The following is a 72,089-nucleotide window of genomic DNA, read 5'->3' as shown; positions in this document are numbered from 1 at the left end:
GGTCAGACAGAGATTCCGAAATCAGATACTGGATTGTAAGGCGTACCCAGGAGCAGATATAGACTCATTTCACAATATAGTAGTGATGAAGAGGAGGTTGAAGTTCAAGACATTAGTCAGGAAGAATCTATACGCAAAGAAGTGGGATACGGAAGTTCTAAGGAATGACGAGATACGTTTGAAGTTCTCTAACGCTATAGATACAGCAATAAGGAATAGCGCAGTAGGCAGCACAGTTGAAGAGGAATGGACATCTCTAAAAAGGGCCATCACAGAAGTTGGGAAGGAAAACATAGGTACAAAGAAGGTAGCTGCGAAGAAACCATGGGTAACAGAAGAAATACTTGAGTTGATTGATGAAAGGAGGAAGTACAAACATGTTCCGGGAAAATCAGGAATACAGAAATACAAGTCGCTGAGGAATGAAATAAATAGGAAGTGCAGGGAAGCTAAGACGAAATGGCTGCAGGAAAAATGTGAAGACATCGAAAAAGATATGATTGTCGGAAGGACAGACTCAGCATACAGGAAAGTCAAAACAACCTTTGGTGACATTAAAAGCAACGAAGGTAACATTAAGAGTGCAACGGGAATTCCACTGTTAAATGCAGAGGAGAGAGCAGATAGGTGGAAAGAATACATTGAAAGCCTCTATGAGGGTGAAGATTTGTCTGATGTGATAGAAGAAGAAACAGGGGTCGATTTAGAAGAGATAGTGGATCCACTATTAGAATCGGAATTTAAAAGACCTTTGGAGGACTTACGGTCAAATAAGGCAGGAGGAATAGATAACATTCCATCAGAATTTCTAAAATCATTAGGGGAAGTGGCAACAAAACGACTATTCACGTTGGTGTGTAGAATATATGAGTCTGTCGACATAGCATCTGACTTTCGGAAAAGCATCATCCACACAATGCCGAAGACGGAAAGAGCTGACAAGTGCGAGAATTATCGCACAATCAGCTTAACAGCTCATGCATCGAAGCTGCTTACAAGAATAATATAAAGAGGAATGGAAAAGAAAATTGAGAATGCGCTAGGTGACGATCAGTTCGGCTTTAGGAAAAGTAAAGGCATGAGAGAGGCAATTCTGACGTTACGACTAATAATGAAAGCAAGGCTGAAGAAGAATCAAGACACGTTCATAGGATTTGTCGACCTGGAAACAGCGTTCGACAATGTAAAATGGTGCAAGCTGTTCCAGATTCTGAAAAAAGTAGGGGTAAGCTATAGGGAGAGACGGGTCATATACAATATGTACAACAACCAAGAGGGAATAGACGATCAAGAACGAAGTGCTCGTATTAAGAAGGGTGTAAGACAAGGCTGTAGACTTTCGCCCCTACTCTTCAATCTGTACATCGAGGAAGCAGTGATGGAAATAAAAGAAAGGTTCAGGAGTGGAATTAAAATACAAGGTGAAAGGATATCAATGATACGATTCGCTGATGACATTGCTATCCTGAGTGAAAGTGAAGAAGAATTAAATGATCTGCTGAACGGAATGAACAGTCTAATGAGTACACAGTATGGTTTGAGACTAAATCGGAGAAAGTCGAAGGTAATGAGAAGTAGTAGAAATGAGAACAGCGAGAAACTTAACATCAGGATTGATGGTTACGAAGTCAATGAAGTTAAGGAATTCTGCTACCTAGGCAGTAGAATAACCAATGACGGACGGAGCAAGGAGGACATCAAAAGCAGACTCGCTATGGCAAAAAAGGCATTTCTGGCCCAGCGAAGTCTACTAATATGAAATACCGGCCTTAATTTGAGGACGAAATTTCTGAGGATGTACGTCTGGCGTATGGACTGTGGGAAAACCGGAACAGAAGAGAATCGAAGCATTTGACATGTGGTGCTATAGACGAATGTTGAAAATTTGGTGGACTGATAAGGTAAGGAATGAGGAGGTTCTACTCAGAAACGGAGGGGAAAGGAATATGTGGAAAACTCTGATAAGGAGAAGGGACAGGATGATAGTACATCTACTAAGACATGAGGGAATGACTTCCATGGTACTAGAAGGAGCTGTAGCGGGCAAAAACTGTAGAGGAAGATAGAGATTCGAATACGTCAAGCAAATAATTGAGGACGTAGGTTGCAAGTGCTACTCTGAGATGAAGAGGTTAGCACAGGGGAGGAATTCGTGGCGGGCCGCATCATACCAGTCAGTAGACTGATGACACAAAAAAAAAAAAAATCGGGAAATTTCAGAGATCATTAGTATTAAGTCCTGTGTTAGTTTTACAGGTTAGGAGAAAGATTGCGTTCTTTCACGTGGCGCTTTAATTCAGGCATTGGTGTTTTCAACCAGATGGTATACGGACAAGAACATTCTATGTTGGAGGCAAAGCGCTCTTGTCCGGTACAACGTGCATGTGAACCACAAATGTCAACAGTTAAAACTGCATTGATTGGCGATTCCATAGATTGATGTGTGCACAACGACCATATACGTGAAATTAGAAGGAAGGTCAGCGTTGGCCATAATTTTGATGATTTATTGACAACAAAGTCGATTTTAAATCACATAATGATCACCTTCCGTGCTGAAGTGTACAAATTAAACTCATATGCACTGGTGTCAATTTATTATTAGGAACCAAAGCTATGTAACTATTGTGGTTAGATAGCTCTGGTTACTGATAATAACTTGACACCAATGCCTGTGAGTTTAATTTGTACACTTCAGCAATGATGATGATCACTATGTGACTGAAAATCGTTTTTGCTGTCAATAAATTATCAAACGCTGACCTTCCTTCTAAGTTACAATTGCTTTATTGAATATAGCAGCAAATGATGCATGGCTTCGTCGCAAAACATATAAGATAAAACACACGAGCCATCAGCTGGACCGAATGTTACGTACGTTTTATTTGAAACGTTTTACGATAAACCCCTATAGCACTGCGCTTCTACCTACAGTGACGCATTTTTATCTATTGATATATGTGTTTGGGATGCACAATGTATCAGACAAGAGCCTGTTCGCTCGAACATCCGTTCTTGTCAACATGGGATTCTAGGAGCCCATCTCCCTTCTCAAGAAGACAAATTTATATTTGACGGAGCCATGGTAAAGGATTAAGTAACCTTTTAATTTTGCGACTGGATGGATGGTATTTCCAATTCTACACACTGGCCATCAAAATTGCTACACCAAGAAGAAATGCAGATGATAAACGGGTATTCATTGGACAAATATATTATACTAGAATTGACATGTGATTACATTTTCAAGCAATTTGGGTGCATAGATCCTGAGAAATCAGTACCCAGAACAACAACCTCTTGCCCTAATAACAGGCTTGATACGCCTGGGCATTGAGTCACACAGAGTTTCAATGGTGTGTACAGGTACAGCTGCCCATGCAGCTTCAACCCAATACCACAGTTCATCAAGAGTAGTGACTGGCGTGTTGTGACGTGCCAGTTGCTCGGCCACCATTGACCAGACGTTTTCAGTTGGTGAGAGATCTGGAGAATGTGCTGGCCAGGGCAGCAGTCGAATATTTTCTGTATCCAGAAAGGCCCGTACAGGACATGCAACATGCGGTCGTGTATTATCCTGCTGAAATTTTGCGTTTCGCAGGGATCGAATGAAGGGTAGAGCCACGGGTTGTAACACATCTGAAATGTAACGTCCACTGTTCTAATTGCCGTCAATGCGAACAAGAGGTGACCGAGACGTGTAACCAATGGCACCCCACACCGGGTGATACGCCAGTATGGCGATGACGAATACACGCTTCCAATGTACGTTCACCGCGATGTCGCCAAACACGGATGCGACCTTCATGCTGCTGTAAACAGAAAAAATGACATTTTGCCATTCGTGCTCACAGGTTCGTCGTTGAGTACACCATCGCAGCCGCTCCTGCCTGTGATGCAACGACAAGGGTAACCGCAGCCATGGTCTCCGAGCTGATAGTCCATAGTGCTGCAAACGTCGTCGAACTGTTCGTGGAGATGGTCGTTGTCTTGCAAACGTCCCCATCTGTTGACTCATGGATCGAGACCTGGCTGTACGACATGTCACAGCCATGGAGATAAGATGTCTGTCATCTCGACTGCTAGTAATACGAGGCCGTTGGGATCCAGCACGGCGTTCCGTATTACCCTCCTGAACCCACCGATTCCATATTGTGCTAAGAGTCATTGGATCTCAACCAACGCGAGCAGCAATGTCGCGATATGATAAACCGCAATCGCGGTCTGATACAATCCGACCTTTATCAAAGTCGGAAACGTGATGGTACGCATTTCTCCTCCTTAGACGAGGCATAACAACAACGTTTCACCAGCAGCGCCGGTCAACTGCTGTTTGTGTATGAGAAATCAGTTGGAAACTTTCATCATGTCAGCACGTTGTAGGTGACGCCACCGCCGCCAACCTTGTCTGAATGCTCTGAGAAAGCTAATCATTTGCATATCACAGCATCTTCTTCCTGAGGGTTGAATTTCGCGCCTGTAGCACGTCACCTTCTTGGTGTAAGGAATTTTAATGACCAGTAGTGTATCAATATACAGTCAGTTGCTAGTTCTTACAGTACCAGTAGCGTCGTGCTATGTCTTTCTATTCTCTGTGTGCGGCGTCTCAAGAGGACGAGCGGAGAGTTACATTTGCATATAGAGGGTCGAAGAGAAGACGACTTGCTCTGGTCGTGCCAGCTGCGGCAACCGTAGAAAGACGGGGAGCCGTGGAGAGAACGCAACACGCGGTTCTGGGCCGCCCTCCTCTTTCAATATGCGGGATCTTTCTTTTTGTTTGAGATGTGGGCGGCGCGCCGAGTTTGGTGACCAAGACACCGTCGGTACCACACGCTGCTCCCGAATGCAAGTCCAATGTCTTGTCCACTCCACCATATTGCTAGCAGTGTATGGACTATGATGACATAACTCATGGATGCATAATACAGGGCGAGGAAAAAATGCTGCACTTGAAGGTCGGCATGGGATTCTTCACCCAGGTTCAAATCAAAAGTTTATCTAGCGAAATCAGATCGGATGCCTTTTTTAAAACTCACGTATGAAAACGAGGAGCTGGCAACACTGCCAGATAGTGCTGTGCATCGGAATGTACAGAGGAAGATATATCACTCCTCAATACGGCACCAGCTGTCGTGGCTCACAGAGTAGCCAGCACGAACATCAAATCCTTATCGCCATGGAGCTATGTTTTGAATCCTCGTTACGTTCATTTTATATTATAGGCATCCGTTCCCTTGTTATATCGTTTAAAGTCAGAACATTGTTTTCTTTCTTAGCGACAGTCCATCGGATGACAGAGGCTCCACTAAACTGCATGCATGTTGTGGTGTGCGTACTGTAAGACTTTCGGTACACACACCATCAGATTATTTGACTTGTCGCTCTAACGAAGTAGGCGAGTGTCAGCAATAGGTCTCGTGGTCTTATCGTGGCGTGTTTATCTTCTGCCGTTTTAGGTCAGACGACAGAAATGCCACTTTCACGCTTAGAGTAGCAGATTGACGGTGACCAAGTTTAAACAGAACTTGATTAATATTCACACACATTTATTAAAATAATAAAAATCCTAGACATTACGTAACTTGATTCTGGATGTTTACAATGGACAATATGAAGTTCCTTTGGTCTTGGTACGTTAATCTTATTCTCACATATCTCCGATACTTGACAATGTGTCTATACATTTTTCTTCATGGTTATGTACAAGAATATGATAATCTTATTGGGCGCAAACTGAAACTTGGCTATAGACTGGTACAGACAAATGTAGACTGGTACAGACTGATGCAGACTGACTTATCGGAGGTCTGTACACTCGTTATAATACCTCGAGCGTTCAGGTATCACTGCGCGAGTGTGATCCGCGAGGTGAAAAGGTTCTACTTTAGCAGCAATCTCACTGGTTGCGTTACATATTAATACGCGGATCGGCGGAAGCAGAATTTGGTCCGTCTCTAAGAGAGCGGCATCTCGTAATGCGGAGACGGACGAACGCTACGCCTGCGCTGTTGTGCTTGCGCGGGGCTGCTCTAGTGGGAAACTTGTGTACGCGCTGACTACGCGGAACTATGTACACAACACATAAGTGTACTAATTGCACGGTGGGCAGCCATAACGGGTGACTTCAAGCTCATGAAGGTCACCTTGTCGATGGATTACACCAGCGATAAATATGTCGATATGCTTTTGGTGCTGGGTACATCTGATAACCAAGCTGCTGCGCTGTACCCTGAAAGGCGCCACCCAGATCAGAATATTTTTCGTAGCCAGGAGAAATGCCTTCGGGAAACCAATAATCTTTGTCCACAAGTAATGGGTAGAGGTCTACCTGTGATACTGCAAGACCGTTCAAGATATTTCAAAGAACGGTTGTTCAGGGGTTGCGCGATGAAGAACTACATTCATATCGTTACGTGTTAACACCAGCGGTCGGAAAATCACATTCAACGCGTACAATTTTGTGAATAACTTCCTGGCAGATTAAAACTGTGTGCCCGACCGAGACTCGAACTCGGGACGTTTGCCTTTCGCGGGCAAGTGCTCTACCATGTGATATGGACTGACGAATGCAGTTTCACTCGTGAAGATATTTTGAACCTTGAAACTTACCCTTTGAATGTAAAGAATGACAGTGCTGGGAAAATTCTTACGTTATTTGATTTTCAAACAGCTAACCAAAACTGAACGTAATCAGACCGTTCTCTCTTCACTTATTTTGATCATCAATAAACTGACACACAATATTTTTTTAGCGCTACACATTCTGACTTTCAATAATTGCTACAAAAGAATGGCCCTGACTAATATTAACCTATACCTTTCACAAATCACTTACCTCACAAAAATCTTCGCTACTTGAACTACTGCAATACAGCGAGCGCCAATACTGCCAGCTAAATAAAAAATTCTAACTACTGAAGTCACTAACTACTGACAGGCATAGTTAGCAAAAGAAAGATTTTGATTGAGAACAAACAATATATTTGCCTTAATAGTGATCAAAAGTCATATATATATATATGACTTTATATATTATATTTATATATGACTTATTATATTTATATATGACTTTATATATTATATATATATAATCTTGGAAATGGAGAAAAGAACACATTGACACCGGTGTGTCAGACCCACCATACTTGCTCCGGACACTGCGAGAGGGCTGTACAAGCAATGATCTCACGCACGGCACAGCGGACATACCAGGAACCGCGGTGTTGGCCGTCGAATGGCGCTAGCTGCGCAGCATTTGTGCACCGCCGCCGTCAGTGTCAGCCAGTTTGCCGTGGCATACGGAGCTCCATCGCAGTCTTTAACACTGGTAGCATGCAGCGACAGCATGGACGTGAACCGTATGTGCAGTTCACGGACTTTGAGCGAGGGCGTATAGTGGGCATGCGGGAGGCCGGGTGGACATACCGCCGAATTGCTCAATACGTGGGGCGTTAGGTCTCCACAGTACATCGATGTTGTCGCCAGTGGTCGGCGGAAGGTGCACGTGCCCGTCGACCTGGGACCGGACCGCAGCGACGCACGGATGCACGCCAGGACCGTAGGATCCTACGAAGTGTCGTAGGGGACCGCACCGCCACTTCCCAGCAAATTAGGGACACTGTTGCTCCTGGGGTATCGGCGAGGACCATTCGCAACTGTCTCCATGAAGCTGGGCTACGGTCCCGCACACCGTTAGGCCGTCTTCCGCTCACGCCCCAACATCGTGCAGCCCGCCTCCAGTGGTGTCGCGACACGCGTGAATGGAGGGACGAAAGGAGACGTGTCGTCTTCAGCGATGAGAGTCGCTTCTGCCTTGGTGCCAATGATGGTCGTATGCGTGTTTGGCGCCGTGCAGGTGATCGCCACAATCAGGACTGCATACGACCGAGGCACACAGGGCCAACACCGAGCATCATGGTGTGGGGAGCGATCTCCTACACTGGCCGTACAGCTCTGGTGATCGTCGAGGGGACACTGAATAGTGTACGGTACATCCAAACCGTCATCGAACCCATCGTTCTACCATTCCTAGACCGGCAAGGGAACTTGCTGTTCCAACAGGACAATGCACGTCCGCATGTATGCTGTGCCACCCAACATGCTCTACAAGGTGTAAGTCAACTACCGTGGCCAGCAAGATCTCCGGATCTGTCCCCCATTGAGCATGTTTGGGACTGGATGAAGCGTTGTCTCCCGCGATCTGCACGTCCAGCACGAACGCTGGTCCTACTGAGGCGCCAGGTGGAAATGGCATGGCAAGCCGTTCCACAGGACTACATCCAGCATCTCTACGATCGTCTCCATGGGAGAATAGCAGCCTGCATTGCTGCGAAAGGTGGATATACACTGTACTAGTGCCGATATTGTGCATGCTCTGTTGCCTGTGTCTATGTGCCTGTGGTTCTGTCAGTGTGATCATGTGATGTATCTGACACCAGGAATGTGTCAATAAAGTTTCCCCTTCCTGGGACAATGAATTCACGGTGTTCTTATTTCAATTACGGGCACGCGTCCAGATTGTCCGCTCATAGTAACCTCTCGAAACTCTGGCACCTCTCTCCACATCCACCATTGCTGTGGCTCACCTCCAACTACCCAACGCTACACGCTGTTCATATCCAACTTCCCAATGCTACACTAGAGAATATTACAACCAGCCACAAACTACACACAGCACAGTCTGCGATTTTCATTCAGAGCACTAAGTGGCGGGACCATCATAAAAACCTAAACAACCTATTTACAACCTCCACAACCACCATCATTGGTCGGAACACAGCCCACATGTCACCCGTGAACTCCGCTTTCCAGTACGCTTTGGCGTAAACCTGTAGGCTGGGGTCGAGGAAGGATTGCTGTTGGATACTTACCTATTCCTGGACAAGTTGAATGCGCCCCTTATCGTACGTTTCTTTGCAATACTTTACCTGACGCATTACAAAAAGTGTCACTCGGTGTTCGGCGATAGCTTTGGTTTCAGCATGATGATGCAACGCCACACCTGTTAGTAACTATTTCAACTAAGCGTTTCCAGGGAAACGTATTTGTCGTGGAGGTCCAATGTTGTGGCTTCCGCGTTCCCCGGACCTACATCGACAAGATTTTTGTTTGTGAAGTACTTCAAGGGACATGTTTATATATTCCCATAGATGTACATGACCTAACAGCTCTCGTGCATATCGTTCCGTAATGGTGGTTGCAGTTGTGTTACTTAGGGTTCAGAAAAGTATTCTCCAGCGAATGGCGAAGTGTTTGCTAATGCAAATTGATCACTTTGTACATCTTCCATAACGCGAATGTTGCTCGTACGTTTACATATCGGCTCTGTGAATATAAGCCAGAACATGAGATCTACAGAAAGTCATTACTGTGTGTGGGCTAACGTCCACTCTAGCATACCTACTGTGTTTTTGTGCCTCACTGCATACATACATTGTTATTGTATCTACTATAATTTTCTGTTGGCTTCATCTTCGTCGTGGAGGAAAGAAAATGGTCGTTTACGCCTGTACAAAATTCATGTTATGTCTTAATTTTAAATACAGGTAACTGTAACAGAAAGTAATACACAAAGACCGCATTGTGGAGGTGTAAATATGATACAATTGGGTACTTCAGATGAAAAAAGAAGTTTTACCAGAACGCGCTTAGTACATCGGCCAATTTGCGTACCCGTGTCCCACAGCACTGCCTCATCTTAAAGAGCTAATGGACCAACTTCAGCATAGCCCGGACAGTATACCACCTCTTCTTGGTCATGCAGCACGCAATTACAGCTTTGAAGGAGCCTCTTATTCTAAATCGCATTTCTATTAAACCCATTGGCGGGACTATGTTTCGCTCGATACACTAATGCCTTGAATTGGAATGAGGAATCACAAGCTGACCGCCAAGTGCGGCATTTCTTCTTCACCCTGTATATCTAACTAACTTGTGGTTTGCGTGTATGAGCAACAAAGTGTAATGCATCTTCATGTTTAAGTGGCGAAAGAATGTGATAGAACTGTTGACGAAATAACGAATCAGAAATGTGTGCTGGGCATTATAAAATTTCAAGATCTAGATTCGATGGCAGATACGATAAATATTCTTCCACATACTTTACATTGTTTCCTTGAGGACAGTAATAATAACGCCTTTCAATCAAATAAAAATTTTATTCAGATAAATCTGTATGGTGCTAGAAACCTTTTGAAAGTCTCAAACATCTACGATGTACAAATGCAGACTGAAGCAATGTATGAAAATTTGCGCCAAGGCTAAGATTCTAACCCAAGATTCAGGCATACTAGGTACATGTGCCAACCACTATGCTACCATGTCTCAAAACAACTGCATGATTACCGTAGCATACCTCTCACCTCAATCGAAATTCCCGTTCACGCTTCAGCCCATTTGCTATCCCACCTAATCTCGAAAGGTATTGCAGAGGTTCTGCAACCATAGTTGAATTATAACAGCAGAGACTCTGCAGTACTGTTCATGTTCAGGGAGAAAACCAAGTGGGCTAAAACGTGAATGAGGATTTGGAAGGCGTGCTAGGGTAGTCCTTTCACTGGTTCAAAGCTACTGTGTCAGAGTGGTGTATGAGCTAAAAGTTGTTACTTTGGTACCAAACAGTTTAAAACTGGTATTAAGATTCGCATATTATCTGGTGTTATCAAACTGTCTGTGTCTGTGTCTGTGTCTACACTCTCTGTCAATAAACAGAGGGGCCCCCATATAAGTAGCTTACAATAACTCTTGAGCTTTTAAGTCTCAGTGTGATTTCATCAAGTATTCAAGTACCTTCCTTGCATCTTTTCAGCACGTGAAAAGTAGCAGATTGCTTACTTTTTGTTATAATGATGTTATCCGGATTGTATGAGTATTTTGCTATGATATATTTCCCACAGACAAACTTGTCTATCAGTCACGTAAATCAATAGCTAGTAAACGCAGGTAACTCTTGCTACATATGCGATAGAGTGACAGACCATGCGAGAAAGCCATAAGTTAAGCCTTTTAAAAAAATGTAGTGTACCACATGTAACGCGAACCTTTAAGTGTGGATAAATGAAAAAGGAAGTTGTATGCCATTTGGTCTGCTACCTTTACGGCATATTTTGTAAATATTTAAACATACTGTATGTGTAACACCGCTCACTTAGCTTCGTCGACAGTTCGCCGGGCGTATTCCCGAAAATGTGAAAGCAGTTGTGTTTATCGGCCCAAAGGCGAGAGAAGTTTTGAGGGAATGCCATTCTGATTTGGAGCTGAACTGCTAAGAGAAATCCGTGAAGCTATCCTTTGAGAACGTTTCCAGTGTTTCGCTAGGAATCTTCAAAACATAAAATTTCACTTGTGAATTATCTGACGCTCTCGTACGAACAGCGGCAATGGTTCAAATGGCTCTGAGCACTATGGGACTCAACTGCTGTGGTGATTAGTCCCCTAGAACTTAGAACTACTTAAACCTAACTAACCCAAGGACATCACACACATCCATGCCCGAGGCAGGATTCGAACCTGCGACCGTAGCAGTCGCACGGTTCCGGACTGCGCGCCTAGAACCGCGAGACCACCGCGGCCGGCCAAAACAGCGGCAATGCTACATAACATTAAAAATACGCTTCTTGCAGTGAGACCTGGATATCCTCGTGGAATATTTTTATGTGAACGATGACAAATGGTGATCGCTTTCACCATATTTTTCACTGGCGAAATAAAAGTAATGTGGAGTGGAGCGAAAAAGCGAGAAACCGACATGGTTGAAAAACAGTATCAGAGGCAGATCAAAAACGGATTTTCATTCGGTAATCGGTATTTTTTCATTTTTTTCAGCCTTTTACTTATGTCATTATAACAAATATGAGAGTCAGTCATATTTTCTCCTTTTGCTGGTTCTGCTTTGAAGAAATACGAACATAATACATTCTATTCATCTATGCATTCTACTTTTAGAAGTTAATAGAAGAGTGAAGTTTAATGACACCTCCATCATAGTTATACCATTCGCAAACATGACGCGTTATTTTGCTCTAGTATTTGAATAAGTGACAGAATGTGTAAAGGCCTGGTTAGCAAATTAATATTGTGTCTTTGTCACTGAGCAATCTAGCAACGATCATTGATAATGGCTGTCGGTATTCTTCATATTGCATCTCATACGCCTCTAAAAGAAAGCAGTGATTTCAAAACAAAATGGGTTCTTGAAGTTTTCACCATTTACGAGTGGTAGTAATTTAACAGCACCATCAGTTCTGAGGGGCTTGTATCTGACAGAAGCGAGAACAGGAAATTCACAGTTTGGAGACGATGCCCAGACCATACGTAATTTTCGATTTTCGCCTGCCCAGAGTGATTGCAACTCACTGTTCAATGAAGTGCAGACAATCTCAGGAATGCGCTTTGCTAATAGCAGAATGGAATGGCTGAACGCGAATTGCATTCCACGCGTTATGCGTCTCTTTTCCATTATCCCCTGAGCTCGTATTTTCACTTCCCTTTTCTGAAGCAAATATTACAAAAATCATAAATTATATAACTTTTAATAATTTCGGGGAGTACATTTCCATTTAAATGAAACATAAATGTAACACCCTTCTAATTTATTTAATTAAAAATCAACACTAATTCTATAACAGAGAAAGACTTGCATAAAATACGTCTGCTCATGTCGATGTAACACGAAAAAGGAGTAGGGAAAATGGTGGTAATATGAAGTAGGGTTATAAAATGGAACATCGTAGTATTTGATGACTGATAATGCCATCTGGTGGCAGCTTCAGTTATCACAATTTTAATGTTCTGCTTACGCCACTAGACGCAGCAGAGATCAGTATCTCATTGTTTATGGGCGCGAGTAGAAGCATATTCGTTTTCCAACCTCCACAAGTTTTACGAGGTTCTATTCAAATATTTTTTCTGCTACCTTTATTTACAGGTTAGCTTACTTTTTCTACTTTACGATTTAGTAATATAAGTAAACTTACAAATGGTAATTTTAGTCTCTTGAAACAACTAATCGAAAATGTAGTTTCATTGTTCCTTTTCTAGAATTGTGTTCGCTGGAAATATGAAACACGCTGTTCCATGTTACAACCCCTCTTTTGTTTTTTAGGTGCCGCCATGCAAGAAGCAGGTTATGACCTGAAAAAATGGGAATGCGACAGAAATGGCGACCAGAATATAATAATAATAAGTGCTCTCAGGGACAAAATCAAAGCTCTAAATGAACCGACGACTGGAGTGGCCGTGCGGTTCTAGGCTCTTCAGTCTGGAACCGCGTGACTGCTACGGTCGTAGGTTCGAATCTTGCCTCGAGCATGAATGTGTGTGATGTCCTTAGGCTAGTTAGGTTTAAGTAGTTCTAAGTTCTAGGGGACTGATGACCACAGATGTTAAGTCTCATAGTGCTCAGAGCCATTTTTTTTCTTCTAAATGATCCAGCAAGACGTTTCTATACACCAAAACTCTTCATAAAGGTGGCTAGAAAGGATATAGATCTAAATATTTTAATATATGAAAAATTAGGTAGATAACCTGTTCACCCAAAGAAACTGAAAAGGGCCAGGTTGAGTATTGCCAATTGATGAAAAAGAATTATATGGACTTACTCGTCATGACATGAAGTGAATGGTTTGTCAGCTGGCAGTAAGAAAGGGAATCAGCAATGCGTTCACTACTATATGACTGGGACGGCTTGGCTCTATCAATTCATGAACAAACACAAGATTCTGCTTTCAGTATCAATGCCTGAAGGAACATCACTTGCTCGAGCCACAAGCTTTAACCGAGATCTTTTCGAAGCCGAATGCATTAAACATCGTTATTCTCCTGACCGGACTTCTATGCAGACGAGTCTGGTATTAGTGCAGTGCAAACAAAAATGCCACGTGTATCCGGCACGAAGGGAAGAAAGCACATAGCAGCTCTCGCTGCAGCGGGGAAGGTAAGTCTGGTGACGATCATCGCATGCATGAGTGCAGGTGGCAACGTCTCTCCTCCGATGACGAATTTTCACGACCAATTGGACAGACAGACTGATGAAAGGCGCACCATCTGCAGCTCTTGGAAAATGACACCCTTCAGGCTGGGTACAGTTCTATCTATTCATTGAATGATTTATCCACTTCATTAAACGTACGAAACCTACAGCTGAATCCACAATCTTGCTCATATTGTATGGACATTATTCTCACGCCAGTGATATAGATGTCACAATGTCCGCCACACACCGTCAGGTGGCTTACGGAGTAGGGATGTAGATGTACATGTAGAAAGTAAAGATAACAGTGTGACCATTCTCCGCTTGTCACCCCATACTACACATAGACTACAGCCCCCTCAGTAGGACTTTCATGGGTCCTCTAAAGACATACTTCAGTGAAGATATTAGGCAGGCAATAAGAACACGCGGTAAGCACACCTGTGATATGTGGAGAAGTTCGGGAAGGCATACCTAGGAGGCGAAAGTGGTGCAGCAGCAATCAATGGATTCAGAAGTACCGGCGTTTATTCACTACATAGAAGCTGGATTCATTGCAGCTGAACATGAAGCAGAACAGGATGCCAACAGTTGTGAAACCCTTTTTGATGATGAAGATGATGACCTACAAACTTCTGGAATTGGTAACGGATGTGATTCAGAGGAACGCGATAGGGCCGAACGGAAGAGCAGGTAGTAGGTCCATTAATATCAGTAGGCTATGACAAGCCACAACATACCTCTCCAGTCCCAAGTTCAAAAAAGGCACAGATCAGCCGGGTGCTGTGGCAGAGCGGTTCAAGGCGTTTCAGTCTGGAACCGCGCGACCGGTATGGTCAGAGGTTCGAATGCTGCCTCGGGCATGGGTTTTTGTGATGCCTTTAGGTTAGTTAGGTTTAAGTAGTTATAAGTTCTACGGGACTGATGAGCTCTGGTGTTAAGTCCCATAGTGCTCAGAGCCATTTGAACCAGGTTGAGATAAGAAAGCGTTCTCAGCTACTGTCCTAACTTCACCTAAGTGTATAAGAAAAAAGCATCAATTCAGGTACCTCCCTCTTATAGGCCTAACGGAGTTCACAAAGAGCAACCAGGAACTAACAAAATGTAAAACAGTGCTACAAGAGAGACCTCTGTTGACACTTGGAAACTACGAGTGTTCTAAACAACAAGAAAAAATGAGAACGAACGGTCTAGCAAGGAAGAGGAAATGGAACTATCTTCTGGTAGTTCACACCTGATGGAATCTGTTGGTAAAGAAGTTCCTGAAAACGATAACCCAGGTTGATTTGTGGTAACGAATTTAAAAAGTCAAAGTCAAGAGAACTTTTGGTTCAGATAGCCATGTGTTGTGCAGCGTGAGTGAGGCTGAAATGTTCATTTGCATCTTTTGTTCATGAAGAACTTTAAATTGTAAGTCATATTTGCTATTTATAGCTCATAGAAACAGTGCACTAAAACATTTACACTGTAATTTGTGAATTCTTTCTATGTGAGGACCAAATAGAACTTTATAATTTCATAAATAAAAGTGTTTATTTTATTATTTAATTAAAATCTGTTTCACATTACCATCACATTTCAAAATGCTCATAAATTATAGCAAGCTAAAGAAATATTTCAATTATTTAACATGTTCATTTCTCATCTAAATCATTCTTGATCATTCATAATAGATGTATAAACTATCAAAAGTGAAATTTTTGACGGAACAGCCTCATTTCAAATTCAGTATTTTACTTTAAACAAAAAAGTGTTCTATATTACTACCGCTTCCCCTACAGTTTGCTGAGGGTTTCTTCCCTCCCAGGTTTCGTTTTGTTACAAACACGAACTCGTTAAATTCGTTTCAGCCACAGGCTGATTTCTCTCATATCACTGATCTGAATTCACTGTTCATACAAGTTTTATTACATTTTCACAGACGACATGAAACATTTCCACAAGCAAAAAAAAGGCCAACTCTCGCTAGAAAATCGCTTTGAAGTATTTCCTTTTTTATATGCACCAGGTGATCAAAAAGTCAGTATAAATTTGAAAACTTAAGAAACCACGGAATAATGTAGATAGAGATGTAAAAATTGACACACATGCTTGGAATGAGGTGGGGGTTTTTTAGAAACGAAAAAAAACAAAGTTGACAAAATGTCCGACAGACGGTGCTGGACAGCAAAACGTCAGTGGCTGCGCGTGACAATCGTGTATGAATGAAGCTGTAATGAGAGAGAGAATCGGATGCGCCAACAATCACAGCATGTTGGCGGTACCTGATAAAACGCTTTTAGTGAAGCTGTATTATCAGAATGGGGAATGTGTTAGTTCAGCATTAGGATCCTATCGCCATAGGAAGGTGATTCGAACGGGTGAAGGTCCGTTGAAAAATGCAGCTGTGGCGAGAATGATTTCGAAGTTCGAAGTCACGGGTTGTTCAGACGATGGACCCCGTAGTGGCCGACCGAGCACAAGGCGTAATGCTGCTGAGATAGTTCAGGAAGAAATGGAGACCATAACGGGTTCGTCTATGAGCGCGGAAGTCAGCGCTCGTGCAGTAGCACGTCGCACCGGCATTTCATACACTACTGTTTGGTTGGCACTTACGCGTACCCTCCGATGCTATCCGTACAAAATCCATCGGCATCATGAAGTGTTATCTAGCGATTTAGTGAAGCGGAGGGCATTTGCGGTGTGGGCGTTTCAAAAGATGGCGGAAGATGACGATTGGTTAAGTGTCGTGTTGTGGACCGACGAAGCACATTTCACGCTCCGAGGGTCTGTCAACGTCCACAACTGCGAGAATTTGGTCTGCCGAAAATCCTACAACTGTTGTGGGAACTCCATTGCACGACGATAAAGTCACGGTATGGGTTTGATTTACCGCATCTACCGTCATCGGGCCTTTTTTTCTTCGAGGAAATGCGTATTTCTGGTTTTGTAAGTGCTACCGTGCCAGGTGAGAGGTACGCCGATATGTTACAGAATCGTATCATCTACAGCCTGGCTGATAAACACCTGCAGGTACGTACGATGTTTATGCAGGATGGCGCTCCACCCCATGTTGCTAGACGCGTGAAAGATCTCTTGCGCGCGTCGTTTGGTAATGATCGTGTGCTCAGCCGCCACTTTCGTCATGATTGGCCTCCCAGGTGCCAAGACCTCAGTCCGTGAGATTATTGACTTTGGGTTTACCTGAAGTCGCAAGTTTATAGTGATCGACCGACATTTCTAGGGATGGTGAAAGTCAACATCCGACACCAATGTGTCACCAATGCTTTAAAGTGCTGTTCACAACATTATTCCTCGACTACAGCTATTGTTGAGGAATGATGGTGGACGTATTGTGCATTTCCTGTAAAAAACATCACCTTTCCTTTGTCTTACTTTGTTATGCTAATTATTGCTATTCTGATGAGATGAAGTGCCATCTTTCGGACATTTTTTGAACTTTTACATTTTTTTGGTTCTAATTAAACCCATGTCATTCCAAGCATGTGTGTCAATTTGTACCTCTCTATCTACATTATTCCGTGATTTATTCAGTTTTCAAATTCATACTGAGTTTTTGATCACCCGGTATATTTAAAAAGAGATAACATTTTATTTTACTGCGAACTACACTATACGATAGTCTCGTCCAAACAGTTTATTTTGACCCGCGTAGTTCACTGATAGTATCATACTGAATGTGCAAGTGGGCAGTGTAGCTGTCTTGGGGTGCCGTTCGCTTCGACAGGTCGCCGGTGCCGTCACCGCGCTGGCCTCTGGCGTCGTGTATTTGGCGGTGCTACGGCGGTGCTTGTGGGAGAACTGGCTGTATCACAGAGCCGGCCTGCCGCTTTGTAGAGCCGGCGGGTAATTGGGTCGCCCCGGGGCAGCATTGTAATTAACGCACGGCCGCCCCAGCCGCGCCCAGAGAAGGGGGCGTGGCGGGCGATCTAAGCACCCTTGTGACGTCACCGCGTACTCCTGCCGGTTAATATATATTTTGACAGCAAATTGCGACGCGTAAATTGGCGTCTGCACATCGTATCGTCTGACGTGAAGTGGAACAACTTTGCCAAATAGGGCAACTTTGCCGCTTCTTGAGTAAGACTATATTTCGAGGGGTACCACGTTTCTTAATCATCCAACAGGGGCACGAATGTGTTCACTGCACAGGGCAAGCAATGAACGATGGATCTGGGGACTAATTATCACAGCAGTTGAGTCCCGTAGTGCTCAGAGCCATTTGGACCATTTCTTTTTCACCCAGCGCAGTATATAATTACGTCTCAAATTCAGTTTTAGAAATAAAATTGGGAGGTGAATTTAGTATAATAATAAAACATGCCAATGTTTCACCGGGAATCTCGTTAGAATTGGGACAACTTTGTCAGTCCAACATTTTGCCTTTTTAACCTCTTTCTCACTTTCTTTTTAATCGAGGGTTGTTGCATCTCTGTACAGTTCGATAAAATGCCACGGATCGTTAGCACAAAACTATGATCACGCAGGTATCAAAGTCTTAGAGGCTTATAACTTACTTCATTCTTATAGGCGATGGGATTATCTCACCAGTTTCGTTCCATTTGAGTGAGCCGCCGTCCCTGTTTTTATTTTGTCTTCATTTCTATCTTTATTTACCTTGTTCTTCGTAGTTCCTAAATTCATCACTTGCTTCACGCCTGTAGAGGGAGGTGTGTTTCCGAATAGTGTGTAGTCGCCCCTTGAGGCATAACAGAGTATGCCTACCCCTCTTCTTTTCGCTTATGGCAATAAGTCTTGCTACTGACAGCACCCAGCTTCGCGTGCTGCGTCGACACCGGAGGATGGCGGCATTTTTGTAGAGGAAAAGGTAGGTCTGTAGGGGAGGTAGCAGGCCCATAAAAAAAGAAAACAACAAAAAAAAGTTTGTTGTGAAGAGGATCATAATTCAGCCATTTTTAACGTAATAAAATGAATGCCAGAATGGCCCAGGATCTTACACAACTGGACTTCGGAATCTTTACTGTGGCCAAATTCTTGATAAAAGTGATTATCAAGAATTTTCGTTGTAAATTTATTGAGTTCTACGGAGATGGTGTATTCAAGTGGTCGTATCTTCGTACAACACACAGGGGGGAAAGCTTTTATTTTCCAGTGTGCCAGATGAAGCTTCCGTGAATGTAAAAGACAATGGGCGTCCAGTTAATCCCCCTAACAATAAAAAGCGAGAACCTATTTCTATTTTATGATAAAAACGTCAGACTAAAGTCAACATTTAACTTTGAAAATTTAAATTTTTCCGGCTTAAAGACAAGCACCGGAACACCACTCGGCATTTTAGAGCGGAGTGGCCTTCGAGAAGCCGTCAGCCAGTTGCAGGCTGATCGATCCCTCTCCAGTACGAAAACGTGACAAAATGTGCAAATGTGTGTAAATTCCTAAGGGACCAAACTGCTGAGATCACTACACTCTACATAAACTAACGGAAACTAAGAACAACACACACACCCATGCCCGTGTAAGGACTCAAACCTCCGCCTGGAGTGGACGCGCAGTCCGTGAGATGGCGCCTGAAACCGCGAGGCCAATACGCGAAGCGACGACGCGACAGTAGCGGCCTCTATGTGAGGGGATCATAAGCGCCGCTCCCGAATGGTCGCGGGCATTTCTACAGTAGCACCCAGGTAGGCACTTCCAGACCACAGAGGTACTGAAGAGATTTCTTATCTGCATTTCGTCCTTCGCTTGTGACACTTCTGTGTTATTGTCAAAGATAAACACTGTTAGTGCTTCATTTCGTAATAAAACTCTTTAATACAATTTGCATGAATTGTTGTCTAGCGATCCGAGAAAGCACGTTTCCTAGACAGCCCATATATGACGAGTAGGCAAGTTCCAAAATCTGTTACATCCTTTCTACCTCTCTTAGCACTGAAATATTTAATACTAATGCGTTTATTGTTTCCTGCGTTTAGAACTCCTATTTCTTTAGTTTTCAGTGATTTCTACTAGTTTTAACGCAGGTCGCAAAGTTACCGGGATCGCCAGTTCATTTTGACAGATGTGTTTTTAATTTTCTTAATTGTAAATACGAGTACATAACTTTTAATCTATGTACCCACTAAGAAACTCGAGATAAAGGGTTGTTTTGGCATGGTTTCAAAAACGTTAATTCTTTTATTAGGTAACAAGACAGAAAGATGGAAAAAGTGTGTGATAGTTGCCTCAGTTTATTGGTCTCTACATTAAAGGTCCACTGAAATGCACTGAAATGTTAATAGTTCCTCACAGCTCACAATGCAAGGCACTGTACCGTGGGGCTTCGACTACTCAAACTGAACACGGAAAATGATAACAGCAACGAGCTGTTACAGAAAGGCATTAAAGTTCATAATGCTTCAACGTCACTTAAATTCGAAACCAGTTCCACAATAGTTCCTCTAACACTTATTTCCAGACATATATGTTTTCCCACATTGCATAGGGACAACGACAATCACGTAATACTAATAGAACAGATATGGCTCCACAACGAACCAAGCTCAGAATTATTCCCATGGATATTTTAGTGTGAACCTATCATATGTTACCAGTCGCTCTTTACCCACACATCTCTATAACGTAATTTTCAATAGAGGGTCCCTTGCACTCTTATTTTAAGATTTTCACTTAATACCAGTAATAGCATTGCTAGATCTGAAACCAACAATTGCTTTATTAGAATCTAAAACGCCAATCTAATTCGATCATGTATAATTTAAAAGAACATAATCTTAGTACATAAGGATACAAAACCAACATCTATGTAAGTTGCGAACATCAGCGAAGTGGCGCATGCAGTTACATCGTTTGTCACCATAGTGGTACATTTTCACTCATCCAACTGCCATTACTTGTTCAGGGCTTTCTGATTACTTCCCACGCAGAGAACCGGTACAACCATACCTAAGGTTCTTCTGAAACAAGTATACTATACGATGCAACTCCTGCTGCTCAACAAGACACAGAAAAATCGACGGATGGCCCAATGACGTTGTTAACACTCCACATTTAGGTACTGTGGATCCTGTACTGACACCACACCATACGCACCGGCCTGACAGCCAAACCATCACCAATAACGTTTGCTCCGTGAGTTCTATAATGCCTAGGAGGCCTCAAGGCAAAGACCATGAGTTTTTCCAAGACATAGTGACAACAGGCAATGAATAATGTCAGTTCAGAGCTCAAAATTCCTGTCAGCATGGAATTACTTAGAAGGCCTACCACATAAAAGACTCTGACTCGTCCCATCCATACTACAAAATCGGAAGCAGCTCACAACTATCACGTTCCAACAAAAGCAATGTACCGTCTTGTCTATGCTATTTGGGCCTCGTTACTCTGTGAAGGCAATGACTCAAAATCTCCACAGACTTAATTAACCAGAGTTATCACGGCAAATTTCCACGCCATTTACAAAACACCGACTGCCGTAGCCCCACTTGATACACACACATTCCGTCATGTCCTGTCCCACATACAGCCCACATATTCTTGTCATCGCTTCATGGTTCTCATGTACCGCCCTCGTCCCAGCGGTGCACGACACACAGCCCCTCGACTGTCACACTCTATAGATAGTCAAGTTGTGCGAACTTGCGCAAACCAATAGTGGACAATTCTCTAAGCCAGATCGATAGTTTCGTTGCAGAGAACTATTTTGCCACAAAACTAATGTTGTTACCGGTTGTACTTGACAATTAAATGTCCAATAAAGTATTACAGACATATTTTGATCTGAACAGGAGTCGTGGATACTTCACGCAGATCCTGTGGTAAAGAATGAAATGTAAGTTCGTTCTCATTTTGGTATTAAATAATGGCAAAAATAGACAAAAAACTCATAAAAATGCTCATGGGCCTAAATTATGTGCTGCTGTTATGCCATAAACTTCCTAAATTGCCCATCGAACATAGGCCTGTGTGAGGCGGAGGACACACCATTAAGTAAGTAGTGGTTCAAATGGCTCTGAGCACTATGGGACTCTACATCTGAGGTCATCAGTCACCTAGAACTTAGAACTACTTAAACCTAACTAACCTAAGGAAATCACACACATTCATGCCCGAGGCAGGATTCGAAACTGCGACCGCAGCAGTCACGCGGTTCCGGACTGAAGTGCACAGAACCGCACAGCCACCGTGGCCGGCAAGTTAAATAGCTGTTTTGACTTTGTACATATGCACTGCTTGTGTTATCTTTTTCTTTTTCATTTATAAATGTATAGCTATGTTGTTCTTTTAGTCATTGACAAAGGTCCTATTAGCCACTTGTGGGTTATATTGTTGTTCTGAAGAAGGTATATTTGTTGTTGTTGTTGTTGTTGTGGTCTCTATCCCGTGCACGCTTCTTCATCTCCCAGTACCTACCGCAACCTACATCTTTCTGAATCTGCTTAGTGTATTCATCTCTTGGTCTCCCTCTAAGATTTTTACAATCCACGCTGCCCTCCAATATAAACTGGTGATCCCTTGATGCCTCAGAACATGTCCTACCAACCGATCCCTTCTTCTAGTCAAGTCGTGCCACAAACGTCTCCTCTCTCCAATCCTATTCAATGCTTCCTCATTACTTATGTGATCTACCTATCTAATCTTCAGCATTCTTCCGTAGCACCACATTTCAAAAGCTTCTATTCTCTTCTTGTTCAAACTATATTTGTCGTCCATGTTTCACTTCCATACATGGGTACACTCCATACAAATACTTTCAAAAATGGCTTCCAGGCACTTAAATCTATACTCGATGTTAACAAATTTCTCTTCTTCAGAAACGCTTTCCTTGCCATTGCCAGTCTACATTTTATATCTTCCCTACTTCGACCTTTCATCAGTTATTTTACTCCCCAAATAGCAGGACTCCTTTACAATTTTAAGTGTCTCATTTCCTAATCTAATTCCTTCAGCATTACCCGACTTAATTCGACTACATTCCATTATCGTCGTTTTGCTTTTGTTGATGTTCATCTTATGTCCTCCTTTCAAGACACTATCCATTGCGTTCAACTGCTCTTCCAAGTTCTTTGCTGTCTCCGACAGAATTACAATGTCATCGGCGAACCTAAAAGTTTTCATTTCTTCTCTATTGATTTTAATTCCTACTCCGAATTTTTCTCTTGTTTCCTTTACTGCTTGCTCAGTATACAGATTGAATAACATCGGGGAGAGACTACAAACCTGTCTCACTCCCTTCCCAAGCACTGCTCCCCTTTCATGTCCCTCGACTCTTATAACTGCCATCTGGTTTCTGCAAAAATTGTAGATAGCCTTTCGCTCCCTATATTTTACCCCTGCGACCTTCAGAATTTGAAAGAGAGTATTCCAGTCAAACACTGTCAAAAGCTATCTCTAATTCTACAAATGCTAGAAACGTTTGCCATTGCTTGATCTAGCTTCTAAGATATTGCGTCAAGTGTTCCAACATTTCTACGGAATCCAAAGTGATCTTCCCCGAGGTCGGCTTCTACTAGTTTTTCCATTCGTCTGTAAAGAATTCGTTTTAGTATTTTGCAGCTGTGACCTATTAAACTGATAGTTCGGTAATTTTCACATCTGTCGACACCTGCTTCCTTTGGGATTCGAATTATTATATTCTTCTTGAAGTCTGAGGATATTTCGCCTATTTCATACATCTTGCTCACCAGATGGTAGAGTTTTGTCAGGACTGCCTTTCCCAAGGTCGTCAGTAGTTCTAATGGAATGTTGTCTACTACGGGGCCCTTGTTTCGACTCCGGTCTCTATCAAACTCTTCACGCAGTATCGTATCTCCCATTTCATCTTCATCTACATCCTCTTCCATTTCCATAATATTGTCCTCAAATGCATCGCCTTTGTATAGACACTCTATATACTCCTCCCACCTTTCTGCTTCCCCTTCTTTGCTTAGAACTGGGTTTCCGTCTGAGGTCTTGATGTTCATACAAGTGGTTCTCTTATGTCCAAAGGTCTCTTTAATTTTCCTGTAGGCAGTATCTATCTTACCCCTAGTGAAATAAGCCTCTACAGCCTTACATTTGTCCTCTAGCCATCCCTGCTTAGCCATTTTGCACTTCCTGTCGATCTCATTTTTGAGACGTTTGTATTCCCTTTTGCCTGCTTCATTTACTGCATTTTTATATTTTCTCCTTTCATCAATGAAATTCAATATTTCTTCTGTTACCCAAGGATTTGTACAAGCCCTCGTCTTTTTACCTATTTGATCCTCTGCTGCCTTCACTACTTCATCCCTCAAAGCTACCCACTCTTCTTCTACTGTATTTATTTCCCCCATTCCTGTCAACTGTTTCCTTATGCTCACCCTGAAACTCTGTACAACCTCTGGTTTAGTTTATCGAGGTCCCATCTCCTTAAATTCTCACCTCTTTGCAGTTTCTTCAGTTTTAATCTACAGATCATAACCCATAGATTGTTTTCAAAGTCCACATCTGCTCCTGGAAATGTCTTACAATTTAAAACCTGGTTCTTATATCTCTGTCTTACCATTATATAATCTATCTCATACCTTTTAGTATCTCCAGGATTCTTCCATGTATACAAACTTCTTTTATGATTCCTGAACCAAGTGTTAGCTCTGTGCTAAATTCTACCAGGCGGCTTCGTCTTTCATTTCTTAGCCCTAATCCATGTTCACCTACTACATTTCCTTCTCTTCATTTTCCTACTACAAAATATTAGTTACCCATGACTTTTAAATTTTCCTCACCCTTCATTATCTGAATAATTTCTCATATTTAATCATACATTTCTTCAGTTTTTTCGTCATCTTCAGAGCTAGTAGGCATATAAACTCGTTCTACTGTAGTAGGCGTGGGCTTCCTGTCTATCTTTGGCACAATAATGCGTTTACTATGCTGTTTGTAGTAGCTTACCAGCATTTCTATGTTCCTATTCATTATTAAACCTACTCCTGCATTACCCCTATTTGATTTTGTGTTTATAGCCCTGTAGTCACCTGACCTGAAGTCTTGTTCCTCCGGCCACCGAACTCCCACGATATAGAACTTTAACCTATTCATTTCCCTTTTTATAGTTTCTAACCTACCTGCCCGATTAAGGGATCTGACATTCCACGCTCCGATCCGTAGAACGCCAGTTTTCTTTCTCCTGATAACGACATCCTCTTGAGTAGTCCCCGCCCGGGGATCCGAATGGCGGACTATTTTACCTCCGGAATATTTTACCCAAGAGGACGCCATCATCATTTAACCATACAGTTATGCTGCATGCCGTCGGGGAAAAATACCGCCGTAGTTTCTCCTTGCTTTCATCCGTTCGCAGTACCAGCACAGCAAGGCCGTTTTGGTTAGTGTTACAAGGCCAGATCAGTCAATCATACATACTGTTGCTTTTGCAACTACTGAAAAGACTGCTGCCCATCTTCAGGAACCACATGTATGTCTGGCCTCTCAACAGGTGTAGTTATCTACGCCGAAACCTCGGTTAACACTTAACACTAGGTGCTTTTTTTCGCAATCGAAGCGGGTTTTAAAATAAATGGATGTAAAATAAATTTTCCAGTTCCGATCCAATAAATTGCTGCCTTGCTGACGACGGTACAACTACTGGCTGCACTAACCGTGTCAGCTGCACAAGAAACCAACTAATCGGCCTAATAAGTGTCGCCGAACAGCATACCACTGTCCCGGCAATTTAACGACACAGAAGAGGAATGGCTCATATAGCTGACACGTTTCCTAGTTCATTATGAAGTTAATCGAATTCAAGGTACCATAAAGCTACAATACTTTCTTTCGATTGCGTGGTCCCCTGGGTTCAGGTTAATACAAAAACTAATCCTAACCGCATCTCAGGATGAACTCAGTTATGACTAAGTAATCGCTACATTAACCCATTAATATGACCATCGAGTCCAAGCAACTGCAGCCAGATATCTGTTTTTCGCTTGCAGAAAAAGCCGGAACAAACATACCGTCAGTGGTACACAGAATTAACGGGCGTGACTAGGAAGTGTAAATTTTAGCTGTGATAACTTTTAGCATGATTTGATGATTAGGGACGCAATAACATTCAGTGTCCCAGGTAGTAGAATACCGGAACAGGACCTAAAGTACTCTGGTCCATTATTTCCCCAAGTGTTGCAAATCTTAGAGCAATATGATTCGGGTGCCATAGCGACCGATAAGTTTGACCAGGCCCCAATTTGTCTGGTCGGATCGACCCCTTCTCACGACCGCCCCAAGCACCCACCGTAACCAGCGCGTACACATCCGCGCGGACAGCCACGCAGACATGTAAACAGACCTGCTAATTTAGTGAAGTCTTGGCGTAGATGTTCTGCTCGCCATAAAAGACAGGATTGCCCATCACGTAGCGCAAAGTGCTACATTTGTGGAAGAAAACAACCATGTCCATGCGGTTTGTTTGCATCGCCACAGAAATACCAATTTAGTTCGCCTCCAGAAAAAAAAAAAAAAAATCAGACTCGTGCACATGTACCGATTGCGGTGTTTCCCAAACCTACAACAGGTTCTTACACTAGCAATCTTGCCTCATTCTCACGCTAGCGCTATGCGACGACGTTGAAGGAAACTATTTATCCCCTCACGAATAACTGGCCACCTTGCGAACTTTCTGATAGACACAGGTGCCACAATAACTTTGCTTAATCGTGCCATGTGCGAACGGTTAGGCTCACGGCGCCTTTCTAAATCTAGTAAACACCTTACTGCTCACAACGGACAGGAAATTCTAGTGCTATGAAAGTGTAGTTTGCCTGCCACTTACATATCTGACATTACGATAGTGAATTTTACCGCGTTGAAGTCAAGAAACAGTGAGAACATATTCGGCTTCGATACTTTTATTTGGTTGGACTCAGCTTCCAAGATAGTTTACTTTCCATATCTTTCGGTGCAAAAGACAGTGTTGACAGGTTGCTTAAAAAAATTCCTGAATTATTTTGAGAAGGAATGGGAAAAGCCAATAACTTTGTAATCATTTTACACTGAAGCACAATGCGCAACCTAAGTTTTACGGTCCTGTCCCGTTCCGTATGCTTTAAGAGACAAAGCAGCCAGTGAATTGAAAGAATTGTAAGATAATGGTGTAACGACTCCCATACAAACTTGTCAGTGGGCAAGTCCATTAGTCTTATAGCCCAAGTCTTCTGGTCGCATTCGCAATTGTGTTGACTTCTACAGTCAACCCTCAGACAGTAGTTGGCACTTATCCGTTACCTCGCCCTCACGAACTCATGGACAGGCTTGGTGCAGGACGATACTTTTCTAAGATAGATTTGCGTGACGCGATCTTTCAAATTCCATTGGATGAAGAATCATAGAAAGAATTTGTAGTAAATACACGCTTAGGACTATTCAAGTATTTGTGTTTTCCCTTCGGCAGTGCTTCCGTACCCTCCATTTCTCAACGTTACTTGGAACAGCTGACTGCAGAAGAGCCAGTTTGTTCAAACTACCTTGACGATATTGTCGTCACAGGTCGTACACTAGAGGAAGACGTTGCCAATTTGCGTACTCTTTTACGAGTGTTGACAGACGCAGGGCTCGAAAGTCGTCTCGAAATTTTTTTCAAACAGAACTACAATACTTAAGTCATGTGATAAACAGTCAGAGTGTGCAACCCCTCCAAACTCATTTGCTTGCAATCCGCGACCTGCCTGTTCCTCGCATGCGCAGTTCCTCTGCAGTCAGTATTAGGCAAGATGACATACTACGTTCGGTTCATACCGAATGCCGCTCAGATCGCGGCTCCATTGCGTCCCAAAAATGTGCCTTTTGCGTGAACTAAAGGCGCTAGTCATAAAGTCAAATCAATTGTGTGTGAAATCTTATGGGACTCAGCTGCTAAGGTCATCAGTCCCTAAGCTTACACACTACTTAACCTAAATTATCCTAAGGACAAAGACCCACACCCATGTCCGAGGGAGGACTCGAACCTCCGCCGGGACCAGCCGCACAGTCCATGACTGCAGCGCCCTAGACTGCTCGGCTAATCCCTCGCGGCTCAGAAAGTCAAAAATGCCTTCCTTAGTCACAGATGTTTAGTGCATTTTGACCCTGCCAAAACAGTAGTTTTGCAAGTTGACGTTTCATCCTGCGGAATTGCCGCTGTGCTCTCCGCACAGAATTGACGCGCAAGACAGACTTATTGTTTTACCTGAAAGTTGTTAACTCAAACTTAGTGCAGTTGTTCTGACTTAGAGGTTCTCGTTGTTGTGTATGGTGTGACCAAATTTCATCATTATTTGTGTGGTTGCAGGTTCATTTTAATGAAAGATCACAAGCCTTTGCAGAGTTTCTTTCATCCGAGAAAGCCAGTTCTTACACGCAGTGCTAAAAAATTGCAACGTTGGGCTTTGTTGCTTTCGCCGTATCAGTATTAAATTTTGTACAGACCTAAGGCAAAGCATGCCAAGGCAGACGCCCTATCCCGGTTTCCGGTTGGCCAAGACTTTGATTTTGATGAATCTGCCGCATCTTGTTGCCAAAGCCATAGGCAGGACTTTGAATTGCTGGTATCTTTCTCCTTGCACTACAGAAGAATAGCATAGGCCACGGAAGCAGACCCAGATCTCAAGATTTTTTGCATTACATTGAACGGTATCCAGATCTCAGTCGTGTGCCGATACTTTGTTCGTCGGCATAACCTTCTGCTACAAGGTGTGAGTCCAGTTCAAAATGACAGTGGACAATCGCGTGTGCTTATCCCCAAAGTGCTGCAAAAGGATGTGTGGCGATTGCTCCACCAAGGACATTGGAGAGTTGTTCGCACTAAACAGTTAGCGCCGGCAGAGTACTTGGCAGGTATGGACGCCGATATTGAACAGATGACGTCACAGGGCTGAACCTTGGATTTACTTTCAAAATCTTTTCTTAAGAATTTACTTTATTTACTAGCGATTCATCAAGAACATTAACACATTTAATCGCACTATGTGAGCGTGGAAGTAGATGCCAGTGGGTAACTGATGAAAGTAAATAATTTTTTTTCAATAAATGGAAATTTATTCCTAAAAGCCCCCTTTTTTAAACAGATTTAAAATTATAATCAGAAAGCACCCTGTAAATATCAAGAGACATTTTATTCAGAGGCAGAATAACAATTTTTTTTTGACGGTATGAGCTTTCGGGCTGAGAACATTGCCGCTCCCTTTTAACAAGGCCGTAGTCACGACCGCTCACAACAACCTCTGAAAGACTACACTGGTGCAAATCTGCAACACACCAGATTACTTTACACTAAAAATTTTAACAACTCACACCAACACATCAACTATGCACCCCGTAGAAGGGATGGAAATGGTACATAACACTCACATTAAAAATTACTTGCCACCGAAAGTGCAACTTGTTTTTAAAAGGACTCTTACGGTGAAAGGGCGGCAACTTTATATACTAAAAAGACCATTTAAATAAAAACCCGTGAAATGCAGTCTTACATAAAATGTACAAACATGCTCTACATTACACACATACCACCTCTCAAGACGATAGGCAAGATAGAAACATATTTCAGAAGTTCTGCCTCAAGCAATAAATTCGTTAACACAGAATCTAAAAAACATGAGAGACGCAGCTATTAAGAGCAGGCCGACAGACAGACAGACACTAACTGCCTAACAAATGCGGAAGAGAGACAGACGAGCAAGCTGGGGACGAGTGACTGACCAAAAACACAAGTAGAATTTAACAAGAAAGCGAACGAACATACCACGAATCACTTGACTTTTAATAAACTGCGATGTGAGGTGAAGACCTGGCGCATCACGCCCAAAAAGCCCTCCCGAACCGTCCGCTGCCAGCCGCTTCAACGGACGCAGAAAGGCGCGCCGATCTCCCGTCTCTCGGCGTCGCAGCTCGCACTAGGCAGACCGATGTCGTGGGTTGGCTCCTGTTTCTCTCATGTCGGCTGCGAAGCCACTACCCCTTTCCATACGGCGCGGACCAGTGGCCTGACGTGGCGACCACAGGTGCGCCGACGCTCGAGACGGACAAGTCTTGTCCCAGAGCGCGATCGACCAATAGATCGATCTAACCGCCAGTGCCCATTGCCTGAACAAACTCGAGCAGACTGTTGGCCTAACACATACTAGCACTCCGGACGACAGACAGACACTGACTGCCCCACACTGACCCGGCTAACCGACTGACCATACTCGCCGCCTAGCGAGCTCATTGCGCCCCTTAAATGCACGTGAACAGGCAACCTTTCCCCTTTCCCACTAGAGTGAGACACCAAAGCTACGATTGCCACATCGGCGCCACCGCGAGAAACGGAGGGCGACTGCTTCATACTACGCGCTGCAGCGCGCTCTTCAAAACAGCAAATCAAGAGCCAAGGGCCACTCATGCGCTGAAATTCAGTCCGCTCCTCCACCGACATGCTCAGCTTGGCCTAATACTCAATGGCTATGGCAACGAGTGCACACGACTTTGTGGGACCATTTTTGAAAACTCGTGGGCTCGTAGTGGTAGACTCTTTTAGCAAGTTCCCAATTGAAAGTGCTTATGAATTCTACTATGCCACGTAGCACCATTCAAACGTTGTCCTCCATATTTTGCATAGAAGGATTTCCAGAAGTACTTGTGTCGGAAAACGGACCACAGTTTACTTCACTGATTTGGAAAAGTTTTCTGAACGCAATAGCATTCGTCATCTAACAAGTGCTACATTTCACCCACTGTCCGATGGAGAAGCAGAGAAGCAGAACGTTTCGTATGCACTTTCAAACAACAGACGACCAAGCTTTGCACCACCAACACATGGGAACAGGCGCTGTAGCTCTTTCTCGCCTCCTATCGCCCCCACCCACAAGACGGATTATCACGGGCGCAACTTCTCCATGACCTCTGCCATCGGACGCTGCTACACTTGTTACACCCACCTAAGCATCCGGCGCTGCCAATGGTCTCCAATTATCGCTTTGGGACTATGGGTGCTGGGAACAAGGCGTAATCCCGGAACGCAATGGCTCTTCTATGTACACTCCTGGAAATTGAAATAAGAACACCGTGAATTCATTGTCCCAGGAAGGGGAAACTTTATTGACACATTCCTGGGGTCAGATACATTACATGATCACACTGACAGAACCACAGGCACATAGACACAGGCAACAGAGCATGCACAATGTCGGCACTAGTATAGTGTATATCCACCTTTCGCAGCAATGCAGGCTGCTATTCTCCCATGGAGATGATCGTAGAGATGCTGGATGTAGTCCTGTGGAATGTCTTACCATGCCATTTCCACCTGGCGCCTCAGTTGGACCAGCGTTCGTGCTGGACGTGCAGATCGCGGGAGACAACGCTTCATCCAGTCCCAAACATGCTCAATGGGGGACAGATCCGGAGATCTTGCTGGCCACGGTAGTTGACTTACACCTTGTAGAGCATGTTGGGTGGCACAGCATACATGCGGACGTGCATTGTCCTGTTGGAACAGCAAGTTCCCTTGCCGGTCTAGGAATGGTAGAACGATGGGTTCGATGACGGTTTGGATGTAGCGTGCACTATTCAGTGTCCCCTCGACGATCACCAGAGGTGTACGGCCAGTGTAAGAGATCGCTCCCCACACCACGGTGTTGCCCTGTGTGCCTCGGTCGTATGCAGTCCTGATTGTGGCGCTCACCTGCACGGCGCCAAACACGCATACGACCATCATTGGCACCAAGGCAGAAGCGACTCTCATCGCTGAAGACGACTCGTCTCCATTCGTCCCTCCATTCACGCCTGTCGCAACACCACTGGAGGCGGGCTGCACGATGTTGGGGCGTGAGCGCAAGACGGCCTAACGGTGTGTGGGATCGTAGCCCAGCTTCATGGAGACGGTTGCGAATGGTCCTCGCCGATACCCCAGGAGCAACAATGTCCCCAATTTGCTGGGAAGTGGCGGTGCGGTCCCCTACGGCACTGCGTAGGATCCTACGGTCTTGGCGTGCATCCGTGCGTCGCTGCGGTCCGGTCCCAGGTCGACGGGCAAGTGCACCTTCCGCCGACCACTGGCGAAAACATCGATGTGCTGTGGAGACCTCGCGCCCCACGTGTTGAGCAATTCGGCGATACGTCCATCCGGCCTCCCGCATGCCCACTATTAGCCCTCGCTCAAAGTCCGTCAACTGCACATACGGTTCACGTCCACGCTGTCGCGGCATGCTACCAGTGTTAAAGACTGCGATGGAGCTCCGTATGCCACAGCAAACTGGCTGACACTGACGGCGGCGGTGCACAAATGCTGCGCAGCTAGCGCCATTCGACGGCCAACACCGCGGTTCCTGGTGTGTCCGCTGTGCCGTGCGTGTGATCATTGCTTGTACAGCCCTCTCGCAGTGTCCGGAGCAAGTATGGTGGGTCTGACACACCGGTATCAATGTGTTCTTTTTTTCAATTTCCAGGAGTGTATTTCATTGCAGGCCCCGATGCTGTGGAGTGCCGCCACCAGAATCAAAACCGTGAGCGTCATTCGCCCTGTGATTGTGCTGCTTTTCTTCCTCCAGGTTCACGGCCTCACGGGACCGCGCGGGCTTCGCAGCTGCCTACTGGTGCTACTGCAGTAGGAGTGAAGGGACGGTGCGCTCTCGCCCCCGCCGTTCCAGAAGATGTTCGTGCTACCTCAAAGCCAAGTTGTGAGGAATGTTCAGGAGTACGCAGTCATCCTCTGACAAGTCTCCCTGGTCATCTCTTCGTCCAGCAGCCTGCCTCCCTCCCCGTTGGCGTTCGTTGCCTTCCTGCATGACAACGGTGCGGCATTTTGGGGGGGGGGGGGGTTATGGAGGGAGGTATGTGCTAGAGTAAGCTGTCACCGGCACACTGGTCGGAAAAGAAGTTGCTAGTAGATCGATAATAGGCGCTGAATCCAGCGTGTCTCTTAGGAGAGAGGCTAAAGACAGATTTGCAAGCAACGCATCGCCAGCGCCCTCTCGACCACCAGTAGTTAGATCGCCGCCGCGGACCAGAGGGCCTCGTCAGTGAGTCACAGTCAGCCGAGTTGTGGAGTCAGTAGCAGTCACTCAGAGTCCGTGTCCATAACACAGGGTCAGTTAGTACCTAGCGACAAGAGTAGTGTTTATAGCGGGACTTGTACTTCACCAGCTGTGAGGATAACGTGGACTATTACAGAAGTGCTTGTATCACCACTACTTGCGTAATGGTAAGTAGCTTCCTGTTTCCAGAATGAGATTTTCACTCTGCAGCGGAGTGTGCGCTGATATGAAACTTCCTGGCAGATTACAACTGTGTGCCCAACCGAGACTCGAACTGGGGACATTTGCCTTTCGCGGGCAAGTGCTCTACCATCTGAGCTACCGAAGCACGACTCACTCCCGGCACTCCCAGCTTTACTTCTGCCAGGAAGTTTCATATCAGCGCACACTCCGCTGCAGAGTGAAAATCTCATTCTGGAAACCTCCCCCAGGCTGCGGCTAAGCCATGTCTCCGTAATATCCTTTCGTTCAGGAGTGCTAGTTCTGCAAGGTTCGCAGGAGAGCTTCTGTAAAGTTTTGAAGGTAGGAGACGAGATACTGGCAGAAGTAAAGCTGTGAGTACCAGCCGTGAGTCGTGCTTCGGTAGCTCAGTTGGTAGAGCACTTGCCCGCGAAAGGCAAAGGTCCCGAGTTCGACTCGCGGTCGGGCACACAGTTTTAATCTGCCAGGAAGTTTCATAGCTTCCTGTTCTTATGAATAAAGAACCCTGTTAATACATGTGTGCATTTTTGTCGCAGAAAGAGGATACCGGCTGCCAAACCACATCCTCTCCCTGCTTCCCCTGGGACAAGTCCCTACAGAGGCTACGGCGACACAAAACGAGCAATAAAATAAAACAAAATTGTTAAGGCTTTCTTGGCCACTTGTTGACAAAGTGCCTACTCGATTCTGTCTCGGGTTCTTTTGCCGACGTTCATCTAATGATTTTTCTGACGTTTCGCCAGCGCGAGTGGCTGGCATTGTCAAAGCTTCACCCTCCATTGCCGGTGGTGAACTGGAGCCGAGCTCGCGGCCGCAGACTATATGTGCCTGGTGTCCTGACATTTGCCACGCCGGGCATTTGCCACGGTTTTACCTGCTCCGAGGAATTCGGTCCCTTGTCTCCCCCCCCCCACCCCCACCCGCCTACTCCACCTCCTCCTCCTCACCCGCGTGCCCAGTTTGGTTTCGAAGTTCCAAATGCCACCATCAGTATGGAAGTTATTACAAAGAACAAGGGCAGGCCTCCTGCTCATTGGAAATGTTACGCGTATCTTAAACAGAGGGAATCGAAATAAGTTGTTGTTACATGGATGTGCTTATGCCGAAAAGCAAGGGAAAGCTGCTTTAGAGTAACGTAGAAGTGTTGAACGTATTAGAACATCTCTGTGGACCACCTGACGATGCGGCTCTGAAAGTGAGAAAGCAAGTGCAAAGAGCGAAGAGAAGGTCTCGAGAAGAAACTACACAGTTATCGGAGATATATGTGGATCAAATGGGAAATCTACATAATAAAGTTTATGACTTTGTTACAGTGATGCCAAATTCAGAATCTATGAAGAGAACCGTGCGTCGTCGATGGAGTCAAGAGCGGGGGAACCAACAAGAGCATAAGAACTCTTCTGAAATTGATCTTCATGAAGATATATTAAAAATGGGTGGTGGCAGTATTTTTCTTCTGGAAGACGATAGATTAGAGGTTAAAATAATGATCTTTAGTGGAAGCAAAGGAAAAAAAGTTTAATAACATGTTCCCATTTTGTTATGGATGGAACATAAGAGATGCAGCAAGCAGCTTGCACAAATCTACACCATGCACGTAGACTTAGGAGACCCGATTAAAGAAACAAACATTCTTCCTACTGTATTTGCACTGCTCCCTAATAAGAAGAAAGACACATATGTTCGTCTGTTTCGTCTGATAACAGGCAGTCTCTGAGTGGCGTCCTGAACAACTATAGGTGGACTTTGAGGCAGCTGCGATATCGGCCATTTGTCACGTTTTTCTCACAACTGAAATAAATGGATTCTATTTACATATGAAGAAGAGTTTATGGAGAAGAACTCGAGTTCTCTGCTTAACTGAGGAGTACCGCTAGAACGAGGATTTAAGACTCCACGCCAGCCTGTGTGCAGCGCTGGCATCTGTAAAACCGGAGGACGTAAGCAATGGATGGATTGAGATTCATGCAGAAGCTCCTGCTAACGGAAGGTTCTCTCAATTTTTTGACTACTTTGTGGATAGCTGGCTAGAGAGTGAGGATATCGCAATAGAAATGTGGGACTGTTACGGAGAAAGGCATCGAACGACCAATCCTGTTGAAAGGTGGCACAACAAAATAAACAGTATTATTGGAAAACCTCACCCTAGAATGAACAATTGGTGGAGTGCTTGAAAAAGGAAGCAGAGCTCACAAACTGCATATACATGAAATTGGAAATGAATCTTGAAGGTAAGAAGAGGAAGAAGAAGTACTTGAAGCTGGACGACAGGATAGAGAGAATCGTAAAGAATTATGAAGAGACTGGCAACATTAGGCCTTGCTTGAAAGCCATTGCCCATATTCAGAAACTGGACTAAAATACGTTAAAATAGTGTATAAAGAACTATGAAGACCACTGAGTCCTCGCACATTACTGAGATAAAATGATTAAAACATTGAAGCAGCGTTATCGGAGCAAATATTAAGTTGTAATTGTAAATAGAGTGTACATTAATTCAGCGTGTTTACGCTGATTTTAGATGGTCATTTATCATTTTCACGGTCCAAAGTCTGTGCACAGTGTGATGCGAATTAGCCTGTAATGTATAAATTAAAAAGTGTTTCAAGCCTCACAAAAGTATCCCTATTGTTGTCACGATAAGATAACTTTTTTCTCCCTTCCAATATTATGGCCATACTATTAAATAATTGTGAATTCTAAAGTAATTTTCTCAAGCTTCAGAATCGCAACTATCACCTAAAATATCATGGTTTGTTAAACTGACAGTATACGTTTTTGTAAAAGAAAATTGGAACTGAACCTTTGAATTGCACCTAAAATTTACATCCCAAAACTGATCTGATCCTCAGGTTGACAATTTTGGCACCTCAAATATTTTTTATATAAGTTTAACTGCAAACATTTATAGTAGATGTAAATCTACTTAAGTACATTTAGATATAGTCCTTTAAAAATTAAAATATCTTTCTAAATTTTCGATTATCATTAAACATGTCAGTAAAAGCAAGGAGCTTACTATTGAAAATTAATTGTTACTAAAGAACGTTAGAAACAAATGTATTAGGCCTACTTTTCTTATACATTAGAGACTTTCTGAAAAGATATTTTATCATTTCCTCTCTCTCTGACAGTGTAATTTCAGTTGCTTTGCAACACCAGGGATACCCACTTCTAAATTATGTTTGCAGCTGTTCTCATTTAGAATTCTGTAATATTTACTTCGTCTTCTTTGGTGAAGGAATTTCGGGAAATGCATTTAATAACTTCACTTTAGTGGCACTGTCATCAGTAACATTAGCGTCGCTGTTGTGCAGTAAGGGTACTTACTGAGCCTTTCCGCTGGTTTACTTAACATGGGAGCAGTATTTCTTTGGATCTTCCGCCAGATTTCTAGAGCGAGTTTCGTTGTGGAAGCTATTAAATGCATCTCGCATTGAAATCCGCACCAAATTTCGAGCCTCAGAAAAACATTACCAATACTAGAGATTTTGTGTTCGTCTAAATTATACGTGCCTTTTGCGGTGCTCATGCAACAGCTTTCTGTCGTGTTTTGTGTACCATGCACAATCAGTTCCGTCTCTTATTAATTTATTTGTTATATCTCGAGGGCTGTTGATACTATTTCTTTGAACTTAAGCCACATATGGTCTTCATTTACATAGTTTGGAAGGATTGGAGACTATCTCTTAGAAAGACGTCACTCGAATTTTTAGCTGCTTTTATAAATAGATATATTTCGCGTTTAGTTTTGGTGAATTTATTTGTTACGGAACTGAGCCTATTTGTGGCTAAGAAGTCAAATGTGTTCTCGTAACCATTTACAATTTGAATGGCCTCGTCAACTAATTGTTAAAAATAATTTTAAAAAACCATTTAGAACAATTACGGAAGTTGTCTTCTATTTACAATAGGGTAAGAAAATGTATTTTGTCAACATACAGAAAGTAGATTCAAGTCACTGCCAACTATAATTGTATGAGTAGGGTACCTATTTGCGATGAGATTCAATTTTTCATTGAACTGTTCAGCAACTGTTTCATCCGAAACAGGGGGTCGGTAAAAGAAGCCAGTTATTAATTTATTCCGGTTGTCGAATATAACCTCTGCCCATACTAAGTCACAGGAACTATCTGCTTCAAAGTCGATTGTGAGCCTACATTATTTTTACTTAAGTGGTCCTTCTTGTTTCTGTTGTAGTGCAGATAATTACAATTACGGCTTTTCCCTCCAGAACCTAAGATGCTTTCTCTGTGATCCTGTAAATATCAGAGCTAAACGATGTAGAACAACAACGCACGTTACAAGCGTACCATGCTGTATTACTTCACTTCCTTATTCCTAACATTTTAAAATTGTAAGTCGACTTTAGATGACATGTCAAACATAGATGTTCTTATCTCTATTTAGGTAACGTGTTTTCAGTTATGTTTTGAACATTGTCCTGCTACACTTTTATTAACTAATGTCTTTAGAGAGTAAATTAATATGGAGTATGTCGTTCTTCTTTTCAGATATTCACATACCCATTTGTTCTTTCCGTGTTGTCTTTTAGGTATGCAGCTGTAGTAATTAAAGTGGGCACAAATGCACTGATAAAAAAGAAATGATTACCGTACATTCGCATTCTCGTTACATCGTTTCTTTCTAGTTGCTCCCATGCCGATGGACTGTTTCTATCGCAATCAGTAAGCGTGAAAGGATGCTACCGTACAGACACAGGAATCTGTATTTATACTTGGCCGAACTAATTACGTACTGACATAATCGTCGGTATTGCTTTCGTTTCCCAAAAGTTATAAATATTTCGATTTCGGAAAAGAAGCTCTGTATTTGGCCAAGATGTCGAAGAAGAAGGTCCGTTACGTACTGGTTGTATCGAGTAACATATGGACACTACGGTTTGAAAGCGGACAGAAGAGGTACGAGGAAGTGCGTGCCTTACCTGAGAGATCGCTACCTGGCGAAGGGGCTAGTGTGGCAAATGTCCGGCGTGGCAAATGTCCAGCGTGGCAAATGTCCGGTGTGGCAAATGCCCGGAATTCAATGTACCTGGCGCGCCAACGTCCGAGAGCTTCTCCACGGCCATTTCCGGTGCGGTGCTCCTCTTGCTACCTGCGACTGTCGTTCGCTGCAGTACGGGAATCACTCTGCAATGGGTACTCCACAAATTACATTAGAAGTGTAACAGAGCCAAACACTCGGCAAAGTAAGGAACCATAAAATGAAATGTCGGGTAAGGCCTTTCTTCCATACATTCCCAGAGTGACGGACAGAATCGGCCGTATATTGAGCAAACATGGCGTAAAGACGATTTTCAAACCGACAAGGAAGATCAAAGAGTGTCTTAGATCGGCGAAGGAGAAAAGAGACCCACTTGCAATGTCGGGAATATACCGTGTGCCATGCACATGCGGAAAAGTTTATGTCGGAATGACTGGACGCTCAATTAACACCAGGATCAAACAGCATAAGCGACATTGCAGGTTGGGGCAGGTGGAGAAATCGGCCGTGGCGGAGCACGCACTGACTGAGACCGACCACGTAATAAAATTCGCCGACATGGAAGTTCTGGCTGTAGAGAAGTACACGCGCTTGTTCAGAGAATCTGTAGAAATACAAAAGCACGTGAACAATTTGAACAAGAAAGAGACAAGCCTTAAGGTAAACGGATCCTGGGTTCCCTTTCTGCAGCGAACGACCGTCGCAGGTAGCAAGACGAGCACCGCACCGGAAATAACCGTGGGAAAGCCCTCAGACGTTGGCGCGCCAGGTACATATAGTCTGCGGCCGCGAGCTCGGCTCGAGGTTCACCACTGGCAATGGAGGGTAAAGCTCTGACAATGCCAGCCACTCGTGCTGGCGAAACGTCAGAAAAATCATTAGATGAACGTCGGTCGAAGAATCCGAGACCGAAGCCAATAGGCAGTTTGCCAATTAAATAAAAGTTCAATACACAATAAAATTGAATCATTTCTTTGAATCATCAAATCTGTAGCACCACAGTTATTGTTTATGTACACAACACATCAGTTAATCTTGTAAATCGTACCAAGTGATCTGTATCCATCGCCACAGTACTATCAACGCAAGTGGACGCATTAGACTTATACAATGTAACGGTCCACCGACGTCGCCAGAACTAGGCTGAGACAATTAATACAAAAGATATCAGAAGAGGCTCATCTGTAACTATTAAAACCCTGCCACCACATTCAAAAAGTCCCTTTGTTTATTGCACTGGAACTTTCCCTTGTAACTTCCAAACCTGAAAACAATTATTTAAAGATTTTCCAGTTCAGAATTACTGTATAACAGTGTAAAGCTGAATTCCGCCAACTAACACTAATGAACTAATCAATAATATAAAAGCTAAGCTGTACTAACACTTACAATATTAATCTATTAACAGAATCTGCAGGTACACAATCTTCTAGGCACTACAGTCCTGAACCGCACTGCTGCTACTGTCACAGGTTCGAATCCTGCCTCGGGCTTGGGTGTGTGTGATGTTCTTAGTTAGGTTTAAGTAGTTCTAGGTCTAGGGGACTGATGACCTCAGATGTTAAGTCCCATAATGCTTAGAGCCATTTCAATCCCTTGAACCACAATCTTCAGGAGTAGTGACAGCGTTAGACTTCAGCTTCTAGGCACAGTTCTCAATAGCCACTTTCAGCACACTAGCAAACATTCTGACAAAAATAAATAAAACAATAAAAGACCAAGCGAACTTATCAACTTGACTAAAAGTAATGAAGCAGGCCTGGTGCAAAAGGACCAGTAAAAGACCAGGTAAACTCATTCAGCTTTATTGTAAGTAATGTTACAGGTTTGGTGCAAACTTACCCACACTCAAGTGCTTGCGTGCACACGCGTAACAGAAAATCAACGAGGCCCCAAGTACAATAGAACGCGCTGGACGCGACGAGCTATGGTAGTACAGAAGTTACAGCGATTAAACCCGTTGTCTGAAAGCACTTACAACAAACAATGAAGCATTTCATTAGTAACAACCTGGCAGTCAAAAAAGATCACGTGCAGTGCCTCCACATCGATTAGAATACGAAGTTCTTATAGAGGCAGGTACGATGATAAACGGCAATAAAGTTCCCTGAAAACTTCGCACGTACCATTTACACTGCGTGTCCCTGAGCATACCTAAACTGTGCAGTATCGGAGCTTTAAACCATTGGCATCATTAGGAATGTTACGGTCAAATACCTAAGTATCAGTTCATGAATGATCGTCCATTTCGCACTTTGGCTGAGATGTGTGACCAAGGTCAAATTACTCAAAAGTAAGAGCATATTTTGATTTGGGCGACCATTTCGCGCATTGACTGGAAATCTCTGAATAAAGCACTATGTGATGATGCAGTATTGTGCTGTAGGTAGCACTTATTTCGCTTTCTCTGTTGAGTTTCCACTGCAAGTGGAAGATGCTGGTTTTCGGACAAAGTCCCTCCTGCTCTTTTCCGAGAAACTGGCTTCGTTACGAGTAATTCCTGGTATTTGTGTTCCCTCTGTGAAGTGTTCTTATTTAGACAAATCGATTTCACTGTGAGTACTGTGGTGATTCCTGGTATTTACTGTATATTACACCTGTCATTCCAGCAATGTCTCGCAAGTGCTAAATATGTTTGGGAACTGCATTATCTTTGAGTCATCAATCTCCTGACAGGATTGATGCAGCCCACCACGAATTCCTGTCCTGTGCCAACCTCTTCATGTCAGACAAGCACTTGCAACCTACGTCCACAGTTATTTGCAGTATTCTAATCTCTGTCTTCCTATACAGTTTTTAACCGTTTCAACTCCCGCTAGTACCATAGAAGTTTTTCGTTGATGTCTCAACAGATGTCCTATCATCCTTTCCCTTGTTCTTGTCATTGATTTCCACACATTCTTTTCCCCCGATGTGCGCAGAGTCTCCTCATCCCTCACCTTATCAATCCACTTAATTTTGAACATTCGTCTCTAGCACCACATCTCAGATGCTTCGATTCTCTTCTGTACCGATTTCTTCACAGTCCCTGTTTCACTACCATACAATGTTGTTCTCCAAATGTACATTCTCAGAATTTTGTTTCTCAAATTAAGGCCTATGCTTGACATTAGTAGACTTCACTGGGCCAGGAATTCCCTTGCTGCCAGTGCTAATCTGCTTTTCATGTCCTCCGTGCTCCTTCCGTCATTTGTTATTTTGTTGCCTAGGTAGCAGAAGTCCTTAACTTCATCTGCTTCGTGCTTAGTAATCCTGATGTTATTTTGTCTCTGTTCTCATTTCTGCTACTTCTCATTAATTTCGTCTTTCTTAGATTTACTCTGTCTGTATTCTGCACTCATTACACTGTTCATCCTGTTCAGTAAATGATGTAATTCGTCTTTACTTCCACTGAGGACAGCAATATCATCAGCAAGTCGAATCGTTGATATCCTTTCACGTTTCTTTTATTTCCATTATTGCTTTTCCGACGTGTAAATTGAACAGCAGGGACGAAAGAGTACATCCTCGTCTTAATGGTGATGATGAAGTCCCATACTCCTAGGAGCTTGGGGGACGATGCGGGAGACCCGCACCGCTGTACTAGGCAAGGTCCTAGTGGAGGTGGTTTGCCCTTGCCTTCTTCCGACCGTAAGGAGGATGAATAATGATTATGAAGACGACGCAACAACATCCAGTCATCTGGGGGCAGGAAAAATCCCTGACCCCGCCGGCAATCGAACCCGGGACCCCGTGCGCGGGAAGCGGGAACCCTACCGCAAGACCACGAGCTGCGGACATCCCTGCTTTACCCCTTTTTAATAAGAGCACTTCCATCTTCGTCTTCCACTCTCATTATTCCATCTTGGCTCTTGAACATGTTGCACTTAACTGTTTCTCCCTGTAGCTTATCCCCATTTTCCTCAGAATTCCGAACACCTTGCATAATTTGACATCGACGAACGCTTTTTCCTACGAACGTGTCGCCATTTTTCCCTAGTCTTGCTTCCTTTGTCAATCGCAACTCCATAATTGCCTATATCCCAAACTCATCGTCGTCAGACATTTCCTCAATTTTCTTTTCCATCCTTCTGTAAATTATTCTTGTCAGTAACTTGGATGCTTGACTTGTTAAGCTCATAGTGCGATGAAACTCGCACTAGTCAGGGCTTACAGTCTTCACAGTTGTATCTATCATATTTTTCCAAAAGTTAAATTCTGATTCTAATACCGGATACCCTATTTCTTCTAACTCGACTTCTGCTTCTTCTTCTACAACATCAGCAAATCTTCCCCCTCAAAGAGGCCTTCTGTGTTCTCTTTTCAACCATCTGCCATTTCCTCTGCGTTTAACAGTGGAATTTTCATTTCTCTCTTAATGTAACTAAATGGTTCAAATGGCTATGAGCACAATGGGACTTAACTTCTGAGGTCATCAGTTCCCTATAACGTAGAACGACGTAAACCTAACTAGACTAAGGACATCACACACACCCATGCCCGAGGCAGGATTCCAACCTGCAACCGTAGCGGTCACGCAGTTCCAGACTGTAGCGCCTATGATAGCTCGTCCACTCTGACCGGCTTAATGTAAGTTCCCCTGCTTTTTTTAATTGCGTCGGAGGTTGTTCTGACTTTTCTATATGCTAATTCAGTCCTCTCACAATCATCTCTTTTTCGATTTATTCACATTTTTCATGCAGTCAAATCATCTAAGCTCCCCTGAACTTCTTGTTTATTTCATTCCACAGAACTTGTATTTCTTTGTCCCTGAATGTAACTGAACAACTTTGTACTTTCTACTTCAATCAGTCAATTGAAGTATTTCTTCTGTTACCCGTGCTTTCTTCGCAGTTACCGTGTGTGTACCTATATTTTTCTTTCCAACTTCTGTGACTGTTCTTTCTAGAGATGTTCATTCCTCTTGAACTGTACTGCCTACTGAGCAAATCGCTATTGCTATACTTGGGCCTCATAGATCTTCAAGCAAATCTCTTCATTCCTTAGTACATCCATATCCCGCTACTTTGCGTATTCATTCTTCTTGACTAATCTCTCATTACTGCATTGTGTTCATACACTCCTGGAAATGGAAAAAGAACACATTGACACCGGTGTGTCAGACCCACCATACTTGCTCCGGACACTGCGAGAGGGCTGTACAAGCAATGATCACACGCACGGCACAGCGGACATACCAGGAACCGCGGTGTTGGCCGTCGAATGGCGCTAGCTGCGCAGCATTTGTGCACCGCCGCCGTCAGTGTCAGCCAGTTTGCCGTGGCATACGGAGCTCCATCGCAGTCTTTAACACTGGTAGCATGCCGCGACAGCGTGGACGTGAACCGTATGTGCAGTTGACGGACTTTGAGCGAGGGCATATAGTGGACATGCGGGAGGCCGGGTGGACGTACCGCCGAATTGCTCAACACGTGGGGCGTGAGGTCTCCACAGTACATCGATGTTGTCGCCAGTGGTCGGCGGAAGGTGCACGTGCCTGTCGACCTGGGACCGGACCGCAGCGACGCACGGATGCACGCCAAGACCGTAGGATCCTACGCAGTGCCGTAGGGGACCGCACCGCCACTTCCCAGCAAGTTAGGGACACTGTTGCTCCTGGGGTAGCGGCGAGGACCATTCGCAACCGTCTCCATTAAGCTGGGCTACGGTCCCGCACACCGTTACGCCGTCTTCCGCTCACGCCCAACATAGTGCAGCCCACCTCCAGAGGTATCGCGACAGGCGTGAATGGAGGGACGAATGGAGACGTGTCGTCTTCAGCGATGAGAGTCGCTTCTGCCTTGGTGCCAATGATGGTCGTATGCGTGTTTGGCGCCGTGCAGGTGAGCGCCACAATCAGGACTGCATACGACCGAGGCACACAGGGCCAACACCCGGCATCATGGTGTGGGGAACGATCACCTACACTGGCCGTACGCCTCAGGTGATCGTCGAGGGGACACTGAATAGTGCACGGTACATCCAAACCGTCATCGAACCCATCGTTCTACCATTCCTAGACTGGCAAGGGAACTTGCTGTTCCAACAGGACAATGCACGTCCGCATGTATCCCGTGCCACCCAACGAGCTCTAGAAGGTGTAAGTCAACTACCCTGGCCAGCAAGATCCCCGGATCTGTCCCACATTGAGCATGTTTGGGACTGGATGAAGCGTCGTCTCACGCGGTCTGCACGTCCAGCACGAACGCTGGTCCAACTGAGGCGCCAGGTGGAAATGGCATGGCAAGCCGTTCCACAGGACTACATCCAGCATCTCTACGATCGTCTCCATGGGAGAATAGCAGCCTGCATTGCTGCGAATGGTGGATATACACTGTACTAGTGCCGACATTGTGCATGCTCTGTTGCCTGTGTCTATGTGCCTGTGGTTCTGTCAGTGTGATCATGTGATGTATCTGACCCCAGGAATGTGTCAATAAAGTTTCCCCTTCCTGGGTCAATGAATTCACGGTGTTCTTATTTCTATTTCCAGGAGTGTAGTTTGTAAGTGCCCCTGTGTATGCCTTGCAGTCCACTACCTGGTTTCAGAATCTCTGCCTGACGCTGATGCAATCTGATATATTCCCGTACCTCCCAACCATATCCAAGTATACTTCCCTTTTATGATTCTTGAACGGAGTGTTCAGTATTACAAGCTGAATTTCATTACAGAACTCAATTAGCCTTTCTCCTCTCTCATTCCTAGTAACAAGCCCATATTATCCCGTAACCCTTTCTTCTACTCCTTCCCCTACTACCGCATTCCAGTCCCCCATAAGAATGGCCGGCCGGAGTGGCCGAGCGTTTCTAGGCGCTACAGTCTGGAACCGCGCGACAGCTACGGTCGCAGGTTCGAATCCTGCCTCAGGCATGGATGTGTGTGATGTCCTTAGGTTAGTTAGGTTTAAGTAGTTTTAAGTTCTAGGGGACTGATGACCACAGCAGTTAAGTCCCGTAGTGCTCAGAGCCATTTGAACCCCGTGCGTATTAGATATTCATCTTCCTATACGTATTACATTACCCGTTCAATATCATCATATACTTTCTTTATCTCTTCATCTTCAGCTTGCGACGCTGGCATGCATCCTAAATTCCTTGTCTACCCTCTCTCTGCCCATCTTCTCATCACCCTCTCTCTGTACCACTCCTCCTTCCCCCAACTCTCTGTGCATAACCTCCCTCTCTATCACCATTTCCGTCTGATTGGTCAGTAGAGTGTCGTCTTAATATTAGAAATAAATCCATGAAGGTGTTTTCGAGATTTTTGGTAACAACACTTCCCCTTTACATATTACAAATATTTTTATATAAGTAATATATTATAAAAGTAAATATCCGGTGTATGTCCAGACATTCGTTAGAGTGTCGTGTAAAAATTTGGCGTATATCTATCAAAGACTTCCCAAGATTTTCGGTAACAGCGTTTCCCCTTTATACTTTATACAGATTGTTTCAAAAAGAATATACATATTACAAAGTATTGTTTTGTCCAAACTATCGATCGTTCCTCGGCTCGGCTATTGGAGAAACGAATACATAGTCTAGTTTATATTAATAGCCGCTGGATGACAGTTGTCTTCTGTTTTGCTTGGTTAGCAGTCACATGTTTAAAATGGCTATTCCGCGGCAGAAATCAATTTGTGTTCTCGAATTTGTGAAGTGCTATTCCATGACTACAGTGATAAGACGTTTCAGGATGGGGTACCAAACTGATGCTCCGAATGGGTGGAACATTCGCAGACGGTATCGACAGTTTTTAGGTACAGGATGTGTATGTAAATGAAAGAGTCCTGGCCCCCGTCGTGTTCCTGTAGAAAATGTTGCACGAATTCAAACCGCTTTCCAACGGAATCCTTCAAAATCAACTCGGGAGATACAACTGCCTACAACAACAATCTGGCGTGTTTTGAGACGTCGTTTGGTTATGAACAAGCTCTGCACCCTGATGACAAATGCTAACATGTGGCATTTTGAAAGAGATTTTCGATGCTATTGACAATAATAACACTTTCGCACAACGAATCGTGCTCAATGATGAAGCTACTTTCCATGTTGTTGGCCAGGTAAACAAACAGAATGTTCGATCTTGGAGCGTACAAAAGTCACATGCAGCCACTGGACATGTACGACATTCACCCAAAGTCAATGTGTTTTGTGCGATATGCAGAGCATCTGGTCCATTATTGTTTGATGGAAACACGGTGTAAGTAGGGTGTTTAGGTTTTTATATTGGTAACGCCACGTAGCGCTCTGTGTGAAAATCACTGGCTGTGCTGTGTGCAGTCTGTGGCTAGTTTGCACTGTTGTCTGCAATTGTAGTGTTGGGCAGCTGGATGTTAACAGCGCGTAGCGTTGCGCAGTTGGAGGTGAGCCACCAGCAGTGGTGGGTGTGGGGAGAGAGATGGCGGAGTTTGGAAATTTGTCAGACTGGATGTAATGAACTGCTTTATATATTATGACTTTTGAACACGAGTAAGGTAAATACATTGTTTGTTCTCTATCAAAATCTTTCATTTGCTAACTATGCCTATCAGTAGTTAGTGCCTTCCGTAGTTTGAATCTTTTATTTAGTTGGCAGTAGTGGCGCTCGCTGTATTGCAGTAGATCGAGTAACCAAGATTTTTGTGAGGTATGTGATTTGTGAAACGTATAGGTTAATTTAGTCAAGGACTAAAGTCGGATTGCGTTGCGCAAAAAATTAAAAAAAAATTGTGTGTCAGTTTAAGCACAGTCTTGTATAATTTTTCTAAGGGGACTTTTCAACAGTTAACAGTCAGCCCCTCACTGGAGACGCCAATTGCGTGAATATCTGAATGAAACTCTACTGAACCGTTGGAGTGGTCGCTAAGGAGCTGTCCATTTAGCATGTCTCACCTGGACTCCACGGTCACCGTATTTGACACCCTCTGACTTCTTCCTGTGGGGTTTCGTTAAAAACAACGTTTATGCATCACCACTCCCCCAGAACCTGGAAGAACTGAAGAATCGGATCAGTACTGCCATAACATTAGTGACAAAAGGCATGCTTGATGGTGTATGGGAGGAATTTGAGTATCGATTTGATATTGTTCGTGTCGGTGATGGAGGACATATTGAACATCTGTAACCTGAACTTGAGAGGTTCGTAAATATGTGTGTAAACTTTCATGTTCGTATGTCTTAAAATTTAATAAATGTATGCACTAGAAATACGTATATTTTTTTTGAAACATCCTCTACTTGTATTTATATGTACTATATACAGGAAACAGATTTTTTGTTTCGAACACATATGACAGCGAAACAGTCAAAGTGAGGAAATTTCTTATTTCTTTTTATACCAAAAATACCACTACCCTCCACAACAATGAACAAAAAAAAATAATATCAACCAAATCGTACTAGCTGTTTTCAGGTGATGGTCTTTAGAAATCTTCCAGTTCATTTTTATTTATATTGGTTGTACTAGGCTAAACAGTAGAGACCCCTTTATCCAACCTGAACAGTCCGTGGCCATGTCGGATGAGCAGGAATGTCAGATGACGCGGAAAGTGAAAAATACTACCTCTAGACCGATTATACATCAATTTTATATATATATTTTTTTGGAGTTACCTTTTTTCCTGCCGACCGGTTTGGAGTTAATGGAAAATCAGATTAGGGAATTCCTGGTAATGGGACTCTGGTGTGTTTTTATTTGTGACATGTATATGGTTCTTGGCGTTTTCCATTAAAAGTGGTAAATCAGCTGCTGCAGTTGTCACGTAGTGGTAATTCCGTTTTACTTATTCATATTATTCCTCCGTGTGCTGGTGCACGGCTGCTTCACTCTTGAGTTATCAGCGAAGCCAAAATAGCAAGATAGCATTCATGCAAACGCGGACCAACAAGTGATAGGAAAAGCAGATGCACGGACACTTTTGATACTCTGCTGAAAATAAAAATAAAGTAAAAAAATAAAAAAAATAAAAAACCAGCGAAATCCTCACCAATGACAGATACTGCAGTCTTTCAAAGGAAGTTAAACAAGTCACAGCAAAGCAGAGAAAAGAAACCGTTAACAATCTTCTGCTTAGAGTTGACGGGAGACATCAGCGTAATTTTCGCCAACGTGCATACAGAAGAACTGTTCGATGTGCTGCATAATACTCACTGGAACAATGGCCATAAGAAGGTCTCACACGAATCGGAAAAGAACTGAAAACTAAATGCAAAAATTTGGGAAGGCAAGTCATCACATTACATTTCCGCTTATGCAGACTCGTCTCATCACAAGAAAGCCTTAGTCTCCGAACCAGGAGCGCGGGATCCTTCAAGGAGACAGTCATTTTGCGCATCTCGGACGCAAAATGAGGAACAGCAGGGTGCCGTGCCTTTGTTTGTGCGCATATTCTGGCGCTTATTGGTCAAATTACTTTTTATTATTTGTTATATGGCATTTCCCCTTGAGTCAGTAATATGCTGTCAAATATGACATCATTCTGAACAGTGGTTCTCTTTCTACCGCGTTTTGAAACTGGAAATTTAATTATGGAACCCGGTATATAATCTGGTTCCAACACACAGGACTTACCGACCGTCAGTCAACTCCTTATGGGTACCCTTTGAATAGCCTTCCATCATTTCTTGCGAATCGCTACTACTGGCCCCACATACAGTACGTTCCTGACCGGCTTCATTGTGAGATCTATAGCAATTCCTGGTATGTGCTGTATTTATGTTTCCTCTGTGAGTTGTTCTGCCGGCCGAAGTGGCCGTGCGGTTCTAGGCGCTACAGTCTCGAGCCACGTGACCACTACGGTCGCAGGTTCCCATCCAGCGTCGGAGTATAGATGTGTGTGATGTCCTTACGTTAGTTAGGTTTCAGTAGTTCTAAATTCTAGGGGACTGATGACCACAGCAGTTAAGTCCCATAGTGCTCAGAGCCATTTGAACCATTTTGAGTTGTTCTCGTTTTTATTGTGAGGACTGTGGTCATTCCTAGTATTTATATGATATTGTACTGTACTATACTGTAAAGCCCAGTCTATCCAACCTGAACAGTCCGTGGGATGGTGGAATGAGCTGGTGAGCTGGAAGGTCGAATGACGGGGAAAGTGACAAACACGACCTGTAAAACTAATAAAATATCTTAAGTTTATGAATTTCATTACAGTTTCCTCTTTTCCTGCCGACCGATTAAGAATAAATGGAGGGCCGGATTACCAACATCCGATGGTCAGAACGCTACTGTGCTTTTATTTGTCGTACTTGAAAGCTTCCTGATGTTTTCCTTTACATTTGGGTATCAGCAACCTGTTCCTGCGTAACTATAAGCGCCGGAACATCGGCCTGGATCGTTACAGCAGAGAGGGCTGTCAGGTAACGTCAGCCAATAGTAACGCTCAGTAAGATGATACCACGATTGGAGTGGTATCTACACGAATAGAATACAAGCGCCTCGCCGCAGAGCCGCGGCCATAGTAGGCTGGCCGTCATACAAACACAAATGGCTGGTTCAAATGGCTCTGGGGACTATGGGACCTAACATCTGAGGTCATCAATCCCCTAGACTAAGAGCTACTTAAACGTAACTAACCTAAGGACATCACACACATCCATGCCCGAGGCAGGATTCGAACCTGCGACCGTAGCGGTCGCGGGGTTCAAGACTGAAGCGCTTAGAACCGCTCTGCCACACCGGCCGGCCATACAAACACACAGCAGTGACTTTTGAACTGAATTGCTTACCTTGCATGGAAATGGTATACACCGAAGGACATTGGTTATTGGCATTTCGCCAGTTGCTTGACATACGCCTTTGTGAATACGCAAAGTTAAGTATTGTCAATTTAACTTACTGTAATAAATTCTATTAACACCTTTTGCTGAATTGTTGTCTATTGCGCCGAGAAAACAGGTTCCTTGCCACGCTATAATAGACGAGTGGACAGGATACTACATAACCGGTTGATGCGTGTGCGGAGTTTCCGTGGCCCATATTCGGCAATTCTGTGTATTGACCTTGGAGACTGAAATGCCCTGCGACTCTCCACAGAATGTTTCGTGGCCATTAATTATCCATTTCTACGAGAGCAAGAGTTTGCCGAGAGAGCATTTATCTTCTTACAAGACCAGCAGGTAGCAACTCTTGACCACGGATGATTTTGTATGGACTTCAATGCAGGATGTTTGGTAGAATTCTACGCACCGTGCTCGCAGGCATGTACAACTTTCAGGCAATTCCCTGTACACGGCATGCTTGCACACGACGGATCCATCCCCCCTGCAATGCTGTGGCCATATCTTTGACAGACGTCGGATCAATTGTTTTCCTCCTTCTGACACACTGACTTTAAAAAACTGTCTCTTCTAATTCTGTAATGATTATCTCCAGACCATTAGCCGATATCGGACCAATGCCTTTTTTCATACACTTGAGTTCGGAACTTCTACAGGACTACTGGAGCACAGTCACTGTTCTTGTAAAGCAGCTTTACCAGTACTAGCGGCATCCTTCGCGGAGAAAGTCATGTTGGACGTGTCGGACGCAAGTTGAGGAACAGCCGTGTGCCGAGCGTTTGTTGGTGTGGATATTTTTCCGCCTACAGCGCCATCTGATGTTCAAATTTTCGTCTTTTTTTCCATTTGCTCTATGGCGTTTCACCATCAGTCAACAATAAGCTGTCAAATATAACATTATTCTGAACAGTGTTTCTCTTTCTACAGCGTTTTGAAACTGGAAGGTTAATTATGGACACCCTGTATATAATTTGATTCCAGTACGCAGGACTTACCAACCGTCAGCCAACTTCTTACGTTAACCTCTTAATAGCCTCCCGTCATGTCGCGTGAATCGCTGGTACTGGCCGCACGTATGTTCCTCACAGATTGCTCCAAATGCGTACATGTCCAGCCTCCTCTCCTCCCATATTGCCTCCGATATCATTTCTATCAGGCCAGCCCACACACCGTGCAGACGTGCCATTGTCGGTACACAAGCAAAGATGTGGCAACTTGAGAGATTCCATGCCCTCTTTTGCATGTCGACTCTCATTTTCATCAATTTCATTAAAGTTTTATGTCATTGCACAGTGGTACCAGGTCTATTAAGGTTATTGTAATTAGTGTATTTGGACCGAGAGCTGAGAATTACTTTTCGCTTGATTCCTATGCATGTTGGGTTACTTCCCTAGGTTGCCTGTGCGAGATGAGCACCGGAGGACGCGACATACTGCGTTTCTGGTTGCTGGCTGCAATTCCGCGAATACTGAGAGGGTCGTACATCAGTGGGCTTAGGCGCCTGGCGTGACACCTGACGTCTGTCGAGTTTCGCCTATTTTATACAGGGTGAAACTATCTGCGAGACATTCCGGCGTGTCTGGAACGAAGGCTGCTGGCGGTGACTAAGTGCATTGTCCTCATGATACTGAGAATACTTGAGGGCCGTGCCCTGCTGGGCGCAACTGTCTGGCGCCTGATGGCCGGTAGTCTACGCATATTGGTTTGATAGCCGGTCAAACAGTAAGTTCAGTGTCGTCAGCTGAATAGCAGAGGCATGATTGGTCAACTTAAGCTGAGGCTAGTTGCAGGGAACGGTCGCTATTGGCGCGAATAATGTTGTGAGACAGTATGGGGGAATTTGGGAATCAGCACTAACTGCTAATTCGCGGTTTTCGAGGGTAGTAGGGAGTTAAGCAATGTTGCCTTCGCTCTTACATTGTGCGGGTGCAGGGCAGTTGGGATTTGATTTACACGCTGAGCTACCTTGCCGGCGATCTTCATTGGAGTCGGCCGATCCTGCCACTTAGTTTCTATTCTTGTTTTTTTTTTTTTGTTTTTTTGCAAGACTTACAATTCTCGGACAGCCTTCGAGGCCAGAGGTTGAAATAGAGATGCTGCACAGCAGAAGTAGGTACCTACATCATCAGAACACTGCCTACTAAAGACCTGCTACAGATTTAAGGACTGATAAAGTATTTTGTGGCTCGAGCATTGTATGACCTATCAATCTTATACTTAAATCCTCAACAGCACGCGCGCTCACTTTGCTACCAGCACACCCCACCTTGCTTGTTTCTCCATGTGATCCCATTTGAGCTCTCACTATTCATCTCGATACTGCAATATAGTCGGGAGAGCAACATTTGATTAATTAGGACCTCCAGTCATTATCGTCAGTCTCCTGCATTTGAGCTCTCACTATTCATCTCGATACTGCAAAATAGTCGGGAGAGCAACATTTGATTAGTTAGGACCTCCTGTCATTATCGTCAATCTCCTGCATCACAGGGAGAGCCCGTTGTTCTTCAGCCAACTCTTATTCTTAGAATATTTCAGTATACCCTATCGTTTGACGCACTCTTTGTGTCGATAATCATGTGCCTTTATGTTCTGATGTATTAAAAATCTCATTGTAATCCCCCAACATTTCCTTTTGTTACCGTTGTGTGCATAATTAATTAGATGGTAGGTCAGGCGGGGTTCGAGTGCATGCCTCGCTCTCATGCAAAATTCGTCAAAATTAAAAATGTGCAAACTCTTCTCCACGCTGCCACTTCGCAGACTTACAGCAGAACTTTTAAAATGTTATGAAGTAATGAAAATGGTTAGCTCGACTTGTTTGGCATTTATGGCTGAACATTAACTTTTGTGCATCCATCTGTGTGTGTGTGTGTGTGTGTGTGTGTGTGTGTGTACGTGCATGTGTGCGTCAGAGAACAGAAACGAAACGAGTATGAGTCTAATGTTCAGGTTTCATACTTCACAAACCAAGACACCTTTGTTACATCTGTACTACTGGGCTTACTTCGTTCCCACTCTAGTTCCAAGAACTGTAGGGTATTGTAGTCCTAGAAAGCAGGGGAAAGGACCTTGCTATGTGTGCCAGTATCCTCTTTCTATAACACAAATGCACACATGGAATACTACACTTCTGTATTTAAATGAACTGGGAACTTAAGTTGAATACAGTCCATTCATTGTGGTACAAGTTCTTCAGTAATAGTCCTCTTGCAGACAATGTCAGTAATGTTGCTATTACAACTTCAGATCACTGCTGGTAATGTACAAGTCCTGCTGCAGTCACTAATGTGGTATCTATGTATTGTCATAATCTGTGATGAACTAAGCCGCTCCGTGTATATACTGACAGACACTTAAACGGAAGAGGGTATCAGTGAGGCCCTCTTGTCACCACAGGCTGTTTAAATACTTTCTCTCGAGAGAGCGTTGGTGGTAAGTTGCTTGGCGGTATGTCTCTGGCCTCTCTCGTAATAGGCAAGTTTGATCCAGCACCTACTAACCAATCTTCGCTTCATCTGTGCTGACCACTGTACTGGTGACAGCTTACGTCAGCAGAAGAACTGTGGCACTGTGATCACTTCACACACTTTGAGTCGTTCTCTCTTACTGAAGCATGTATGAGTGTAAGGCTAGTCGTGACTTATTGTTAGTATAGCAGATGAGAAAACGATATTGTTACTGTAACGTAGCACTTGCAAGGCAAAATGACTGTCAGGATCAGGTGGCCTGTAAGGAAGCTGTATCTCTTGAGACTATGGAGGGTGTATCAACTGAAACTCCCCATTGAAACCCATTCCGATTTAGTGGTAAGATGGCCAAGTGGACAGCCCACCAAAACGTGAATACAGTTCAAGCATGAAAATAGGAAAGAGGTCTATTATACTCTCAAAAAAGCAGAATAGATATAGTGAATGATCCAAGGACAAGAAGTGCAACGTAGAGCAGTGTCATGGTTAATTGGTCACAGTGTTCGACTGCAAAATAAACGAGCCACTTATTTTTACTTATTTTTCACAACACTATGAACTGTTTGGTCATTGAAATGGTTGTTCTCTTTCTGTAGTCGTAACAGTTGTCGTTCTATGCATTCGCTGTGGAATGTGAGTCAGGTGGTAAGAACACTCTACAATTGAAAGTACATCTGATGAATAGTGAGAGCCGGAGGGATACCACATAGTCCTCACACAGAAATGAAAACAGCAAATAAATGGGTGTGAACTACTTTACGACAAAGGAATTCAAGAGTCAAAATTTCCAAAACTTAAGAACTGTTAAAGAAATGGCGCACTGAAGCACCGAAACTGGTTGAAACAAAATAAATAAAATCATGAGGACGACTGTACCCGTTTTATTTGCTCACAATAATAAACGGCCAAAAGTTTGGAACTATAAAAACTGAAGAACTTATGTATTGGCAAAGCACAGGGAAAACTGTGTGATTGTGAAACTGTTGCGTTCATTTGTTGCACCTCATCTGACAAACTACTCTGTTTTCATCATTTCCTTGGTAGTGATAACATTCTCATTCATACGAACACCTACAGGGTGTTTCAAAAATGACCGGTATATTTGAAATGGCAACACAAACTAAACGAGCAGCGATAGAAATACACCGTTTGTTGCAATATGCTTGGGACAACAGTACATTTTCAGGCAGACAAACTTTCGAAATTACAGTAGTTACAATTGTCAACAACAGATGGCGCTGCGGTCTGGGAAACTGTATAGTACGATATTTTCCACATATCCACAATGCGTAGCAATAATATGGCGTAGTCTCTGAATGAAATTACCCGAAACCTTTGACAACGTGTCTGGCGGAGTGGCTTCACATGCAGATGAGATGTATTGCTTCAGCTGTTCAATTGTTTCTGGATTCTGGCGGTACACCTGGTCTTTCAAGTGTCCCCACAGAAAGTGGTCACAGGGGTTCATGTCTGGCGAATAGGGAGGCCAATCCACGCCGCCTCCTGTATGTTTCGGATAGCCCAAAGCAATCACGCGATCATCGAAATATTCATTCAGGAAATTAAAGACGTCGGCCGTGCGATGTGGCCAGGCACCATCTTGCATAAACCACGAGGTGTTCGCAGTGTCGTCTAAGGCAGTTAGTACCACCACGTGGAATTCCAACACCAGAAAAATCCTCTGTTCTAAGGAATAAACCATGTTGTCCGCAGCACACTGGCACGTTGTGAACAGCACACGCTTATAGCAGAAAGACGACGTACAGAATGGCGCACCCAAAGACTGCGTTGTCTTCTGTATCTTTCACATCACTTGCAGCGCCATCTGTTGTTGAAAATTGTAACTACTGTAATTTCGAAAGTTTGTCCTCCTGAAAATGTACTGTTGTCCCAAGCATATTGCAACAAACAGTGTATTTCTATCGCTGCTCGTTTAGTTTTTATTGCCGTTTCAAATATACCGGTCATTTTTGAAACACCCTGTAAATCTGGCAAGGAGGCATATCTCACTCACTCACCAAGTGTACAAGTCAGGTGCGTCGGTAAGAAATTCCTGTCATATGACGCACATACTTCACTAATGCCGTGTATGACAGACCAGACGTGATTTCCGATGAATGATTCGGTTAACTTGTCGCCTTGTCCCACTCGAAAGCTATTTCGTTTCGGTTGCTAATAGAGAGGTTGTAAAGAATCAGTTTTCATTATAGGTCCCTTCCTTAGACCTCGCTGTTGCGAAACGGACGTCACCCCACGACGAGAACACAAATTTGAGCTCAGCGAGCAACGAAAAAAAATGATAGTAATGACAACGCTGTGATTACGGCTCGTCCACTTTGCAGCCAACACCGTGACCACTTAACCACGACCCATGGCTCCGCCACATTGCTCTATGTTGCACTTCTTGGACCATTCACTGTTTCTATATCGCTTTTTTTAGTCCAGTACACCTTCTTATCTCTCTTACTATTAATTCTTGGGGCGGGGGGGGGGGGGGGAGGCTGCGAAGGGAGTTCCCAATCTAAGAAGAAAATTAAATTGTGCCATGCAAAGGACACAATTGTAAATGTGTTCCATTACGGAAGGAAAGAAGACTGGAATGAGTTTCACCAAGCAGTCCATGTTTAGACGAGAAACGTGTAAATTACATCCAGTGTAAACAAAATGGTTGTATTCTTGTGTATCCCATCTCCACCACGAGAAATCAAGTGCTGCGTCAAACGAAAACCGGGCGCAAGGTAACGTCACTGTTATAATGCTGCAACGAATCAGCGCGCTATTTCTGTATTCGTTTGGTCTTGGTGACCTGCATTCATTAGTTATCAGCGAGTACTGAAGCTTATCATTCATTTCTGTAATTTATTTTAATAACTGACCGCTATTTTGATACTGCGATACATCCTCATGTCATGTTTTCTGGCACTGTCGTTATGCATTGAAAGGTTTAAAACTCTCTGGGATAAAAATTCTAAAAAACTTTGTGAAATTAGAGGAATTGTTCTTTATAATGTTGTGCATTTTTGAAAGGTCGATAACGTAAGAAGTGATAATTTGCTAAACAGGCTCGGTATTCAGTCACGTCGCCCTCGCGGTACCATCTGCCACCAGAGACACTGGAGTAACACAGGTTCTCCACGGTCTCGGTCTTAGGTTCTCAGCTCAGATTGTGAGAGTCTCACTGCCTGGACCGACTCCAACCTTGCCCACAGTGTGGTCTCGGCAGACCCGCCCGCCCCCCTTCCCCCCTCATACGGTACGCCCTCTGCAGGCCGGAGATTGCGGTCGGCTGCTTGCTGACTTGTGTCTCCACAGAAAATCCGCCACCGGCGGCTCTCTGCAGGTCTGGGGAAGGCCCAACCACGTCGCTACAGCCGACTCCCACTTTTCTGCTCCAGCCACACACTGTCGAGATTAGCCATAACCAAACTAACTTTCTTCAAGATACAATTCGTCTGTGGTAGTTTTAGTTGTGGAATTTTAGAGGCTATGAGGAGTCTTTACTACTAACAAACGAACATTCATGGGTGAAATAAACGATACTGATGAAACTTGACAGGTACGTAGAGGGGTGAAAATAAATTCATATTTTTTCGATATTCCCAAATTTCATTTTTAAGGAGTAAAACACACCCCGAAAAATAATTTTACGTATTAGGTCTAAGGGAAATATCTTCAATCGTGTCATGTAAAACATGAGTTGGTTTCAACTGGTAATTGAAATGCAATTAACTTTCTTGAAAACTGTATAACCAATTTTTGTAATAATTTGAAATCCTGCAAAACATCCCACCACCTTTAATTAATTTTGAAAAATTAGCAGATTCGTTGCAATAAAAATTGTAGAAGTTTTCACGCCACATCCATTCATGTGTAATATCGCTGACTTTGAAAATGCCGATTTTTGAACGTAAGCTGCACAGAATGTATTGTTCAAGTATTTTTAGTATACCAAATTAAAATGGCTAGACGTTCGTTGTTATTCAAGTTATACGTTTTACGTATTTTTGTTTTATGTTTTAAATACTTTTTTAAGTTTGACTTTTTTTTAGTTATTTAAGTTTTCAATTACACGTACATGTATTGAGTTATTTGTAAATAATAAGTAACTCTTTGTTATGGTACAAAATCATTTTAATGATGATTACCTGTAAGGAACTCCTTAAAAGGTTAACTTTTTCTTTACTCCAAGGACATAAAATAAATAAAATGTCTACAGGCAACACAGCGATGGACAACACAATATAAAACAAAACTCGATGGATTCTTAAAGTGTGGGAGGTGATCTTCCAAATATCTTGCTTTGTACCCTACATATTTCAGTACGTTGGATACCTTCCCAAAAAGAACTCATTATGTACAAGAGGCTGCAGCTGGCTTATATTATTTCTCAAGGTGATCGTTGCAGCAGAACTAATTTCAAAAATCTTTTCAAAAATTCTTCCAGAATCGAATATTGTATACATCAGATGGCTGTACCTATCCCGTCAAAGCATTTGGGATCACCAGTCGAACAAGTTCCTTGCCCTTGAGTATGACGCTCAAAATGGTTTTTTCAGACACGCCACCAACCTTTTTACAGTTGCAAGGGAAAATAATGGAAAGTTTGGACGGAGAATGAAAACATATTTTTCGTAATTTCGTTCTTGTGACAGCTTCAAAATCTTGTACATTGACTGCTGACAAATTTAAACGATATTTCAGAAAAGTTTTCTCTCCCATTGCAGGAGAAAAGACTGTATTATTGCAAGATTCTTGGTGTGGTTAATGTGAAAGAACTGTTTTAAGCGTCGTTGCTGAGGACAAGGAACTTGCTCATCTGGTGAGCCTAAAGATCTCGACGGGACAAGCCTAGCCGTTAGACGTTTGTGGCATTTTATGTTGGAACAGTGTTGTGAAAGGATTTTCAAAGCTAGTTCTACTGAACGTTTATGATGTCAATCTGCATCTGAGAAAGCATAAATCAAACTGCAGTTACTTGTACATAATCAGTTCCTTTCGCCACAGTTTCCCAAAGTATGGAAATAAGCCTGGTACGAATCAGGATATTTAGAGGATCACCAGCCACAACTTCAAGTTGATTTCTTTTTTATATTGTGTTGACCATCGTGTGTATTAACCAAGATATACTGTTCGTTTTATGCGCATGGTGTAAAACAAACGTTATGTTTCAAGCATCCATTTACCAATAATCATTATTGTAGCCACTTTATATAATAATAAAGAGTTACATATTATTTAGAACTAATGAAATTCGTGCATGTGAAAAAACTGAAAAATGCATGAATTTTAAACGTAAAATAACGCCATAAGACAAAGTAAAACAACTAAGTAGGATGATAACGAACATTTAGAGATGCTAATTAGGTATGCTGAAAATACTCAGACACCACGCTGCGTACAGATTCTCTTCCAAAAATTGTTTTACAGAAACCAGCCCGTATTACACACATAGATGGGTGGGATGTGAAAGCTTCTTTCATTTGCGCTGTAATAAAATCTCATTTTCAAAATTCTATATTGGTGGAGAGGTAGCTTGAAAACTAGATTATTTCAAAAGCTGATTATACAGTTTTCAAGGAAGGTAAATACATTTTAGCTCCTGTGTGAAATACATTTTCATATATCATGGTGTCGAATATATTTCCTCTAAACCTAATATGCCAAATTACCTGTGGGGTTGTGTTTTAACACTTACAAGTGAAAGTGGGAAAAAGTGAGAAAATGTGTTTTTCATTATTTTGTTCCGTCTACATACTCGCCAAGTTTCATCAAGTCGTATACTTACATCTCGGAATTATTCCTTGTCAGTAGCAACTACAAGGCAGCTCGTTAACGACTCACATGTGTACAGAAAGTTCGCAAGTTTAGGTAACTATTACAAAATGACTTGTAGATAATCATCACTTGCTCTAAAAACCAGTAATCGACATCCAGATGAAATATATTTAATTTAATTCGTGTAAACAGGTAAAAATGGCAGTTATCATTTCACAATGTGATTAGCAATCAGTCAGTTGAATTCCCACATATCCCGGCGTTTCGTTAGTCAGCAATTTACTATAAGATAACATGTAAATCTTGTCATGGGAAATCAGTCTGGAGTTTCTCTAACGACACAAATGGTTCAAATGGCTCTGAGCACTATGGGACTTAACTGCTGGGGTCATCAGTCCCCTAGAACTTAAAACTACTTAAACCTAACTAACCTAAGGACATCATACACATCCATGCCCGAGGCAGGATTCGAATCTGCGAACGTAGCGGTCGCACAATTCCAGACTGTAGCACCTAGAACCGCTGTGCCACTCCTGCCGCCTCTAACGACACATAATTTATTTTTATTTCGGAATATATTATGTAATTTACTTTGAAACATGTCAGTTTGTTGCAAAGATAGAAATAGTGTCATTTGTTAACAATGTGTGGAAATATATGAGGCTTTATACTGTCTGTGCCAAATTATATTCTTTTATCGTTCTCAGAGATGTTTTAAATGATTTGCATAGAGTAAAACGTTCAGCACGAGAAATAATAAATATCTGTAAACTATTTGTTAACATTTGAGAAACAACTGCAGCAGATAGGGCAAAGGAATTATTAGTTGTTGAGAAACGGAATTCAATGTCGATCAGTAGCCAAGACAGTCTGTGATCAGCAATGGTGGGTAATAGCGGTGTCCGTCGGATGAGATGTCACCTTTTGCAAATAAAGTGGCAGTATGGAGAGGATTTTGGAACTTGTTAAATGTCGTCAAGTGGTAGGCAAAAAGTGTCACATGGCGCACTGCGGTATAGAAGACTGCGACTAAACTTTCCGTACCTGCATGGGTAGTGCGAATACCTAGCAAAAGAAAAAAGTGCAGAAAACTTTTTAATGTCCACATCTAGTCATCTGTTCAAGAATTTATATTTCAAAATAAACTGTTATTAGTGACAAAATAAAAATTCAGAGTCTTAGTGACTATGTCACCCATTACGACAAAATTTGATGAAATATGCGAACTATGGCGGGGAGAATAAACTTTTTCATTGAAATGAGGCGACAAAAATGAGCAGCGTCGTTGTAAATTTATTAATAGTGTCATTAGAATTCAGCATCCTCCCTTCATGATACAGTTTTGCTGGCATTTCGCATTTCACCATCAGCTACATCATTTCTCAATATTGAGTAAGGTCTACAATATTTTCGATATTATATTGTCTTTAAAATCTGCATTGTCACTTCTGCAGATGCTTAATACTTAGCTGGTGTGCATGTGTAAATGCTTCTTCTGGCAACGTCAAGTTCTTTGTTCCATAAATACTGTGCTCGTCTGTTTTATTATAATCGTCGACCACATCTCTGACAAATTTCTTTGTTACATATTATTTCATTTGACTTCTTTCATTTCCGACATGTGAAAATACAGAACTTGTACTGTGTGTACCTTAAATTTTTTGCTGTAACAAAATGTTGAGTGGCCGATGCGCCTATAATCAGTATTCCATACTAGGAAACGTTTTACATAGTACCCTGTCAGTTGCGTTACACAGGGCGTCCGTGGTGGACAGGAGAACAGTAAATTTGGACGTGACGCCTGTATTTAAGCATTTAGAAATAGAAAAGTTTGGCAAGTTAAGAAAATGGCCCTGAGCACTATGTGACTTAACAGCTGAGCTCATCAGTCCCCTAGAACTTAGAACTACGTAAACCTAACTAACCTAAGGACATCAAACACATTCATGCCCGAGGTAGAATTCGAACCTGCTACCGTAGCAAACGCGCGGTTCCACAGTGGAGCGCCTACAACCGCTCGGCCACATCAGCCGACGTTAGGCAAGTGTTAGATAATTTGCACTGCACTGCAGAATAGTGTGGCAGGAATGGAACAACTAAGTGGGATAGAGAAAATAATAAATAGTGAGATAAAAGAAGAGAGCTTTGGTGAAACAGGTATTTATAACAAGTATAATACCGAAGCGGGTGCTTTACAGACCACTAAAGGCAGAACAGTGGGACTATTTCGATCAAAAGGAAATTAAAATTTCAGTAATGGAAGAAGAGCTGGAAATGAATATAAAAGCAAGATCAGGAAGGGTCAAACTGTGAAATTAAGTAAAATCGATGATTTCATTATCAATTAACAGTAAGCAAAGGTGTGAACTGCATTCGTCGAACAGGTGTTAAACAGTGAAACTGATGCAAAATGTGTGGAATTCCAGTCACCAGTGAGATAGAAGTCTTACGTAATGAGGGAGCTAGTTTGAATGGAAAATATAGGCAAAACGATGGACTTATTAGAGGTCAAAAACGGTAGCACATTCTTTGAACAGTCAGAAAACACATTTCACGATCTCATGTGGAAGAATGTGATAGCAACGAGAAAAATCAGAATTTAGAGAAAGTGGGTTACAAAAAGTTAGACAACGAAGTGTCAGAAGCTTTTTACGGAAGAAATAAGTTATGTGAGACTTTCATCAACCTGCAACATTCTGAACTGAAACTTAAAGAGGTAGAAAACTGTTAGTTGCAAAATTTCATAGACAACAAAGATTGGAAGACTCACAAGAAATAGGTAATATTTTCACATTTTGATGGGAATGAAATGGGAATAAAGACATCCATGTTGGGAAGTATTCGCCCCTGGGAACGCATCGTACATTTCTCCTCGCGCAAGAATGTCCTGCGGTTTGCTATATCAGCAGCAGAGAAAGAGCCTTACTAGGAAATTGGCGAAGGCGCCCTACCGTCCCTGGCGTAGGATGTAACACTTTTAGAACAGTGGTCGTCAGACTGCAGCCCGCGCGTCACACGCGGCCCGAATCAAGCATTCGTGCGTCCCTGGGTTCTCCGTGTAATTTCATAAAAATCCTGCTACCAGCTAAAAACAGAATCCGTAAAGGTCGACTAACGTTCAGAACTTCTTAAGAGCGTATTTATCTTGCTAACAAGCGAACCTCCCCATCGCACCCACCTCAGATTTATTTATAAGTTGGCACAGTGGATAGGCCTTGAAAAACTGAATACAGATCAGTCGAGAAAATAGGAAGAAGTTGTGTGGATCTGAAAAAATAAGCAAAACATACAAACTGAGAAGGCAAAGTGCAACATAGGCAACATTTAGGATAGTGTTAGCCCAGGAGCGCCGTGTTCCCGTGGTTAGCGTGAGCACCTGTGGAACGAGAGGTCCTTGGTTCACATGTACCCTCGAGTGAAAAGTTTATTTTCTTTATTTTCGGAAAGTTATGATCTGTTCCTACGTTCATTTACGTCTCTGTCCACTGTAATAGGTTTAGAGTCTGCGTTTTGCGACCGCGCCGCAAAACCGTGCCATTAGTAGACGAAAGGACGTGCCTCTCCAATGGGAACCGAAAGCATTTGATCGCAAGGTCACAGGTTAACCGATTCCTCCACAGGAAAACACATCTGATATATTCTATACGACACTGGTGACGGCATGTGCGTCACATGACAGGAATAAGTTGTCGACCCACCTTGTCTTCTACCTTGCCCGATTTAGGTATTCTTGCGAGTGTGATAATCACTCCCAAAAAAGTGATGAAAAGTTAAGAGTTTCTCACTTAAACTGCAACAAATGAATGCAAAAGTTTCACAGTCGCACAGTTTTCCCTGTGCTCTGCCAAAACATATGTTTTTAACGTTTTCAAATTTTTCCGTGTGTAGACCTTCAAATCCTCCATATGTCCAAGCAAATCTAAACATGTCCAGGAATTTTGGAGAGTGAAGTTGATTATATAAAAAAATGAAGTTTTCACTCGAGGGAAGGCTTGAACTAAGGAACTCTTGTTCCGCAGGTGGTCACGCTAACCACGGTACCACGGCGCTCCTGGCCTCATATTATCCTATATGTTGCTTTGTTGTACATGGACTGCTCAGTTTGTTTATTTTGCTTATTTTTTTCATAGTTCCACACAACTTCTTCATGTTTTCTCGATTTATCTGTGTTCAGTTTTTCAGGACCTATCCACTGTGCCAACTTATAACTAAATCTGAGGGGGGTGCGATGGTGAGGTTCCCTTATAAGTACGAAAGAAAAAATATTCACAGAGAGACTGTAATATTTTCAGATGTGCTTAATTTTGGTGAATTTGGCCTTGAGCTACGTGAAGTTTTCCGCTTACGTTAGGGGCAGAGTGGTATGTAGTTCGGGGTTAATAGAAGTGAGAGGGGAAATAGTTTAATGTTTGTCTTCCAGTGCTGACACTTCACGAGCATGCGCAACTACCATCGACTGTATAAAAGCCAAACAGGAGCAACTTGGATTCGTAAATGTGCATTACAGAGACCGTCATTTTTAAGTGTGATTCATGTTTGTAGTAGTAATCATATTAACGCTGTTGTAATACAGCGTAGTGAGTAAAAGAACACTGATATTCAAAACTACTAGGAAAACATTTGTGATTGTGTCTCATATTGCAGTTAATGTTAGTAATTAATGTAGCATACTAATATTAGTAAGATCGGGAGGAAAAGGTGTGATAAATTGGTCAAGACGGAAAAATGGCCACCGCATATTTTTTGCACTGCCGAGAAGTGCTCACACGACATCTTTTATACATCGCCATTGTAGTCAGTGAGATTGACAGAGGAAGCTTGTTCCGTCGTTCTTTAGTAAAGACTTTTTGTGAGTCGTCAGATGTAAGATTGCGCTTTTGTATTATTACTGTTACCTCATTTGTTCTGAGAGTACTAGTATTTTTCAATATCAGTGTTTAAACAATGTCTTTAGGCCTAAAAATAATTCATTGTTATTTATTTCAGTTTCATTGCTTCTTCTCTGATTCACTAATGCCAACATGGTGTGCGATCGGGAAATGTGGCCAAACTGTTCGCTTGGGAAAGTGGCCAAGGTGTGCACCCCAATAAGTATTACCCACTTCCAAAAACTACGCATAATACGATGTATCAGACTGACTACTAAACCCTTTTACATACAAAGCTACCATCCTCTAGCCGGCCGCGGTGGTCTCGCGGTTCTAGGCGCGCAGTCCGGAACCGTGCGACTTCTACGGTCGCAGGTTCGAATCCTGCCTTGGGCATGGATGTGTGTGATGTCTTTAGGTTAGTTAGGTTTAAGTAGTTCTAAGTTCTAGGGGACTAATGACCACAGCAGTTGAGTCCCATAGTGCTCAGAGCCATTTGAACCATTTGAGCTACCATCCTCTAATCTACGAATTTGTACCACTACTGAATAAGTTAGACTATTTTCAGCTATCTCCGTTATGTTATATTAGGTCTAATATAAAAGAACGATTGAAAGCAGTCTACAGCAGCCTGTTGGTACTCTTTCGGACGCCACGGCATGGAGACGCCTCGTAACTGCGCCTTGAAATCAGAAAAACAGACACAGAGGTCTGTTGTGATTACACTGTCCACATTACCGCTTAGGTACCTAAAACTAGTGACTATAACAGACTTCATAAAAATGCACGAACTTCCATTATGTTATTGTCTTCTTCTATTGAAAATATTTTGTGTGATGCTTTATAAAAATTTAATTCAAAATGTGTAAGTGATGAGCTTCTGTCAGTTACCATAGTTTGGTGAAAATTTAATTTATCTGACAGAGGCCACTGTAAATCCCCAACCCTACCCCTCCAATCACCTCTCCCTCCTACACCCTTCATCTGCGGCTCTTAGTGTCGCCCTACAATGTCAATACCGGCGATTAAGCAAAAAAGCTTGGCGACAGCTACTTCGGAAACTGTTTTGGAAAGCATTTTCAAAATTTATGGCAGCAGTGTAGACAGATGGCAGGGTAGAATGGAGTTTTAGATGCTCGTTCGTATTCACCTGGGGATAACAGAAAAATACGAAGTTTCAACGATCTATTCAGAAAATTAGAGTGCATTAAAGTGTCATTCTTTGAGGACTCCTTAATGATTATCCATTTGAATTGTGAAAGTGTCTGCTCAATCTGATCGCTGAAAGTCATATCACTTACTAGATTCTACTAAATTTCGTAATAATTACTAGAAGTTAGAAAATATGAAAACCGCAAATCCTATGAGAAAATTATTGTAGTCACTCATGAGAGAAGAAAGTGAATAGATACATGTCAAGTACACAAATTCATAAAAACCTTCCCTACCAAGTATTAAACTTACGATCTCCCAGGTGCAAATACACATGAGAGTAGAATGTTATTCAGTGCATTGGTAATGGTGGACTGAGAATGAGTACGGATAGGAGGTTATTTTATAACACTTCTTACGTAAGTAGATACCGTTAACTTGTTACTGTTGTCAAAATTTCCTTAAATAGCTACTGTCGTTTGAAGACAGAGACCATCCAATAATTGCTCTGAACCCTTCTATGACACTATTGAATGAATTTTGCGAACCTGTTTAATCAGTTGTCTGATCGAAGAACTACCTTGCCCCTACATATCTCTCTTTAATAATGGAAGAAAACTTTCCCCTAAATACACTCCTGGAAACTGAAATAAGAACACCGTGAATTCATTGTCCCAGGAAGGGGAAACTTTATTGACACATTCCTGGGGTCAGATACATCACATGATCACACTGACAGAACCACAGGCACATAGACACAGGCAACAGAGCATGCACAATATCGGCACTAGTACAGTCTATATCCACCTTTCGCAGCAATGCAGGCTACTATTCTCCCATGGAGACGATCGTAGAGATGCTGGATGTAGTCCTGTGGAACGGCTTGCCATGCCATTTCCACCTGGCGCCTCAGTTGGACCAGCGTTCGTGCTGGACGTGCAGACCGCTTGAGACGACGCTTCATCCAGTCACAAACATGCTCAATGGGGGACAGATCCGGAGATCTTGCTGGCCAGGGTAGTTGACTTACACCTTCTAGAGCACGTTGGGTGGCACGGGATACATGCGGACGTGCATTGTCCTGTTGGAACAGCAAGTTCCCTTGCCGGTCTAGGAATGGTAGAACGATGGGTTCGATGACGGTTTGGATGTACCGTGAACTATTCAGTGTCCCCTCGACGATCACCAGAGGTGTACGGCCAGTGTAGGAGATCGCTCCCCACACCATGATGCCGGGTGTTGGCCCTGTGTGCCTCGGTCGTATGCAGTCCTGATTGTGGCGCTCACCTGCACGGCGCAAAACACGCATACGACTATCATTGGCACCAAGGCAGAAGCGACTCTTATCGCTGAAGACGACACGTCTCCATTCGTCCCTCCATTCACGCCTGTCGCGACACCACTGGAGGCGGGCTGCACGATGTTGGGGCGTGAGCGGAAGACGGCCTAACGGTGTGCGGGACCGTAGCCCAGCTTCATGGAGACGGTTGCGAATGGTCCTCGCCGATACCACAGGAGCAATAGTGTCCCTAATTTGCTGGGAAGTGGCGGTGCGGTCCCCTACGGCACTGCGTAGGATCCTACGGTCTTGGCGTGCACCCGTGCGTCGCTGCGGTCCGGTCCCAGGTCGACGGGCACGTGCACCTTCCGCCGACCACTGGCGACAAGATCGATGTACTGTGGAGACCTCACGCCCCACGTGTTGAGCAATTCGGCGGTACGTCCACCCGGCCTCCCGCATGCCCACTACACGTCCTCGCTCAAAGTCCGTCAACTGCACATACGGTTCACGTCCACGCCGTCGCGGCATGCTACCAGTGTTCAAGACTGCGATGGAGCTTCGTATGCCACTGCAAATTGGCTGACACTGACAGCAGCGGTGCACAAATGCTGCGCAGTTAGCGCCATTCGACGGCCTACACCGCGGTTCCTGGTGTGTCCGCTGTGCCATGCGTGTGATCATTGCTTGTACAGCCCTATCGCAGTGTCCGGAGCAAGTATGGTGGGTCTGACACACCGGTGTCAATGTGTTCTTTTTTCCATTTCCAGGAGTGTATAACCTCACTTTACTCCTCCTCTTTCTGCCGCCTGGTGAAAAATACTGTCATTGTCTCGCAGTGTTCGAAGATATTTTTGAGTCCAGTTATTATGCCTGTAAGCCCACAGCTCGTGATCTTGAGGTAGCGTTCTCGTATCCTGCGCACAGGGTCCGGGGTTCGATTCCGAGCGGGGTCAAGGATTTTCCCTGCCTCGAGATGACTGGTTGTTGTGTCGTCTTCATTATCATTATTCATCACCATTACTGTCGGAGGAAGGCAATGGCGAACCACCTCTGCTAGGACTTTGCCGAGTCTGCGGTGTTTGTCTCCCGCATCGCCCCCTACGCTCCTTGGGGTGTGGGACCTCACCATTCATCTACATTTACATCTACATGACTACTCTGCAATTCACATTTAAGTGCTTGGCAGAGGGTTCATCGAACCACAATCATACTATCTCTCTACTATTCCACTCCCGAACAGCGCGCGGGAAAAACGAACACCTAAACCTTTATGTTCGAACTCTGATTTCTCTTATTTTATTTTGATGATCATTCCTACCTATGTAGGTTGGGCTCAACAAAATATCTTCGCATTCGGAAGAGAAAGTTGCTATCTGAAATTTCATAAAAATTTCTCGCCGCGACGAAAAACGTCTTTGCTGTAATGACTTCCATCCCAACTCGTGTATCATATCTGCCACACTCTCTCCCCTATTACGTGATAATACAAAACGAACTGCCCTTTTTTGCACCCTTTCGATGTTCTCCGTCAATCCCACCTGGTAAGGATCCCACACCGCGCAGCAATATTCTAACAGAGGACGAACGAGTGTAGTGTAAGCTGTCTCTTTAGTGGACTTGTTGCATCTTCGACGTGTCCTGCCAATGAAACGCAACCTTTGGCTCGCCTTCCCCACAATATTATCTATGTGGTCCATCCAACTGAAGTTGTTCGTAATTTTAACACCCAGGTACTTAGTTGAATTGACAGCCTTGAGAATTGTACTATTTATCGAGTAATCGAATTCCAACGGTTTTCTTTTGGAACTCATGTGGATCATCTCACACTTTTCGTTATTTAGCGTCAACTGCCACCTGACACACCATACAGCAATCTTTTCTAAATCGCTTTGCTACTGATACTGGTCTTCGGATGATCTTACTAGACGGTAAATTACAGCATCATCTGCGAACAATCTTAGAGAACTGCTCAGATTGTCACCCAGGTCATTTATATACATCAGGAACAGCAGAGGTCCCAGGACGCTTCCCTGGGGAACACCTGATATCACCTCAGTTTTACTCTATGATTTGCGTCTATTACTACGAACTGCGACCTTCCAGACAGGAAATCACGAATCCAGTCGCACAACTGAGACGATACCCCATAGGTCCGCAGCTTGATTAGAAGTCGCTTGTGAGGAACGGTGTCAAAAGCTTTCCGAAAATCTAGAAATACGGAATCAACTTGAGATCCCCTGTCGATAGCGGCCATTACTTCGTGCGAATAAAGAGCTAGCTGCGTTGCACAAGAGCGATGTTTTCTGAAGCCATTCTGATTACGTGTCAATAGATCGTAGACCATTATGTCTGTATGACTATTTGCAGGTCGCACTTACGCTAAACGGGAAAGAACAGAATAAGGTCCTCGAGATCGTGGGAACGAAGCAGCACATGCCCTGAGGAAGCAAAGTATACACAGTGTAAGTGTTTTCGATAACTGTAAAAAATGAAATAAAATAAAAATAGCGAGGATTCTGTGTTTATTTGAGTTGCGGAAGAATGTTTCGTGTATCTAAACAGTAAATCTAAGAGACGAACGTTGATTGGTTTGAGATAAACTGATGCTGGTCGCCAATGGCTTGCGTGAAGAATAGCACGTGACAGATCAGTAAAATAGGAGGATAAGTTTTCAATACTGCCTAATCTCTGTTCGATCATATGTACGAAGCAGCAGAGTGACGTGTGACGTTGTGTCGCGTGTGGTGAAAACGAAGCAAAAATACACTCCTGGAAATGGAAAAAAGAACACATTGACACCGGTGTGTCAGACCCACCATACTTGCTCCGGACACTGCGAGAGGGCTGTACAAGCAATGATCACACGCACGGCACAGCGGACACACCAGGAACCGCGGTGTAGGCCGTCGAATGGCGCTAGCTGCGCAGCATTTGTGCACTGCCGCCGTCAGTGTCAGCCAGTTTGCCGTGGCATACGGAGCTCCATCGCAGTCTTTAACACAGGTAGCACGCCGCGACAGCGTGGACGAGAACCGTATGTGCAGTTGACGGACTTTGATCGAGGGCGTATAGTGGGCATGCATGAGGTCGGGTGGACGTACCGCCGAATTGCTCAACACGTGGGGCGTGAGGTCTCCACAGTACATCGATCTTGTCGCCAGTGGTCGGCGGAAGGTGCACGTGCCCGTCGACCTGGGACCGGACCGCAGCGACGCACGGATGCACGCCAAGACCGTAGGATCCTACGCAGTGACGTAGGGGACCGCACCGCCACTTCCCAGCAAATGAGGGACACTGTTACTCCTGGGGTATCGGCGAGGACCATTCGCAACCGTCTCCATGAAGCTGGGCTACGGTCCCGCACACCGTTAGGCCGTCTTCCGCTCACGCCCCAACATCGTGCAGCCCGCCTCCAGTGGTGTCGCGACAGGCGTGAATGGAGGGACGAATGGAGACGTGTCGTCTTCAGCGATGAGAGTCGCTTCTGCCTTGGTGCCAATGATAGTCGTATGCGTGTTTGGCGCCGTGCAGGTGAGCGCCACAATCAGGACTGCATACGACCGAGGCACACAGGGCCAACACCCGGCATCATGGTGTGGGGAGCGATCTCCTACACTGGCCGTACACCTCTGGTGATCGTCGAGGGGACACTGAATAGTGCACGGTACATCCAAACCGTCATCGAACCCATCGTTCTACAATTCCTAGACCGGCAAGGGAACTTGCTGTTCCAACAGGACAATGCACGTCCGCATGTATCCCGTGCCACCCAACGTGCTCTAGAAGATGTAAGTCAACTACCCTGGCCAGCAAGATCTCCGGATCTGTCCCCCATTGAGCATGTTTGGGACTGGATGAAGCGTCGTCTCACGCGGTCTGCACGTCCAGCACGAACGCTGGTCCAACTGAGGCGCCAGGTGGAAATGGCATGGCAAGCCGTTCCACAGGACTACATCCAGCATCTCTACGATCGTCTCCATGAGAGAATAGCAGCCTGCATTGCTGCGAAATGTGGATATACACTGTACTAGTGCCGACATTGTGCATGCTCTGTTGCCTGTGTCTATGTGCCTGTGGTTCTGTCAGTGTAATCATGTGATGTATCTGACCCCAGGAATGTGTCAATAAAGTTTCCCCTTCCTGGGACAATGAATTCACGGTGTTCTTATTTCAATTTCCAGGAGTGTAGATTACTAATGGAATTATCGACTACACTAAAAACAGATTTAATCTACAAATTTTATAGTGTGTATCTACATGTACTAAGTAATATCGGGAACCGATCGCTGTTTATCATTGGTTGGCGAGTAGTGTAATAACGCACTGAACAAATATTTTAAAACTTTCAGTCAGTCAGCAAGTAATCAGAGTGAGATGTTTGAGGTTCTGATCTCTTTAGAGCTTCGTTCTTATCAGTCAAATCTGAACGAAGTGGGACTCAACTATTGGTGTTGTCATTTTGGAACATTGTGGTGTTTATTCTCTCTGACATATGCCTCACAGTCACTTTATCTGTGTATGCGACATTCAATTGTCGCCTGAAGATGGCTTCAGAAGTTGAAAGTCAATTCGTCACCGAATAAGCATAATCTTGCAGATCATTACGGAACGTTCCTTGTTTATTAGCAACAAACCATTAAGTTATATCGTTTGAAAACTACTGGGAAAATTAGCATTTCCGAGGTGTTGACATCATGGTGGTTTACAGCACAGTGATCAAGTAGGTATAAGACTCGACTTGCTATTATTCTAGACAGTGAAGCTGAATGCCGGAGCGTCTCTACATTGTGCGGCTGACAGCATGGCTGTCGGCTTCGTCGCCTTATAGCGCTTCGGACAGGGAGGCGTCAGATGTCTCAGGTCACAGTAATGAAATTTCAGGGCACTCCCAGGAATGTGAAGCGCCTGCATAATGAAGAGGTGGTTGCCGGAGGAGCGGCGCCATCGGGCAGGAGTTGTAAACCAACAAGCGTGCGCCATCGGCTTCCGATGCGTGCCCGCTGCTCGTGTCTATGGCTGGTATGCGAGGGCCATCCCCCATCCCCTCTCCCCACAACAGCCACATCCCACTCCCATCGATGTCTAGAAGTTTGGAACGTAGACTTTGCTCTGAGATGCGTGAAGATTGCATTGGCTAAAATTCATTAATCCACAGTCCTTTATCTCGTCCAGACATACATACAGCTTAATTCTAAGAGACATGGTTCTGTTTTCAATCAAAGCGCAAGGGAACGTATCACTGTGATGAGCAGTATGTTTCTGGGATGGCCACCTCACCTGCTATACAGTGCTGAAGCCTCCTTATACAAGGTATTCCATTGATTGTGAAGGGGCCAAATATCTCACGAAAAAACTACAAAGAACTAGATTTGTATAGCTTGAAGGGGGAAACCAGAAGGCACTATGGATTGCCCGCTAGATAGCGATCCCATAGATCAAACGGATATCAACTGCGTTTTTAAATAGGAACCTCTATTTTTATTACATATTCGTGTAGTACTTAAAGAAATATGAATGTTTTAGTTGGACCATTTTTTTCGCTTTGTGATAGATGGCGCTGTAATAGTTACAAACATACGGCTCACAATTTTAGACCAACGGTTGGTAACAGGTAGGTTATTTAAATTAAAATACAGAACGTATGTACGTTTGAACTTTTTATTGCGC

The sequence above is a fragment of the Schistocerca gregaria genome, chromosome 4 (genome assembly GCF_023897955.1).
Source record: "Schistocerca gregaria isolate iqSchGreg1 chromosome 4, iqSchGreg1.2, whole genome shotgun sequence".
In the NCBI taxonomy this organism is placed as follows: domain Eukaryota; kingdom Metazoa; phylum Arthropoda; class Insecta; order Orthoptera; family Acrididae; genus Schistocerca; species Schistocerca gregaria.
Note: the sequence above shows the minus strand (reverse complement) of the source record.